Below are 50,493 nucleotides of genomic sequence, written 5' to 3'. Positions count from 1 at the left end.
AAACAACGTGGCTAAAAATAGCAAACTTTTTGGTGACGTGTTGCTACATTACTAAAAGTTTTGAAAATTAGAAAATTTTCATTCAAATAACCCTAGACCAAAAGGGGGAAAATGTCGCACTCGGGAATCCCACCTCTCTTTGCGTGTCCACCTCCGTCCTCTTCGCTTATTCGCTGCCATCTTCTTCTTCAATCTTTCGATCGAACACTATCATCGTCTTCTTCGTTCGATCACTGTCGTTTGTCATTGTTCTTTCAACCTGCCACTGTCATAATCTTATTCGATCTTCGTCGCTTCCCATCTACTAGTTGGGTTGTCTCCCCCACCCAATATTGTCCCCATAATTTATCGTTGGTTATCATTTCTTTTATGTATTTTAGGAAGAACCAAGCAAAGAAGTTGGTTTATGTTCTTGTTGAAGGGATCATATGCCATAGTAGAAGCATTTTGAACGTCTTGCATCCTGCAAATCGATTTTTACATAAATAAAAATAGTAAACTAAAATAGAATATATGTAGAACAAACGTATAAATAACATGTTGTAGGGAAAGGATAGAACCATTCTTGCCTTTGTAGATTTTCAAGCTCCTAGAACGATCTTCTCGATGTTCTAACGAACAACTCCTCTAACGATTTTGAACACGAACGTTTCCTCGAACAATCTTGAACATAACCATGACCAAGAGAGTAACCTTATTATTCTCAAAGTTTTCAATAAAAGGATAGGTGGTGTCCAACTATTGGAAGAGGCTGAGGAGAAAAACATTTTGGGAGAGTAGAGAGGATTTCTTTTGTGGCTTAGGGAAAAAATTGCACAATGAATTCTTGCAATTCTATCGTGTACCGTGTGTCCCAAAAGGGCCATAAGGAAGAATTTATATAGAGAATGGCCAACCCCTTCTCTTAGTATTTTTCTAATTTTTCCTTGTGCACAATTAATTAAATAATATTTAATTAATTAGCACGTTAATTAAATAACTATTTATACATTAAATTCAATTTAACATATATATTTAATTATCATAAACACCATATGTATATGTGCAACACCTTTGTATTAATTAATTATTTGGGAATTTAATTCACTTGAAGTAATTATTTGAATTTTATTCAAATTTTTCTTTCCAATTTATTTTGAATTTATAGATCATATCTATAATCAAATACGTATTAAACATATCAATATACTATTTCCTCAAATTGATTTGACAATTTAAATCATCCCTCTTTGATATCCTTTAGTGAGCTAACAATGGGTCCTGGTGGACATATAGATCAGAAGCTCCAATGATTTGAGATTAATTGGCTAAACTCATTAACCAAGTTAGTCAATATTCGTTAACTATGGGTACACTCCACTAAAGACCCACAACTGCACTTTTCTCACTACAAATATATTTTTGTATCCACGGATATAGACCAATAATAGCAAGTTAGTCCTTCATGAGTATTCGTAACTTCAACTGGGTCAAATTATCGTTTTACTCTTGGATTACCTCTTACTCCTTAAGTACCAGTACTTCTCTAATGAACAACCTGTTTATGGTCCAACCAATAAATAGAAATACCTCTCGACCCAATGAGAGGGTAGGGTCCTTTGTTCAAGTCTTGGAGACACCACTTAAGGGAACAATCATCTACTTGTCCTGAAAACGAGAAGGAGTGAATTACATCTTGTATTATTATGTTCCTAGCTCCCCACTCGGTCTTGTCCCAAAATGGTACATATTGAGTCAGGGAACTAGCCATCCTCACCCATACAAATCAAAGGACAATCTCTGTGAACAGGAGTTCATAATATACTCAAGATTAAGACTAAGTTGCCTACGTCAACTTATTGAAATAGAAACCTAACTAGTTAACGGTGTTACGTCTAGTGGTTACTATTTCGCGGTCCGATCTTATACAAACTCATTGTATAGGATACCCCCACTTGCATGTCACTTACACGAATGCATTGGATCATTGTGTTTGTATCACATACAAAGTGGGTCATATCCATAGTGTCACCAGAATAAAGAACCAAAATTTATCCCTATACTATAGACTCTTTAGCCTATATCTTAAACATTGATTTCTATATGACTCAACATACAATTCAAGACTCATAAAGCAGCCTTGGATGTTATTTTATTACATTTAGGGTTATTAAGACAAAATAAGAAACAACCCAATAACATTAATTGAATTAACATCTATAACTCTTTATTGATGACGATTAATTAATAACACTTAGTTCTACGAGTTTTAAGGCATAAAACCCAACATATGCTCCATATTTTTTTGCATGTTTTATTTTGCTATGCAAATTTATGTATCTTTAGTTTGGTTTCTTTTTATTGGGTTCTTATTGGAAAGAATTATTGTTTATCGATTTCATTAAAGGTGGATTTTCAAAAAAGGAAAAATAAGAGAAAATATTACACAAAAAGAAAATTTTAATTATAGTTATGATAGACACTGTTATCAATGTCTATCATTGATAAACGTTGATAGTGATAGAAACTGATACAAGTTTAGCACTGAAAGACACTGAAAGACACTAATAGACTTAGAAGCTGATAGAAGTCTATTAGTGTCTATCAGTGATAGAAATTGATAGTAGTCTATCACTGATAGAGGTTGATAGAAGTTTATCAGTGTCTATCAGTGATAGAAACTGATAGAAGTCTATGAAGTCTATCACTGATACTATCAATGATAGAAACTAATATAATTCTATCATTGTCTATCAATTTCTTTTATATTTCGTTAAATAGTTTGCATTTTTTCTATCTGTGAAAATTTTTCATAATTAAATTTGGTTTAATTTGGTTTTGATGTATGTAGTTGAATTGGTTTTAGGTAGATGCACTTGTTTTTGTATCTTTTATGATTTTTGGGAATTTAAAAGAAAATGCATTGTCATCTCATACTGTATAGGAAGAGATTTTGGATACCTTGAAGCGGAAGCAATTGATTGTTATTGTGTCTCGATTCATTTTACATAACATCAAGCATAAAGAGTAATAGAAACATGTGAAAACAAAATAACCAAACATGCTTCTCTACATAAATTTAACAAAGAGGAGAAAGGATTGAGAGAAACTCACCTTTGAAGAATACCGTTTTCTCGCTTCCTCTCTTCTCACTGCTTCTCTCAGTCTCTCGAACTAGGCACCACAAACACAACGTACAATGATAAGGAAGTATTATGTTAATTAAATTGAGAGAAGTCAGATAACTCCCAAGGTAGTTATTAATTCAAATTCAAAATTTGAATTTAATTAATATATATTAACTACTTCAATATATATACATATTAAACCATAGGTCATATCACATATAATATAACCTATAGTTTATTATTCTCTCATATATCCTATAGTATTAATATGAATCATATTCTTATTAATTTTGACCTATAGTTTTTATATGAATCACATTCATATAATTAATATTTGAATCATATTAAAATATTTATTTCTCCCATATAACTATATAGATTTAATATGAATCATATTCACATTAATTTTAGCATATAGTTTCTATATGAATCATATTCATATAATTAATATTTGAATCATATTCAAATATTTATTTCTCTCATAAAACTATACAAATTTAATATGAATCATATTCATATAAATTTTGACATATAGTTTTTATATGAGTCTCATTCATATAGTAAATATTTGAATCATATTGTATCATATACAATTAATTCTCTTTAATCAATTTGAACAATTCAAATTAAACCAAAATTAATTTGATTTTCATTAGTCATTATTGTGCTCACAAGGGACCTTATCAACCTATAGATTGAAGCTCCAATGATACTTGATTAATTAAATTAAATTAATCAACCTTCATTAACTAACGGTCACTTCATTAAAGATCGACAACTGTATTCTTCGCACTATAGATATATTTCCGTGTCCACTGGATATAACCAATCAACAATATTGACACTTCACAAATTGCTCATAAGTACAACTAGGTCAAATTTATCATTTTACCCATGTAATCACATCTAACTCCTTAAGTACCACTGATCCCTCTAATGAACAATTAGTTATAGTTCAATTATAACTGAACCCTTCTCGGCCAGCTCCCCAATCAGACGAATCCCCAAAATGGTAGGAATATTGAATCGGTGAATGTGGCTACTGTCAATGTGACCACTATCACCTCTACAGATCAAAGGACCACCTTCATAGATGGGAGTTCACAACTCACTCAGGATTAAGGTCAGGTCACCTATGATCATTCTGGTGAAATGTAAGTCTCTTCTACCAACGATGTTATAAAGAAAGACTCAATATTTCGTGGTCCGATCTTATACAATCTATGTATAGGATACCCCTCCTCACATGTCTCCACATGAATGATCAGGATCAGATCATTTGTAAAACTTTACAACAGTTTCAAAGCGGGTTGTATTAGTAGTGTTACCAGGATAAGACACCTAACTTTATCCGTATACTACAAACCTTTTAGGTTATTAATAAAATATGATCCACTTGTATGTTTGTATGTCAACCACATACCTATTTAAGTTACATAAGATAACTTGAGTCTTTCTTTAATGAATTATTTCATATAAAACTAACCAACAGTTGATTCAAATAATATATATCTACGAGACTTTAGGACATACATCCCAACAATATATACTAAGTTCTTTTTTTACCTTAGCTTGTTTTTTCCCTAAGCAAAACTTATGTTGAACATGCGTTGAAGTTGGTTTCATTTGGTCTCTGTTTTTTTTGTTTTTTTTTTTTTTTTGTTACCTTTGTAATGTGCACCGAAATTAGAAGGGAAAAAGGGCACATGGTGAACTTAGAAATTTTCACATTGATTTTCTCTAATTTCCATGCGCCTGTATTGGTTAGAGGGAAAAATTAACCTGGGGTGGGTTTTACATTTGTTCAAAGTTTGATTGATGAGTTCAATATTCGTGTTCAGGATAAGTTTAGTTCATATGATGCAAAGTTTTGATGAGCTTAGTTTAGTTTCTTTTCATGTTATATATATATATATAGTGAAAGAAAGTGAATGTTTGATGAAGATTTGAAACATAAAATGTATTTAATTGTGTAGATTAAATTCATTGTTTAGAAACCTTCAAATTGGATTGAAAATTCAAATTAAAATAATGTTTTATGTACAAATTTAACATGTATGAAAGTTAAATTTGTAGTTTCTTTAATTTGAATTAGTTGTGTTTGATTTTTGTCAAATAACAACTCGATTGAGTTAAATTTGACAAATGTTTCAATTTTTGTATTTAGTTGATTTTATTTTATATTTTGGAGAGTAACTAAGTTGCTAGCCTATAAATAGCAACTTGGTTCTTCATTTTTAGCATCCCATTCGAAAATGAGGAGTTCTTTTTTTTTTCTTTCTTTCTTTCTTTTGTTCTTGAGTTGAGTTGAGTTGAGAGCAAGTATCCAAGAGTTCTGCCAAATCCGAGTAGTTCAAGGTTGCAGTTCTACTGGAGTTAGTCGTTGTATCTTGCTAAAACGATAGATGTAGTCTGCTTGCAGCCCATGCGTTTATCAGAAGCGTGCTTCGATTATGACTTGAGTCTCCAAAGATTCTGAGGTTCTTTCAAGTTTTTGGTTATTTTCATATCTAGACATTGTCACACCATCTAGCTTGCGTTTGAGTTTGAATATTATACATTGAGTGTATTGTTTCTAGTAATTGAGATATAATAAGTTTGCTAGTTTATTCAGTTCGATATATACTATTTTTCCCTAACAATCTGAGGACAATTAGTATATCTTAACTGATGATTATAAAATCCTCCACCAATATCGCTACTTCTACCATGATGAGATTGCCCATTGCCAAATCTCATGTTGAAAAAGCAGAGAAGTTCAAAAGAAACGACTTCAAGAAATGGCAACGGAAGATGATCTTCTACCTCACCACGTTGAATCTTGCTCATATTTTGAAGGAAGATTGCCTAATTACCCCACCGGGTGCTATAACTTTTAAAACAGAAGTTGCGAAGCAAGCAAGGATATATTCAGACTTCTTGTGCTATAATTATATACTTAGTGATCTTGAAGATACTTCGTATAATGTCTATTGCAATGCTTACAATACATCAAACCAATTGCAGGAAGCGTTGGACAAGAAGTACAAACTGGAAGACGTTGGTACTAAGAAATTACTCATGGAAAAGTTCTTAGATTACAAGATGATTGATACCAAGTTAATAGTCAATCAGATGGAAGAATTTAAAATGATCATCAATGATTTGCAAAATGAAGGATTGAAAACTAGAGAGCCATTCTAGATTGCTGTTGTGATTGAAAAGCTACCTCCTTCTTAGAAGGACTTCAAATGTTATCTCAAGCACAAGCGGAAAGAGTTATCCATGGAGAACCTTGCAGTGAAACTTTATATAGAAGAAGATAATAGAAAGGAAGATAAACCTCCACTGGAAGTTGAAGCCAAAGATCACGTTATTGAAGCTTCAAAACATAAACCCAAGAATCAGAATTTCAAGAAGCATCATGGGCAAAATAATAATCGTAGCAAGTGCATTCGACGACATTGTTAGGTTTGTGGTAAGATTGGCCATACCGTTGCAATGTGCAAATACAATAAGGGGAAAATTCCAACAATCAAACAAACATTGTGGAAAATGATGATCTGGTTGCCATCATTTTTTTAGGTAAATATGGATTAAGACACCAAAGGTTGATGAATTGATACTGGTGCTACTGGGCATATTTGTAAGGACAAGTCAATGTTCATTACATATGAAAAGCTAGATGGCAGCGATAAGTTGTACATGAGAAATGCTTCAACTGCCTTTGTGGAAGGCAAAGTGAAGTGTTGAGGTTGATGCCCTAAATCTCGTGGGTCCTGTAGTTTGTAATTGTATTGTACAAACAATTTATTTATTTAATAAATCTGAGGTATTTTATTTGACATTTAGTAGCATTAACCCACAAAACCAATAAACTAACATCCAAGGTTATCTTTTGTAGCTTAAATATGTATGTAGAAATATACAGGTGGATTGTGTTTAAGTGATAACCTAAATGGTATGTAGTAGATGGATAAGGATGAGTACCTTATCTTGGTGACACTATGAATACAACCCCTTTGTAGATGTTATAATTGTTGTAAAATACTACAAATGATCTGATCCTGATCATTCATGTAGAGACATATGAGCGGGGGTGTTCTATACAAAGGGGTTTGTATAAGACTGAACCACGAAATGAATAGTCTCATTATATAACACCGTTAATACTAGAGACTTACATTTCACTAGGATGACCATAGGTGACATGGCCTGAATCCTAAGTGAGTTATGAACTCTTGCCTATAAAGGTGGCTTTTTAATTTGTATGAGTGAGAGTGGTCAAATCTCCGATTCAATAAGCATACCATTTTGGAGATTCGTCTGATGGGGGAGCTGGAAAAGCAGTTACACAAGATGGAATTCACTCATTCGCTAATGTCGAGGTAAGCAGATAAATTGATCCCTTAACGACTGATTCTGAGGCTTGAACAATGTGGTGCCACACCCTCTCTTGTCCCCGAGAAGGATTTGGTCATAATTGGACTATGTCTTATTGTTCATTAGAGGGGTCAGTGGTACTTAAAGAGTTAGATGTAACTAGAGGAGAAAAGCCGTAATTTTGGCCCAACTATACTTACGAGCAATTTGTGAAGGGTCATCGCACTGTTGATTAGTTATATCCAATGGACATAAAATATATATGTAGTGCGAAGAGTGTAGTTGTCAGTCTTTAGTGGAATGATCGATAGTTAATGGATGTTGAGTAATTTAATTTAAAGAGTTTAATTAATTATTCAAGTATCATTGAAGCTTCAATCTACAGGTCTATAAGGTCCCTTCTATAGTTCAACATGGATTATTGAGAATTAATTTTGGATTAATTTGATTTGTTCAAATTAATTGAAGGATTAATTATATATGATATAATTAATTTAAATTAATTATATGAGATATAATTAATATAATGTATTTGGTACATTATAATATAAAGATTATTGTGAGAGGAATTAAATATTTGAATATGATTTAAATACTAATTATATGGATTGGATTCATATAATTAAATTTAATATAAATTTGATTTATATTAAATGTCATAAATGATTGAGAGAATTCAAACTATAGGTTATATTTTATTTGATACAATATAACAACTCTAGGTTATATGTTATATTAAATATAACTAATAGTATAATATATATATTATATAATAAAGTGATTGTATGATGCATAATACTATTTTATAGAATGTGAGAATGGGAAGTTTTTACGAGAACTTCTTCCTCCTTTTTTCAATAGAAAAAGAGGAGGAATCTGATCTAACTCTCTTATCTTGATCTCCCAGTACGCTCTCTCACAGACACAGAAATTCCTCTCCTCTAAAATCCTCTCCCTCTCCCAAAAAATTAGAAAGTCCACACCTCTTGCTAATTCTCAATCCCAACGGATAATATAAAGGAAAATCTTGTGTTGATGACCAATTTGGTTTTTCGTTCGTGAACACTTGTGGAGAGGAGATCGTGAAGAATTATTAGCATCAAGGGTAAGTATGATCTAAACCATCACTCACGTTCTCTATTTAATCTCTAAAAGCATGCTGTAAAATTTTGTAAAATGTATATTAATATTCTTTGTATTTTTAATTTTGTGAAATTTGAAAATTGAGAATGATCTCTACTTCTGCTATGGACCTCGCAGTCCTTCAGGAAGATCCTACTAAAATGGACTTGTGGCAGTATACTTACCCTTAATGATGTGTTGTATATGCCAGAGATTCGAAAGAATCTAGTGTCAGGAACCCTTCTTAACAAAAATGGGTTCAAGTTTATATTTGAGTAAGATAAATTTATTTTGACAAAGGGGATATGTATGTTGGAAAAGACAATCTAAGTGATGAGATGTTCAAACTGAATGTACTGACACAAATGCCAAAGAATAATAATAATATCAACTCTTCTACTTATATCTCTTCTACTTATATTTTTTAGTTGTATGATGTTTGGCATTCTAGATTGAGGCATGTCAATTATCATTCTTTAAATAGAATAGTAAGCTTAGGACTATTGCCGAATTTTAACATTGATAATAGACACAAATGTGAAGTTTGTGTTCAATTAATGTTTAGTAGAAAGTCATTTTCATTTGATGAAAGAAGTAATGAGTTACTTAATTTAATCCACTGTGATGTATGTGACATGAAAGTATTCCCACAAGAGGGGACAAGAGATATTTTGTCACATTCATTGATGATTGTAGTAAATATTGTTATGTATATTTATTACATATAAAGATGAAACATTTAATGTTTTTAAAACATATAAGGCAGAAGTTGAAAATCAACTTGACAAGAAAGTAAAGGTGCTCAAATTAGATAGAGGTGGTGAATATGAATCATCATCACTTTATGAATTTTGTGTAGATAATGGTATAATCCATCAAACTACAGCATCTTATACACCACAACAAAATGGTTTAGCTGGAACAAAGAATCGGACTTTAAAGGGCATGGTTAATTGCATGTTAAATAGTTCAGGTTTAACTCACAATTTGTGGGGGAAGCTTTGTTGTCACACTTTAAAGGACATAAAATTTGCTGTCACAATTTGTTGACAGCAAATTTTATACTAAATAGAATTCCACATAAGAAGACCAATAAATTGCCTTATGAAGTGTGGAATTGAAAGTTACCCTCATATAAAATGCTGAAAATGTAGGTGTGTTTGGAAAAAGTATAAGTTTCTTTACCAAAAAGGACCAAACTTGGGCTTAAGACAATTGATTATGTCTTTATAGGTTGTGCGATGCATAGTGCTGCTTATAGATTCATGGTGATAAAACAAAAAATATCTGATATCAATAATAATATCATAATAGAATCTATTGAAGTTGAATTCTTTTACAATATTTTCCTTTAAATGAGGAATACCACAAAATTATTGGTGCCAAAAGAATTAATGAGGCTAGCTCTTCGTGTTGGGAATGTCCTAGAATTCACAGTTCGTAAATTTTGTGCTAAACATTCTATTTATCAATAAAATATTATTGAGTATCTTATTCAATAAAGTTGTTGATTTTGCATTCTATTACGAAAATCTAATAAACATATCCATGGCTATAGTATAGATAATACAAACAGGATCAAGCTAATAGTATATAGCCTAAATGGTCTATAAGTATATGGATAAAATTGGGTATCTCATCCCGATAACACTATTGAATGCGGCCCATTTTGTATAGGTAATACAAATGATGTGATCCAAAGATCATTCATGTAGAGACATGTGAGTGGGGGCATCCTATGCAATGAATTTGCATATAGACTGGACCACGAAATAGTCACTTTTCTTTATAACGGTTGTTTACTGTTAAAATTGACTATTTCATACTAAAATAACCTAGGATAACTCGATCTTGATCCTGAGCTAACTATGAACTCCTACTTATTCGAGATTATCCTTTGATTTGCATGGGTGAGAGTAGTCAAACAACACTACTCAATAAACCTTCCATTTATGGTTAGCGGATAGATTGTTCTCTTAAGTGTTTATTCCAGGTCTTGAACAATCAGAGCCCCGCCTTCTCATAATAGAGAAGGACATGATTCATAAGTAATATTATGAATCAAATTGTTCATTAGAGAGTCGGTGGGAACTTGAAAAACAAGGTGTATTTATAGGGGTAAAACTGTAATTTTGACCCAATTGTAATTACGAACGATTTGTGAAGGATTGACTTACTAGTTATGGTTTATATGGATAGAAATATATCCACAATGAGGAGAGAGCAACTATCGAACTATAATGGTGTGTGTTGATAGTCAACGAATAGTAATTAATTCAATTAAAGAGTTTAACGAATTAATTACAAATCGTTGGAGCTCATGATCTGTAGGTCCATTACGTCCCTCTCTACTAGCTCTTAAATTGGAATAACAAATTTAGTATTGGTGTATGAAATTAGGGTTATAAATTTGAAACGTTCAAATTCAATTTTAGGGTTTTCAATTGATTATATTTGATATGATTAAAAACGTTTAATTGAAGTAAAACAAAATTGGAAAATCAATTAATATTTAAATTATGATTTAAATATGAAATTAATTTATATTGGTGAAATTGGTATTTTATTGATTTAATATTAAGATATTAAATTAATAATACTTTAATTAAAAAGTTTAATTAAAAATTAATTTTAAAAAAAAATCGTTTTTGAAATCATTTTTTTTAAGTTAGTGGATTTTTCCAAATTTTGGAAAAAATCACCTAACTACTTTTTAATGGATTATCACCAAAATGCAATTGAATTATGTGATAATCACCAAGTAGGTTGTGCCATCATGTAACCTATTAGTTTTGCATGATTTCTTATATATATATATAATATATATATAGAAGCTCCATGCAGAAAGATTATCAAGAAATCTGAGTTTTACTTATTGAAGTGAAAACCTAAAAACCATACTCAACCCTCATTAGTTCATCCAAAATTCAGCTTGGTTTGAGTGTTTCCACCACACATTCCTTCTTGAGCATAATGGAGAAGATCTTGGTGGTGATCTTTTTGAAGATTCAAACTCAATCTTGGTGAAATTCTGTTGAATTCGTGGAAGAGATATTCAAAGGTAATATGTGTTTCAAACCCTCTTATGAATCATATGAACATGTTTAAAACTCAAATTAAATGTAGTTTAAGTGCTTCTTGATTCTGAAGTCTTTCGTTGCATGTTTTATTACTCTTTCACTTCGAAAGGTCAAAACGATCATAATACTAAGTTTGAACCTAGAAGAAGCCAAAAAGCTAAGAAAGTTACTTCTTTTGGACCTGATTTCATAACTTATATGATAAAAGGTGAGCCTCAGACTTTTCAAGAAGCTATATCATCTCCTAATGCATTTTGTTAGAAAGAAGCTATCAATAGTGAGCTAGATTCTATTTTACAGAACAATAAATGGGTATTGGTTGATCTACCTCCTAGAAGTAAACCAATTGGAAGTAAATGAATTTTTAAAAGAAAGTTAAAGGCCAACGACACTATTGATAAATACAAGGGTGGTAACTAAAGGCTTTCACCGAAAATAATGGCTAGATTTCTTCAATATCTATTTTCTGGTGACAAGGATTACATCTATAAGGATGTTAATGTTGGGTTTTATGTCCTAAAACTAGCAGTTTGTAAAAGTTAAATATATTATATTATCAATAAAAGATATTATTCAACATTTTTTCATCTTCAATAAAGGTATTGAATCTATTAATTGCATTCATAAAGTCTAAATCCAATAAACTAAGATCCATGGCTATTATATGAATACTTGAAATTTATATAGAGACATAAAGATGGATCAAGTTCGAGTAAATGGCCAAAACGGTCTATAGTACATGATTAAGGTTGGGTACCTTATTCTGGTAACACTATTGGATGCGGCCTACTTTGTAGCTATTACAAGTTGTTGTAAAGATACTACAAATGTAGTGATCCAGATTCATTCATGTATTGACATGAGGAGCGGGGACATCTTATGCAATGAGTTTGCATAAGATCGGACTAAGAAATAAGTCACTCTTACCTTTTAACACTATCTACTGTTTAAGACTGACTATTTCACTTAGATGACCTAGGTAACTCGATCCTAATCCTGAGCTAAATACGAACTCTTGTTTATTTGGGATTATCCCTAGATTTGTGTAGGTGGGGGATGGCTCAACAGCGTCGGCTCAATAAGCCTCCCATTTCAGGGGTAAGACCGAGTAGATAGATGGGCACATAGGGTGTAAGACGAAACTCACGCTTACTTGATTTAGGGATAGGAGAAAGGTTGTTCTTTTAAGTATTGTATCCAGGTCTTGAACAAAGGGTCCCACCCTCTCACTGACCTGAGAGGGATTCGGTTTAGTGGTTGGATCATAAACCAATTGTTCATTAGAGGATCAATTGAAACTTAAAGAACAAGACATAATATCGAGGGTAAAACAGCACATTGACCCAGTCGATATTACGAACAATTTATGAAGGGTCGACTTACTAGTTATGGTTAAATCATGTGGATATAAATATATTTACAGTGAGAAGAGTGCAACTATTGAGCTATAATGGTGTGACTTGAGAGTTAACAAATACTGATTAATTTGGTCTAAAGAGTTTTAGCCAATTAATCTTTATCATTGGAGCTCATGATTTATAGGTCCATAAGGTCCCTCTACTCGTTCGTAAAACATAAACACCTTGAATTATTAAATTGAGTGAATTTGGAATGATATCAATTTGAATTGTTCAAATTGAATTTCAATTTGAAAATGTTCAAATTGAAATTAGGATTTTGAGTTTGAATTAATTCAAATTGAAATTAGGGTTTGCATAATGATATTTGATATAGTTAACGTTTAATTTGTTGAAATTAAACGAAATTGGAGAGTTAATAATATTTAAATGTTGATTTAAATATCAATTACATGAATATGATTCATATTGAAAATTAAGTGTGTGATTAATTTAATATTTGATTAAATCAATTAATTAAATATGTTTAATTAATTATAAAATCCAAATTAATTTCAATATAGATTCAATTTAAGAAATTGAATTTTTATCTGCTTAAATTATGAATTAATTAAATCAAGTTTTTAATTAATTTGGAATTAATTGAAATTTAAAATTGGAATTGGGTTTTAAAAACTAGTGGGTTTTCCCCACATTTAGGAAGAGGGAGGTGTAACCTCCACAGAATCACATAAATCCCACTTCAAATGTGAAGCAGCTGTTGGCCATGGTTTTTCTGTTGTTGCTTGCATGTAGCTGAGTAATAAAACACTACCAATTGATGAATTGGAGGTGGATGGATGGAGATTTAAAGTTGAAAAGTTAGTTTCTGCTTCATCTTCTTATTTCTCTTCAAACCCACAAAAACACTCGCCAAATTCACTCAAATCTAAGTTCCACCACTCAAATTGAAGGTTGAGAATAGTAGAGAAGAACTCTTGGTGGTTCACAGACTTTTTTGGAGCTGAATTGGAGTGAAGAACAAAGTGGATTTCAAGATTTTATCACAAAAGATATGTAACTTGAAACCCACTTGAATATGCATGCTTTAGAACTCAAATTAAATGTAATTAAAGTGCTTATTGATTCTATTGGCTTCCGTTGCATGTTTGTGTATCCCTTTAGTTAATTTCCATAGTAGCTTTATAAAATTTGGAAATACACCAAATGACTGTAAGAATTGCATTTTTAAATGGAGATTTTAATGAAGAAATTTATATGAAACAACTTGAAGGATTTGTTGTTAAAGGACTTGAAGATAAAGTTTGTAAACTTGTCAAGTCTCTTTATGAGTTGAAACAAGCACCCAAACAATGACATGAAAAGTTTGATCACACTATGTTATCAAATGGATTTAAGAAAATGAGTGTGATAAATATGTCTATGTTAAAAACATAGATCAAGAGAATATCATTGTTTGCTTATATGTGGATGATATGTTAATAATGGGCACAAATAAAAGTATTATTGATTTTACTAAAAGGATGGTTGAAATCAAACTTTGATATGAAAAACCTTTGGTCTTGCTTATATTATCATTGGAATTCGAATAACAAGAATTCCAAGTAGATACATACTTTCTCAATCTCACTATATAGAAAAGGTGCTGAGAAAATTTGATCATTTTGAGAGTAAGCCAACTATTACTCCATTTGATCCAAATTGTAAGTTGAAGAAAAACAATGATGAAGGTGTATCTACGCTATAATATTCTAGAGTTATTGGTAGCTTAATATACATAATGAATTATAAAGACCTGATATTGCCTATTTAGTAAGAAGGTTAGGAACATATACTAGCAATCCTAGGCATGATCAATAGAATGCGTCTGTTGGAGTTCTAAGGTATTTGAAGTACACTCTAGAATATGGATTGCATTATATGAGGTATCCATATGTATTAGAAAGATTTAATGATGTTAACTTGATTTTTGATAGCATGGAGATTAAATCAACTAGTAGGTATATTTTTACCTTAGGTGAAACAACTGTATCATAGAAATCTTCAAAACAGACATGTATAACATAATCTACTATGAAATCAGAGTTTATAGCTCTTGATAAAGTAGGAGAAGAAGTTGAATGACTTCGAAGTTTTCTTGAAGATATTCCATTGTGGCCAAAGTCTGTAAGTGCAATATGTATTTATATTTAGTGGCTTCTATGAGAGCCAAGAATAATGTCTATAATGGCAAGTCACGAATGTTAGATGCGGGCATAATTCAATAAGAGAATTGCTCTCTAATAGAGTAATTTCCATTGATTATGTGAAATCAAAAGAAAATATTGCAGATCCTTTGATGAAAGGATTGTCAAGAGAGCAAGTCACATATCCATCGAGGGAAATGGGCTAAAGCCTATGAAATGAGTTTTCTGGTGGTAACCTAACCTAATTGACTAGAGATCCCAAGATTTAGGTTCAATAGACAAAGTAGTTGGATAATTCATAGTTGACACACTAAGAAGCTTATAGTTTCTTCCCATTTCTATGATGTTCTAGAGTGTGTGATCTGTTGATGTTAAGGTTATATTGATATTTTGTTTTACAAGAGGAGAAATGACATGATGCTCTTAATCAATATTACCTATATGAGAGTAGAAGTGGAGTTGCTTCTATGAGAATTTTTCAAATGGCCTATATTCTCTAAAGCTCTCATGAATTCAGGATTTTTTCCAGAACCAAAATGGACACAAACATATAGAACTCAAAGATATAAGACGAATTGTGTATAATATATGTTGTCTCAACTCACCCATGAGAAGGATAGTTCCAGAGCTTAGTCTCACAATTTCTTCAGTAAATTCGATGGATATTCACTATGAAAGGTTCAAGTCTAGAAGACACCTCCCCTGATGAATAGCTTATTTGTTTGCTCTCAATGGTTTTGTTTGATTTTTCTCACTATCTTTCATGTGAGGATTGTTGGATATATATAGTGGAAGAAAATAAAAGTTTGGTAAAGATTTGAAACATAAAATGAATTTAATTGTGCAGATTAAATTCATTATTTAGAAACCTTCAAATTGGTTTGAAATTTCAAATTAAAATGATGTTTTATATACAAATTTAAACTGTATGAAAGTTAAATTTGTAGCTTTTACAATTTGAATGAGCTATGTTTAATTTTTGTTAAGTAACAACTCAATTGAGTAAAATTTGACAAATGTTTCAATTTTTGAATTTATTTGATTTTATTTTGTATTTTGGCGAGTTACTAAGTTGCTCAATAAATAGCAACTTGGTTCATTTATGGTATCCTACTCCAAAGTAAAAAGTTCTCTAATTTCTTTCTTTCTTTCTTTTGTTCTTGAGTTGAGTTGAATTGAGAGCAAGTATTCAAGATTTCTGCCATATTTGAGTAGTTCGAGGTTGCAGTTCTACTGGAGTTAGTTGTCGTATTCTGCTAAGATGATCATTGTAGTATGCAGCCTTTGCAAAGTGAATAATTGCCCCCAAGATAGCACTTATCAAAAGCGTGGCTTGACTACGGCTTGAGTCTTAAAAGGTTTTGAGGTCTTTTAAATTTTTTTGTTATTTTCATATCTAAGCAATGTCACACCATCTGGCTTTCCTAGTATATTCAATTAGATATATACCATTTTTCCCCAACATTTATTTATGTGCAGTAAAGTTTAATTACTTTACTTGTCATTAATTTGACGAGTTTATTATGTTTCTTTTAAGTATATGTTATCCATAGTTCAAATGTTTATTATTGCTTACAATTTTTTCATTTCTTCTTGTGTGTCAGATAAGTTTCATGCATCAATGGGTTCAAATCCAAATTGCACCATATTTGGTCAAACTATATCAAATAGTGCGATGATGTTTTTTTTTTTTTGGTTGGAATTCACAATATTGTACTTGACATGCAAATACCATAATGTTGTGAAAAATATATGTGACCATATTATATTTATTTGATGAGACAGTTGGATCTTGATAATCTCAAAAGATTTTAAGAATGTATGTTTCAAACTATATCCAAATACGACTATTATGATCATAATTTTTTTTAAAAAAATAATTATAAGTTTCAGTGACTTTTGTGGGTGTGTCAATAATACTACTCTTTCAGCATTATCGTGTCACTAAAAATTTCTTTTATCAACGTGTGTGTCACTAAAGGATAAGTTTTAGCAGCACGCGCAACTTTCGCTGCTAAAACTTTCAACTATGCGAATACCGTGAAATTCAAAGCGACGAACTTCAGTGCGTTTCCAAAAGTTTTAGTAGCATTTTTTGGCTTCCAGCGACATTTTTCTCGCGTCACTAAAAGTAAATTTTCTTGTAGTGTCTTGAGTTTAACATTGAGATCCCTTATCTTTATTGCAATTCAATACCTTTGAAAAAAAATATATTTTATAGAAAGTTCTTTAGAATCTAAATGTTGTAGGGTCACACAAGTTTTTCTACAATATTAGTTTCATAGATATATTAAAAATAAGGTTTAAATCCTATTTTGGTCCCTGAATGTTGATGTTTGTTCTATTTTGGTCCCTAAAATTTAAAACACGCGTTTATTCTAGTATTTGAACTTTTAAAAAGTGCTTACTTTTGTCCGTGCTATTAAAATTCAGTTAACTTTTAAACAAAATGATGATATGACTTGTATTTTCAAAAACTAGGCTACTAAATAAGTTAGTAACGCTAAAAAAATTTACGGTTTCAATTTCGAATTAGATGGTAAAGTGATTTTTTATAGAACTCAAAAGTCATTAGATTTTGGCTATTTAGTATTTTGGTGCACTTGTTGTTGGCATTTTACTTCACCTTCATTTTGCTCAACATATGCTACATGCAACTTCATCAAAGAATTAAACAAAATATTAATTGTAGGGATTAAAATAAGCACTTTTTAATAGTTCGGGGACTAAAAGGATCATTTTTAAAGTTTAGAGATCAAAATAGAACAAGATTCAAACTTTATGGACCGAAATAGAATTTTAACCTAAAAATAATAATAAAATAAATAAATAAATTTCTTGATTTTCTACCGTTTTTCTTCCGAAATATACACCAAGGGTATTTGATCAGCAAATGAATTGAAAATCCCACATTTGAGTCAATATCAAAATAGATCATCTATATTTAAAATTTGAAATGTGGTAGATTTAGAACTTAAAAATAAAAATAATAATAATAATAAAAGATCTTGTAGTTTGATTTCATAATAATATATATATCTGTTTCAGAATATCCTGCGGGCCCCGTTTTCTTCTCACCCCCTAAGTATTTGGCGCATGTAACCTTCCTTCCTTTCGTTTCAAATTTCATCTCAATCCCTTTTCAAATAATAATAAATTCATCTGAATCCCAAATCTTTGAACAATCAATCAAATTAAAAACGATCTTCATCCTCCGACCCATCCATTTCTCAAAATTTGCCCCAACAATACAATTCTTCCCCCAAATTCTCAATCCAAAGAAGAAGGAAAAAAAAAAAAATGAGTCTTCCACAAGAAATCGACCATTACATCAAAGAATCAATAGACCACATTCTTGGCCTTCCCATCTCAAAAAATACTCTCGAACTGAAACTCTTGGCCTCTGAAGCCACAAACCAAAGCCTTGAATCCCAATGCCTCTCTTTACAGTCTAAATTAAACCAACAAATCCTCGCTACGAACAGCGCCAAGGTTCTTCCTTTTCTTTTTCTTTATGCTGGATTTTGGATTTATTTTCTTTACCTTCCATTAATTGTTATGTTCTCAGGAGGAAGCCAAATTGAATGCACAAGGCTTGAAGAAAGCAATCGAGAAAAACCAACAATTGAGTGAAGAGAATTCTCGTTTAGTGGAGCAATGCAAGAAAATGAAAGCCTTTATGAACAGAGGAAAATTGGCTCTTGATCGAGCCAAGGAAACCCAAGTTCGTGTCCATGAATTGGAAGATGAAGTTGAAGAATTAAAATTGGATTTGAAATTCTTCAAAGATCAACACCAAATGAACAAGGTCTCACTCTACTCTACATATCACCCCTTCATCAATATCAAAATAATTGGTACTTAATTTTATTTTATTTGATGCAGTTTCAATTTACTTCTATGGAGGAAATTTTGGTTGAGTCAGCTTTATCCCAATTAATTGGAGAAGCAGAATCCTCAGCTAGTGAGTTCTTGTTGGCTAATATTGAGAACGATTCGTGTAGGAGATTGCTACATTTATCGCGAAGGTAAAATTCTAAATTTACTTTCCGATAAGAGTTTATTTGAAATGACTTTTTTTAATGCGGTTAAAATGATTATGATTATAGTTTAGGGCCTCTGTCTCGTAGAACTCTGGCTTTGGCTGCTAAAATAAAATCACTTGAGAAAGATAATGAACAACTTCAGTTGCTACTCTGTACAGCTCAAGGGGAGGTAATTCTAATTCTTTTGTTTAGTAGTTCAAAATATTTTTTTTTTTGTTTTTTTTTTTGGATTCTAAATGTGGCTATAATGCTACAGTAAAAGTGTGTTTTGAGAAATTAGGGTATGTAAAACAGTAAAGTTTTTAATTCTTTCAATAAAATTTTAGGCTTTCTTCTTTTCTAGGTGGTATAATTCTTTTTCCAAGTTACTATCATACAATAAGCTACATCTAACGTCCTGAAAAGGAATAATTGAATTTTTTTTCTTTTATTTTTAAAAAATAAGGGCTATTTGATTATTTGATTATTAGTTTTCGATAATTATATTTCTATTCTCATCTTTTTTTTTTTTTTACAATGACTTCTTTTTTCTTTAAATTCTTAATCAAATCTCAAAAACAAAAACAATAAATTTAAAACTTGATTAAGCATAAAATGACAAGACAAATAAAACCATGATACAATTAGTATTTATAAGGAAAAGAGATCATTTAAAGTTGGTATAACTGTAAATTTGGTCCCTGGGAGTAGAAGTTAGTTTTGAAAATTGATAAAATCTTCATAAATAATCATTTGAAAGACTATTTATTAAGATTTCATCAAACCATACGAACCTATAAAGACTAAATTCTAATTTTTTAAATTAAATAGACTAAACTTTAACTTATTTTAAAGCAATGGGACCAAATTTCCAAAGTTAATCGAGAGGGTTTCTGGAAGAAAAAAAATTTTGAAACCCTAATTTCAATAAAATAAGCATATATCAATTATCTTGTAACCATACGTAATTGAAAACTTTAAAGAAATGCAAATAATAAATTAAACATTTATACTCTTTCTTCTCCTTTTTTATAGGCGAAACTGTTATCTGATCAAATCGGTTATCTGTTGGAGGAGCAAACGACGTCGGATGGTGGGAATGGAGGAGGGATTGGTAAACCACCAGCTGGCAGTTCCTCTCCGAAGGTTAAGAAAAATAAATGCAAAACTATTAATTTCTATAAGCATTTTCTGATTATTGTCCTTTTTTGCATTATTATTCATTATATGGCTAAGTTTTTCTTTAAATTTACTTCCAACTGAAAATTTTTAACCAAGAATTATATGTCAATGGGGTTTGAATTTTGCAGGTGCATGAAAGAAAAAGAGCATTGGAAGATTGATTAAGACTGAAATTAACTTTGTTCAATTTGGAATACATAATGATATCATGGGTTAAGCTGTAAATGTGTATTAATTTCGACCTTGATGTCTAGTCTACGCCTTATCTTTCTTTTTCTTTTTCTTTTTCTTTTCGATTTGACCCTTCCCATTGTTTGAAATTTTCAGTCTTCAACTTCTAAGTTTTTAGTAATTATACATATATTCATAGTAAATAATAAAGGTTGAGAATAACAACATGCTTATTGTTGCAAAATAACGATGTAGATATTTTTTATTCATTTTAAGAAAATAATAGTTGAGGATTGAAACTTTTGACAAATAATAATATTTTATTTATTATTATATTATTTACATGAGTTCGATTTACACCAATTCTTCACACCAAATAGATGCTCCATATATATTTTTTTTGGTTGTCCATATGAGATTTAGTGGTAAAACCATTTTTATGGAGTGGCTATTTATTATCTATCGATGCATTTGAATTCTTATCCTAATTGGTTAAAAAACTTACCCAACCAAAGTATTGAACAGATATTTAGAACATTATTCACCAACTCTTTCATTTGTATTTCTTTATGGAAAAAAGATAAGCTTTGAAGTCTTAAGCCATTAGTAATTATCAACGTAAGCATAGTTTTGTATACAAAATGTATGTACCATAGACCAAAAGATTAAATGTTCAAATTTTTCTTACCTCACAAATTGTTGAACTAAAAAAGTAGTAAATTTAATATTCTTTCGATATGCTTCGTGTCCATGTAATTGTCATTTTGATAACTTTAAATATGCCAATACTATATTGAGGTATTATTTTACATGACTTTTTTTTCTTTTGCTACAAAAGAAAATTTTAAGAACAACATGAGTATGAAATAAAACAATATATACTCCAATGACGTGATATATATATATATATATATATTCTAGGAAGATTCTTGGGACAGCATAGGCTCAAATAACTCAGTTTAGTTAAACTAATCCGGACATAATGACTCCACGTTTTAAGGTGCCTTTTAGTTAAGTTGGTGTGTTAGGAATTTGGTTGTGACCCAACTGCTTAATTTTACCAAAAACCCTTCAAGAGTGGACCTAGCTACTACTCCCTTTTTGGGACTCCCATCATGTTTTCCACCAATTTGGTGAACCGTTTTTATTTGTTTAAACCATAAAACGAATCAAAATATATAGTTTAATACCACATCAAAGGAATCTACATGATTGAACAACAACTCTAATTGGCCCAAGATTTCACCCACTCCCACTTCTTCTATCTTATAAATACCAATAAATATCCTCCATCCCCTTTCATCAACTTCAAATAAAAAACAAGAGCAATGGCCTACTCCTTCAAAGCTGCATTTTTTGTCTTAGCCGCCATTGCCATTTCTATGGCTATCCCAAGCTTTGCTGCTGTTTACACTGTCGGAGACACCGCCGGTTGGTCCACTGGTGTCGATTACAACTCCTGGACTTCCGGAAAGACCTTCGTCGTAGGCGACATACTGAGTTAGTTCCATACGTTGTCTTTTCGAGAAATATAATTATAACAGAAGAAAATACTTAAGTGCATCCTATACTACACCTGTCTTTGAAGTATTTTCACTAAATTATCAAATCATAACTTCTCACCTAATAAATTATTTCTATTCTTTTGAAATATTTTAATTTATTTTTATGTATATGATGAGAGTGTGATGCATAAATATACGAAAGTATTGCTTTTAGGATCAATTGAAGTTTAAAATTTACATATGTATTGCTAAGATGGCATGGAGTTTAACCATCTTTTTTCTATGTTTTTTATGGACAGTGTTCAATTATGGAGGTGGGCACACAGTGGATGAAGTGAGTGGAAGTGACTATAATTCTTGTACGGCCGGAAATTCCATTAGTAGTGATAGCTCTGGCGCTACAGCCATAACTCTCAAGAAGCCTGGGACTCATTACTTCATATGTGGTGCATTAGGTCACTGTAGCAACGGCATGAAGCTCGCTGTCACGGCTGCCGACGCTGGAGGTCCCTCCCCTACAACCCCAGCTCTAGCTCCTACTGGAGATGGAGCTCCGCCATCCACAGCACCTGCTTCTCTTGGAGGCGTTGCTCCAACGGCAATGCCATCGTTTGATTCTACTCCCAAAGATACCGACTCCTCGTTGCTGAACTCTCCAACGACGTCCAAGGTGCCGGTGGAAGCATCTTCTGCGACTGGTGTCTCTGCGTTTACGGCGGTGGTTAGCACTTGGGCTGCCGCTGCAGCCGCCTTGTTTGTTGCGTTTTAGAATGCTCCCTCCATGTGTGGTCAGGCGGGAGGCAGTGCCTTTTGTGAAAATTCATTTTCTTCTGTTTTTCCTCAAGCAAAATATATTTTGTTGTAACTGAAGTTTGAGATTAGCAGTCTCTTTAATCTTTGAAGTTTCAAAATCAACACTTTAGATCAATGATTATTAAGTACCATCTATCTAACCTACAGATTGAAGTGTTCAAAACATCCATACTAAAGTGTTCATTATGAGACTAAAATATGCCTAGCCCCTTTTTCTTTTTATTGTATTTGTTTTCCTAGGATTTATTTCCTATCATTTGGATATAGTTTCCTGATTTCTTTTTCGCTTGTTAACTTAAACAACTTGTGGATTATTTTTGAGAAGGTGTACCTTGATGTTCCTGTTTTTTTTCTTTTATCTTTTAAATATTCCAATCATACATTCTACCGTGAAATTATATTATAATTTTATTGTTCGAATGGAACAAGATTATTTTATCAACTTCAAATTGAATTTTACATGTATATATGTGTATATATATATATAAAGTTCTTAAGTTTGACATCTCAATTGAGTCCTAAAAATTTGAAAACAAAAATGTGTAATTGAATTGTTGAATAAAAAGTCATAAAAAAGAAAAGATATGACTTCTTTAGGTTACAAATAACTGCAATACTAAAAAAATAGGGAAAAACACATGAATGGTCTCTAGGTTTTTTTGTCTAGTTTCTATTTAGCCCCAAAGTTTCAAAATGTTACACATTTAGTCCTTAAATTTTGAGTTTGGTTTCAATTTAGTCTCTAAGTTTTAAGATGTTACAATTTTACCTTTGACATCTGTCATTTGAGTTTTGTTTCAATTTGATCCCAATATTTCAAGATTTACACTTTTAATTTCGAATATTCACTAACTACTCATTTTCTGTTATTAGTATTAATTTATATTATTAAATTAAAAATCATTAAAAGTATTATAATTAATTAAGTTTCACTTTTTTTTTTATCACTTTTAAAATTAAATTCAAAATTTTACTTCATAATTATTATTGATTAATTAATAGAAATCGGTGTAAATGATTGAAAATGAGTATTTAATAAAAAATTGAGGTTAAAAATGTAAAATCTCGAAACTTATGAACTAATTGAAACAAAAATTAAATCTCAATTGTAAAATTATAACATTTTAAAACTTAGTAACTAAATTGAAACAAAATTCAAAATTTAAGGACCAAATGTGTAGCATTCGGAAACTTAGGGATCACATAGAAACTACACCAAAAACCTAGGGACCAAAAAAATATTTTTTCCAAAAAAAAAAAAAAAAACTAACCAACATCCAAAATATAGATTTTCTAACTTAATTCAACTCACCTCTCACCAAAACACATTTTTTAACTTCACATACAATTATTATCAACTTAACTCGCACATCAAACACCGCCAAAGTGACCAAGTTCCTATTTAATAATTATGCCTAAGAAATAAGCTAAACTATAAAATAACTAAGATTTTCACTCTATACATATAGTACCTATGAAAGGTGTCCTGAGGTTTAGAAGGAAGGGGAAGCTAAGTCCAAGTTTTGTAGGGCCATTTGAGATTTTGGAGCGAATTGGCCTTGTGGCTTATTGGTTTCCTTTGCCACTATCCGTCTCTGCAGTTCACAATATTTTTCATGTCTCTATGCCGAGGAAGTATGTGACAGATTCATCTCATGTGGTAGATTTCGACCCTTTGCATCTAAATGAAAACCTAAGTTATAGAAAGAAGCCTATCCAAATTCTAGCTCGAGAAGTGAAGATTCTGCATAATCGTGAGGTAGCATTGGTAAAAGTTTTATGGCCTGAGGAAGCAACTTGGGAGCGGGAGGACGATATGAGAACACAGTACCTAGAGCTGATTAGTTCGGTTTTAATTTAGATTTTGTTTGAAAAAGATTTGAGTTTTTGGAATGTAAGTGTACGAGCTAGGAAGAAAGGATACTATGTATATATACTTTTGTTTCCAGTCGACTGGACCGATGACGACTAGACCGATTGGCGACTAGACCGATTGGCGACTGGACCGACTTTTGTTTCCAGGATGTAAGTGTATGAGCCAGGAAGAAAGGATACATTTCCAGTCGTCATCGGTCCAGTCGCGAGCTGCACACCCTCTCGGCAATCCAGCCGTGCCTCAGCTCACTATTCGACGTGTCTCCAGCCGTTCACCGTCTGATTTTTGTCGACGGCTCCAGTCACTCCTACAGCCACCCTCATCGAACGAGTCCACTAGCGGCACATCCTATTTTTTCAACATCTCCGTTCGCCGAAATCTTGAATTTTGGGGTGAGATTTAAGGTTTATTTGGCTTTTCTTGAATGAGTTTTTAAAATGCCCATTTGGGTTGGTTTAATTTGAGTTACCCAGTATGTTTGAAAGGTTGAAGGAAGTTTTGGAACTATAAGCATGCTATCCCGAGGAAGTTTTGGTAGATTTTTTGTAAGTTTTAAGGCGTTGCGACTTGTGAAGTTTGGGAATAATTGTTGTAAATTAAATTTTAATATTTGGTTCTTGTTTGTGTTTGGGTTGGAGTACTTGGTGGAATTTTGTAGTGGTTTGGAGTAAACCCCGTGTTGGATAGGTGGATTAAGTTTTTGGTACTGTATGTATTCAAATTGGGCCTTAAAGTTGAAGTTAAGGTTATTTATGCTTTATGTTTAGGTGCCTTGATTCAAGATTTTCAAAGCCGAGAGGGAGGTTTAATTACTTGATATTTTGGCTTAATATCAAGTAAGTTACCTATTGTCGGTTTGCCTTCAAACCCAAGTATGTGTTAAGTATTGGTTCCTATGTTGGCTTGGTATATTATTACATGCTCGATTGGTTGGTTGAAATTTTAGAAGCTTATGTTTATGCCATGGAATTTTGATATTATGTATTGTTGCAGTGTTTGTCGGATGAATTGTGAGACTATTCTGAAACATAAGTATGCCTATGTTAGACTGATAGTGACTGTTAGCAGTTTTATCGAGTTATGTACATCGCATGTGGTGAGCCTCCGGGTTCACACCTTCTGCCTATGTACGGTGCTCCTTTGGGACCATCAGTTATGTTTACACTTGTGTCCCTCTAGGGTCACTACCTATCAACATGCTTATGCCTATGATGCGTTTTGTGTACTTGAGTCCTAATAGGAAGGATAATATTTCACCTAGTGGACCTAGTAGTGGGTCACTTTCTGGGTATATTTATATTATCATTTTTTCTCTATGTTTTACAGATAAAGATGCTCAATTTGTTTTAAATTAGAGTCAGGGATACCCTAAACGGAGTTTTTTAGGATTTTTTTATTTGAGCTTTATTTAATGAAATAAAAATTTTAACTTTTTTTTTAAAAGTTTTTCTATGAGAAATCTAATGTCAAGTATATGCATGCATATAGTAGCGTCTTAGAAGTATGATAGAAAGTCGGGTAGACACATTTTCTCTTTAAAGTTGCCAAAATTCACAGCAGTAGATTCATCATAATCAACAATCTCTTTCTCTATTTTATAATCATTATGCTTCAAGGACAAAACTGCCCTCTCAGAACCAGACTCCTTTTGAGCACTAACATCCTCATTTACAAAAATAGATGTAACAACATTTGATAAGACATTGAGAGGATGATAAACCATTTCAGAATTGTCAACATTTGTAATTTTCTGATTTCTAGGGTTAGAACAATTTTCTTCAAAATTATGAATAGTATCAACAAACTCGGTACTTAGACCAACTGAACTAATAGGACCATCTGTTTCAGTAACCCTAGCTTCTCTCTCAACAACCTTCTCATTAAGATCATCAGAAACATCTATCAACACATTTTCAATAGTATCGATAGTAGCAGAAGACTTTTCACACACATCAGAACCATTAACAGACTCAACATGCATTGTTTCAACATTTTCATCAACATTTTCAGTTACAACTTAGTAGTATTTGGATTCAAGAACTCAATTTTACGCTATAGAGAAGTAATGACAATACCTGGTCTAACCAAATCTTCCATTGTGTGGGTAAGAGATGTTTCCCCTTGTTTATTTTTTCCTTTTTAATTTAATATCCGAGTAGATCTTTTCCTCTTGATAAATGGGGAAGGAATGTCATTCCCAAGGAAAGTCTCAGCAAATTCTTGATTAAAAATAGGGTTTGAGCCTCCGACCCCGACGAAAACATCTTCTTTAGGAATTTCCAACAACTTTTGACGATTAGCTCTCTTCTTGTATCACACCATTTTCGGATCATCAATATAAATCCCTAGTCGAGTACTTACCATGTTGGGAAGTAGTTGTTTAGCAAAGACACGATCGCAGGGGAAGTTGAAAAGATCATGTGTGATTGAAATTGTAACTTCAAAACAAGTTTTCCTACCCCCAACATAACTGACAAGTAAAAACAATAATCATGGTGTCTCTGGGACTTGAACAAATGGCCCTACACTCTCACTGGCCCGAGAGGGGTTTTTATCTAATGGTTGGACTATAAATAGGTTGTTCATTAGAGAAGTAATGATACTTAAGGATACAGAGGTAATTCAGAGGTAAAACGATAATTTGACCTAGCTAGTATTACAAACACTCGTGAAGGACTAATTTGTTGTTGTTTGTCAATATCTGTGGACACAAAAATATATCTATAGTGAGAAGAATGCAATTGGTGAGTTTATAGTGGAGTGTACCACAGTTAACAAATATTGATTAACTTGGTTAATGAGTTTAGCCAATTAATCTCATGTCATTGGAGCTTCTGATCTAGAGGACCATTAGGTCCCACTGGTAGCTCATAAAGGGTATTGAAGTAATAAAAGTAATTTAAAATGTTCAAATTTACTGAGGGAAATAATATAATGTATGGTGATATATTATAATATAAAGTTTATATTTTAGTTCGACTTTATAATATAAATTTGTTTTGAATTCAATTCAAAAGTTAATTTATGGAAGAATTAAATATTTGAAGGAATTCAAATATTAAATTTAATATGAATAGAATTCATATTAAAACTATAGGTTAAAATTAATGTGCATTAGATACGCACTAAAACTATAGGTAATATGTGAGAAAACATAATTGAATATGATTCATTTATAAGGTTAAATTAAATATATGATATTTGATTTATTAATTAATTAATTAATTATTTAAATTTAATTTAATTAACTTTGATTTAATTAAATTTAATTAAATTAATTGAATTTAAACTATAGGTTATGAGAGAATGATGTATTAGAATATGGTTCTAATGCACATTTAATTAAATATGAGATGTTTAATTATTATTAATTAATTTGATTAATTAATAATGATTTGATTTATTTTAATAAATTAAATTTTGATTTAATTTATTTTTAAAATTAAATGTATTTATTTTTATTTTATTAAATAACTTAAATTTGATTTAATTTATTGGTTAAATAAATAATAAATTAAAAAAATTTTTGTTATAACAAACTCCGCAACGTGAGGAATTATATGGGAGCGGGAGATAGATTTCTCCCAACTTCGTCCTCTCTCTAGTAAGATCTCTTCAGAGTCGTCAACGATAGTAAGGGATTCTAAATTTTATTTTCTTTGTTAATTTATTATTAAAATCTAAAAATGGTCGGGATGTTTTTTTTGCTGCGCTTGGGATTTCAACCCATCATTAGATATTTAATTTGGTAATTAATTGGATAATTAATTGATTCTTTAATTTAATTTAATTTAATTTAACTAACTAAATTAAAAATATAGGTTATGTGAGTGATGTTCATTTAAATATAATTTAAATAAAATTATTAATTAAATTAGATTTAATTAATTATTAATTATTTTTAAATTAATTCAAAAAATTTATTATTTGATTTTATTAAATCAAATAAAGAACTCCCACGTAGAGGAGTTATCAGAAACGTGGGATAGCTCCCACGTTTTCTTCTCTCTCCACTGGTTGATATAACTTGCAAAAAATACAAAAAAAAGTTTTTTGATACAACGGTTTTTTCTTTACAGAATGGTTCTAAGTGAAATTCTCCCAAAACTTCTCTCTGAAAAATTCATAAAATTATGGTGATTTTCCTTTTCCTTCTTGAGATTGGTTCCCATCAACAAAAATGCATAATTACTCAAAGGAGAATTGTCATTTTTCCATTTGAGTCATCAACGAAATTAACTACTTTCTTTTCTCTATAGGATTAAATTCCTAATTTTTTTTAAAGTATGTTTAACCTGAATTTTACAATAGCTTGAGATTTCTAGGTCTCCGTGTTATTTTGTATTTTTCCTAGTGTATTGGTATTTTTGGAGTAAAAAAAATTACGAGTTGGGTCTTGGTTTATTTCCCCGTTTTTATCCCAACAATTGGTAGTAGAGCAACTCATATAACTAATTTAGAGTTTTCAAAATTTGCACTGGTGTAGTGGGTTGAATTGTGTTTTGGAATACGGTTTGTAAATGAATATCTACGGTATTATTTGGCCTTAGATTTACATGTTTTAATTTGATCAATTTGTAAAGGCCCCTACGATTTTGAGCATGTTTATCGAATCTTCTGTAAGTACGTGTCTAAAATTAGCATTATTGACGATGAAGTTCGAGACTAATTTTGGCCAAATCGGAAGAACAGTCACAAATCTGTCCAAATCCGTTTCTAAACATCGCAACGTTGCAATGTTGCTCCTCAGCATCACAACACTGACGCAATTTCATGAGGGTTAATGAAATGTGTCTGGTTCGGCTGCAATCCAGGATCGTCTGGTCTGATTCGAGTGGTTCAAGCTGGTTGGGTCCGATTTTGTGTTGGGTTCGCTTGGTTAGCAGTTTTGGGGCCTGGTTCGAAGTGGTTGGGGTTGGTCTAGTCTAGTTCTGGAGCGGCAGAAGCTGTTTTAGGATATTTTTTTCTAAATTAACGTAATTTATTGCTTTGTTTTATCCTAGGGGCCAAATTACTGGTTCATTTGTTGTTTAAATACTTTATGGATATCATTTAGATAAATCCTACCATAGGCTAAGCATATTCATGTATTTTAATATATTATAAGAGTTATAATGTATGATATTAATGCATGATATATGATTTCATGAATGATTTAATATATTTTATTATGTTAAATATATGAAATTGGAAAAGCATGATGCATGACATTACTTAGGTAAATATAAAGAGTTATATATATTAATGTCTTGTGTATGCTTGTTTGTTAATTAGTTATTAATGGTTTTATAATTAATTAGAATTTAATTGTTAATTAGTTAAACCATAGAAAGCATGATTAAGGGCTGATAATTAATTTTGTTATTGTTATAAAATTAATATTTAGTAACCCTCGACCTATAATAAAGAGTTGCATGCAAACTTAGGATTTTAGGGAATTAGAATTAATTTTAAAATGTTTAAAGTTAATTTAGACCTTAGATCAAATTATTTCTAACAAGATTAGAATTAAGTCCTATTTTTTAATAGATCTAAAATATGACTAAGTAGGACAAACAGGACTTTAGGTTATAAGAGAACTCTACCGATGAAGTTCTATCTAGGTTTGGTTGGGGGTATATAAAATGACGGTTTACGGAACACCTCTTACCTAGGAACTGACCCGGAACTTTAGTTGAATTAACCTTAGTTCTATTAGCATATAATATCACTAAGTTTATTAAATAGTTTAATTCACCTAGATCATTAGAGTAAAGACCTTATTATAAGAGTTATAATAGGCATAAACTTAGATAGATTCATTAGCTAGAATTTAACTAAGTATAATAAAATCCCAAAACCAGTAGAACATTTTTGTGGGAGACAAAAATGGTATGTATGATATATCAATTTGTAGTTCTCACGTCTCTAAGAGTTCACACCATGAGATCCATGCTTGTCTTCGTGTCGCCCTTGACGCAACCTCTCTTTGAAAAGTGTTTGCATGGGTCAATACCAAGATGAATAAGAAAAGTGTTCGTAGTAAGTAGAAGAAGGACGCGTGTCAACATATCCTATGGTCTCCTCCATTAGGTTGCACCATGAGATTCTTATGATCCGCCTGCGTGTCATCCTAAAACGACCACCCCTTCGGAGGGCCTTATCATAGGATTCGAAACAACAAACTTTAATAATGGATAGGATTTCTTATGTTAATCTTCAATAGTTGTCTTTCCTTACGGTAGCCTATGGGATCAAAAAATGGTGAGGTCATACTTATAGGACAAATTAAGCTAGTTAATTAATCCTTGACCGAAAAAAATGGTAGCTAAGAACTAGGGTAATTGCAATTGGTAGCATTTTTTGGAATAATAACCAAGTGTATATCATCATTTAAAAAAAATTACAAATATAGACAAATCTATTTGCGATAGACTTCTATCGTTGATAGACCCCGAAGTCTATATGTCGTTGATAGACTCTTTCTAGTGATATAGTCTATCATTGATAAACTATTTAAATTTGATCATATTTGCAATTCTTTTTTACATTATGTTATATCTGCTAATACTTTGGGTCTAATGTCTATATTTGCAACTGTCCCTAAGAAGTATAGGAACAAGAGTTATTCTGGTATTAACAATTAGCTAAGATTGTCTCAATTCAAGGGAAAGGTGGTTGATCCACTCGATGGTTGTTGCTCTAAACCTCTAACGTATCGTTGAAAAACTAAATCAATAGTTAAATTAGGGTTCTTTGATTGTTTGTTTTTGTTGAATTGATTAGATGTTTGTATTTTGTGTAATGGGTTAAGGAAAATATAACTGATACGGTCAATTGTTTATTATTTTTTTTAGCATGTCTTTCATAATTACTTCCTTACTAAAGAATAAAAACTTAACTGATGAAAACTATGCGACGTGGAAATCTAACTTGAATATGACTCTAGTTATAGATGATATGTGGTTCGTCTTAATGTAGGAGTGTCCTCCAATCCCTACTCGAAATGCATCCCAATCATAAGGGACACACATAACTATTGAACAAATGTCGTGGCAAGTCTGTCTAATGTTCTTACCAAGAAGCACGAGGCAATGATCACTGTAAATTAGATCATGGAGTCCCTCTAGGAGATGTTTGGACAACCGACCTTTTAGATTTGGCACGAGACCTATAAGTATGTTTATAACTTATAGATGGAGGAAGGCCAATTAGTGAGAGCACATATTCTTGACTAGATGATCCACTTCAATGTCGCTGAGATGAACGACCCAATTATCGAAGAGCAAAATCAGGTGTCCTTTATTTTAGAATCTCTTCCATAGAGTTTCCTCCAATTCGCAGCAATGCGGTTATGAATAAAATAGAGTACACCATAACTACCATCGCACGAGATCCTTGTAGCTTTGCCTGCCGCCCTTTGGTGTTATAGTAGTCTTGATAGCAAAGCCGCCTTCGGCCCTTCGCTTAGTAAACCTCTCTTCGAGCCTCTACAGAATTGCGCTCGCCCCAGTCCTTAGTAGTGTTGACAAAGGAGAACAGCCCCGCCGTGATAGATAGAGAGTTTACCGCCCTGCCTTTTATAGTCGCGACTGTTGTCATGGAAAAAGAGTTTGTTTTCTGTCAAAGAAGCATGCTTAACACAGCCTATAGCGTAAAGGCATTCGATCCGCGTCTAAACTAAATTAAGGGTAAGGGCCCGTACTCAATCTTCTATAGATACGCTATCCCTTCCGGCTATGGTATGGGGGAAGGGAAGTGAGATTTACATAATTTTTTGATATTTGATGAGCGGCCGGCCGTACTATACTATGATCGCTCGGGCGACATGGCCCCACGCGCTACACACAAGAATGAATTGTTATGCGGTCGGTAAACTCTTTTTGCAGGCAGCCTATCAAACAAATCAGATCACGTATTTTGGAATATGTCGTTCCGTCATGTACATGTCTTCGGTCTTTCATTTTGATGTTCCTGCTCGTGCCCGGAGAGAGAATGGGCACGACTCCCCCTCTCCCCGTTCTACCGTCCAAAACATGCCGGCCAGTGTGATCTGACTCATTATTAGAGATCAATTCCTGAACCTCCTTTTTCTGATATAATGAAATATGATCGATTTTTTTTGCTAGTGTGATTTTTTTGCTATGTGAAGAAAAAGAAAGAAAAGCACTTCCGGCTCAGGGATGTCCCCACCCAGAGTTTGCCCCACCCCCCCCCCCCTCCTCCCCAGGTATGTTTGCCATATATCGGGGTGGAAGATGGAATCAGGGCGGTGGGCTGCGGAGCCTGATGCAAGCCTTCCCCAGGTGAAATTCATATTTCAATAGAACCCAGGAGAGCTTTTGACTCAAGCGATTGTGCCTACCAGTCAAGACAGGAAGGTGGGACGCTATCCCGCCTCTTGACCGAAGCGCCAACCCACCTCACACTCCCCCCCTTCTCTAATGCGCATATTGAGACTGAGCTTGCTTGCATCTGATCTAAGCCTATCGCGCTTGCCCCCAACTTTCAATGTATGAGTTACAAATTTATCGGTCTTTTCTGAAAAGTAAGGGACCGGTAGAAGGAGAGCCAAATGTTGCCCATTACAAAAAGTTTCATAAGGGTTCATCCTCTGGACTAAGTATGTTCCCTCATCATCTCATTCTAAAAAGATCGAGAAAAAGAAATGAGGGAAGGGGAAGGCGTCTGCTGCTGGGAAAGGCAAGGGAAGGTGTTTCCTCTGCAATGTAGATGGTCACCAAAATTACAATTTCTCCAAGTACCTCGCTAAGAAGAAGGAATAAAAAAGGGTAAATATGATTTACTGGTTCAAGAAACTTGTTTAGTGGAAAATGATCATAATATCTGGATACTTGATTCAGGAGCCACTGATCATATTGTTCTTCTTTATAGGGAATTAATTCCTTCCATCATCTCAAGGAGGGTGAAATGACGCTCAAGGTTGGAATTGGAGACCCTATTTCAGCTCATGCAGTGGGAGCTACGAAGTTGTTTTTTGGAAATAGATATTTGATTTTAGAAAACTTATATAGAGTTCCTAAAATTAAAATGAACCTTGTAGTATTCAATTTCCTTTTCAATTAGTGAATCATTCATTGTGAAAAATGGTATACTTATTTGTTCGGTTAATTAGAAAACAATTTGTATGTGTTAAAACCAACTGAACCAAAAACATTGTTAAATCATGAGATGTTTAAAACTACTAACACTCAAAATAAAAAGCAAAGAATTTCTCCAAGTAACAATAATATCTATCTTTGGCATTTGAGATTAGGTCACATATATCTCGATAGGATTGAGAGATTGGTGAAGAATGGACTTCTAAGCAAGTTAGAAGATGATTTATTATCTCCATGTGAATCCTATCTTGAGGGAAAGACGACTAAAAGACCTTTGAGTAGAAAAGGTTATAAAGCCAAAGAGCCCTTAGAGCTCGTACATTCAGACCTTTATAGATGATTATTCGAAGTATGATTAGTTATACCTAATGGAACATAAGTGTGAAGCCCTTGAAAAGTTCAAAGGAATATAAGACTGAATTTGAAAACCTGTTAGGAAAAAAGATTAAAACACTTCGATCTGATAGAGGTGGAGAATACATGGATTTAAAGTTTTAGGACTATATGATAGAACATGGAATCCAATCTCAGCTCTCAGCACCTAATACACCTCAGCAGCACGATGTATTAGAAAGGAGAAATAGAATCTTGTTAGACATGGTTCATTCTATGATGAGCTATGCTCAATTGCCTAGCTCGTTTTGGGGGTATGCAATAGAGACTTCAATTCACATTTTGAACAATATTCCCTCGAAAAGTGTTTCAGAACCTTTCGAGTTATGAAGGGGGCGTAAACCTAGTTTGCGCTACTTTAGAATATGGAGTTGTCCTATATATGTGCTAGTAAGAAATCCTAAGAAATTTGAACGTCATTCAAGGTTATAACAATTTTTTGGTTACCCTAAAGAAACGAGAGGTGGTCTTTTCTACGACCCACAAGAAAACAAGGTGTTTATATTGATAAACACTACACTCTTAGAGGAAGACCACATGAAAGATCATAAACCACTGAGAAAATTAATATTAAATGAAGCTATTGATGAGTCAACGAGAGTTGTTGATAAAGCTAGTCTTCATCAAGAGTTAATGAAAAAGCTAGCATTTCAGGTCAGTCTCGTCCTTCTCAATCATTGAGAATACCTCGATGCAGTGGGAAGATTGTATCACAACCTAATCGTTACTTGGGTTTAACTAAAACTCAAGTTGTCATACTAGATGATGGCGTTGAAGATTTATTGTCATATAAGCAGGTAATGAATGATGTAGATAAGGACTAATGCCATGGACCATAAAATGGAATCTATGTACATCAATTCAGTATGGGAACTAGTAAATCTGCCTAAAAGGGTTAAAACCCATAGAGTATAAATGGATCTATAAGAGAAAAAGAGATGTAGCTAGAAAGATACAAATCTTCAAAGCTTGACTTGTAGCAAAAGGTTATACCAAGAGAGAAAGGGGTTGACTATGAGGAAACTTTTTCTTCTTTTGCGATGCTTAAGTCTATAAGAATTCTCTTATTCATAGCATATATTACAACTATGAGATATGGAAAATAGATGTCAAGATTACTTTTCTGAATGGCAATCTTGAAGAGAGAATCTTTATGTCTCAGCCCGAAAGGTTCATAGCCCAAGAACAAGAGCAAAAAGTTTGTAAGCTAAATTGATCCATTTATGGGTTGAAACAGTCATCCATATCTTGGAACATTAGATTTGATACTGCAATCCAATCTTTTGGTTTTGACCAAAATGTTGATGAATCTTGTGTCTATGATGATATCCTACTAATTAGGGATGATATAAGGTACCTTACTGATGTTAAAAAATGGCTAGTAACCCAATTCCAAATGAAGGATTTGGGAAAGACGTAGTATGTACTTGGGATCGAAATCATTAAGGGTTGTAAGAATAGAACATTGGCTTTGTCTAAAACAACTTATATCGACAAAAGATTGGCTCAGAATTCGATACAAGACTCTAGGAAGGGTTTATTGCCTTTCAAGCATAGAGTTCACTTGTCTAAAGAATAATGTCCTAAGACACCTCAAGAAGTTTAGGATATGAGACATATTTTGTATGCCTCGGTTGTGGGCAGCTTAATGTATGCTATGCTCTGCACTAGGCCAAACATTTGTTGTGCAGTGGGAATAGTCAGTAAGTACCAGTCCAATCCAGGGTTAGACAACTAGACTACAGTTAATAACATCCTTAAGTATCTTAGGAGAACAAGGGACTACATGATGGTATATGGAGCTAAGGATTTGATCATTACGGGATACATCGATTTTGATCTCCAAACTAACAGGGATTCTAGGAAATCCATGTCAGGATCAGTGTTCAGCTTAAACGGGGAGCTGTAGTATGGTGCAGCATTAAGCAAGGATGCACTACATACTCCAATATGGAGTCTAAGTATGTAGTTGCTTGTGTAGCAGCAAAGGAAACAGTTTGGCTCAGAAAGTTCCATAGTGATTTAGAAGTCATTCCAATCATGGACTTGCCTGTCACTTTCCATTGGACAACAATGGGGTCATAGCCAACTCTAAAGAGCCTCATAGCCACAAACGAGGAAAACATATTGAGAGGATGTATCATCTGATATGGGACATTGTACAACGATGAGATGTGATTGTCATATAGATCGCTTCAAAAAACAACATCGCTGATTCATTTACAAAGTCTGTGTTGGCTAAAGTATAAAGAGTCATCAAGAGAGCCTAGGTCTGCAAGACACATATATTGTATAATCTAGGGCAAGTGAGAGATGTGCAATGGGTATATGGATGCCTAGTTTATTGTATTAATTTATCATTCCCCTTGTTTTCAGTTATTGATATTATGTGCATCCCACTAACTAGAGTTTTAGTTCAAGTAGGAGTTTGTTGGGTTTTATGCCCTAAAACTCATAGATAGAAAATGCAAATAATTGACCATCATAAATAAAGAGTTGTCGATGTTATTTTATTTTGCCTTAAGAACCCCAAATCCAATAAACCAACATTTGAGGCTATCTTATGAGTCTCGATATGTATGTGGAGTCATACGAGGATCAATGTTCAAGATACAGCCTAAAGGGTCAATAGTATAGGGATACGGCTAAGTACCTGATCCTGGTGACACTATGGATACGACCCACTTTGTATTTGATACAAATGCAATGATCTAATGCATTCGTATAGGTGACATGCGCATAGGGGTATCCTATGCAATGAGTTTGCATAAGACCGAACTGCAAAATAGTAACCACTAGATGTAACTCCATTGACTAGTTAGGTTTCTATTTGAATAGGATGACCTATGTAACTGAAGGAACTCTTATCAAAGAGAATCCATGAGCGGAAACACAATCGATCCAAATTCATTGTGATAGAATTATAAGCATTCACAAATATACAAACTAGTTATGCATTTTCTAACAAATTACAACATGCTTTAGTAATTAATAACAAAAGGGACGAGAGACATACCTTTGAAGAAATTTTCTTCTACAGGTCTCCCGCTCTCGTGAAGCATTGGTACAGCAACCTCTCACTGCCGCTACAAACGTCCAGCCAATCTTTCGTTGTCGCTTAGATCATGAAAAAACTTCACCACGAACAAATAACCTCTCGAACACCACCACTCAGCAACCTCGGTATTCTCAGAGTGAGAATATAGGAGGTGTGGGCTCTGTTGGATTTGGTAGAGGGTTGGAAGAAAGCAACAATCAAACTATACGACCAAGCAAGTGGTAGAATGTACTGTCTATCGTATAGACTTTGTGTGTTTGATCATTTAGTAAAGCTCAATAGGTACACGATCGTGTAGAAAAACAGGCGTGATCGTTTACACGATCGTTTAGAGAATCTCGCTAGGCACGCAATCGTTTAGTAAAAATTTACACAATCGTTTAGATAAAAGCACTTACATGATCGTTTAGGCTGTTGCTTAGAAGGCTATTGTATAGTCCTTCTTCAGGTAAACGATTAGTGATGCTCTTAATGAAGCGATTTTTTATAAAATGAAAACATTTTTCATTTTATCTTTCAGTTATGAAAACTGAACATAACCTCCCACTTCACGCACGGTTAAAGGAGAAATGGCCTACAATTATCGTATAATTGTTTTAATTATAAATAAATATAATAACTAACTTATCATATTATATTTATAACCTATAGTTTTCACATCATATGTAACATTTAAATCATAATCCTTTTTCTCCTTTACTTAATGTATTTCATACATCATATCAATTATATCACATATAATTGAACCAATTTAATCATATCATATATAATCAAACTCTCTCTTGTCAATTTGAACACTTCAAACTGACCAAAAACTGATTCTCAACTTGAATCCATTGAGCTACCAAGGGGACCGATGCGTGCAATTTTGTGATGCGTTATGATGTGAGTTTGCGGTGATCATGTAAGTTTTCCTAACAAGACCCAAGTATAAGCCTTCCTAGGTTTCCTGGTAAGTCCAAGGTCGAACACAGGGACTACGAAATAAATATGCGATAGTCACTTTGATTCTCTTGCGGTAGTAAAAACAAATGAAGTGGATGGTATTTTGATTAAGAATTTTTCCTATGCGACGGAGTTGAACACAGAGTTTATAAAAGCGTAGAGTTACAATGAGTATGCGACGAAGGGGTTTAGCTAACACTTCCTAAGATTGTGCACAAGTTATGCGATCATGCTACACACAAATAATAGCACGTCATCTCTCAATGTAGAATGCCATAACTCTTATTTCTAGGACGCATGCGATGAGTATACGATAAAGTCGATAGGACTTATGTCTAAGCCTCTATTCTTGTCTATGCGATGATGAGTAATACACACATAAAACAAGGTGATCACATACAATCATACTTATTTCTAGGGTGCATGCGATGTGTAGATAGCAATAGAACTTATGTTTAAGTTTCTATTTCTTGCTTATGCGATTCTAATCTGATTTTCTCAAGCTTAGATTCTAATCTGACTCTCTCAAGTGTAGATTCTATCTTTAGACTACTCTCTTAAGTATCTCAAAAGGGTGAATGATGCATATATAAGACAAGATGATCGCATAAAATGTAAATCTTAAGTCATGCTAGCTAAATACTTCTCAACCCATTCGAAATTAGCTACTCATGCGAAGTATGGAGAGATTGAACATAGATTGAAATGAGATTTCCATTTTCTGTAAATAAAGTACTGAATACAAAATAACAATGGAATTGAGAGAAAAGAAGCCCGGTAAGCAATGTCTTGCTTCCCTTGGCCTTTTACACTATTCTTTTTCACTCCAACTTTGTTCTCAATGTGTATTCTTTCTCTCGCAAGTGTTGGCCCTCTCTCCTTTGTAACGCTTTCCAACAGTCTCTCTATCTGTCTGGGAATGATCTCTCGACTTCCTCATCTCCTTATTTGCCTCTGTCTTCTAAGTATATCGACGAGTATGTTCATGAACAAACTAACTAATTCTCTAACTTGTTAACTTGTTCCACTGGTGGCCTTCGATATTTATAGAGCTCAAGGTGAAGCAATCTTTCTTTCTAATGATTGCAATGATGGGCAGTATTAATTCTCCTGCTCTGATGCGTCGATTAATGGTCAACAAAAGTTGAGTGTATTTGCTACAGTGTGGCTTCAATGGCTTGTCAACTAAATTCGGATTCGACCGTTATCAGCTTTCCGTCCCATCATGATTTATTATGCTGTCACCTTGATGCGCAGTCTTTATGCGGCCACCTTTTTAAGAAGCTTCTCACAATCGCATACGATCGCGTGACTTGCAATCGCAATCTTCAAACGCGTTGATGCCTTGTTCCTTTGGATCGCAATTTCCCTTGTGCCATCGCATTTTTCCTGCACAAAATAAGTAAATTAATTGTTTTTATGCGATGGGCTCTTGCGATCGCAATTCCTTTCAGTTTAGCGCTTTTGGACATGATGTTTCTTATTTTACCATCGCATTCTCTCATTGTCTTACTTATTTGAGTTGTAATAACTTGTATTTCTACCAGTTATCAGGGAACTTATAGACTTGTAGCTTGAAACTCTAACGGTGGTACGTGAATTGCTGACTAAACTCTTTAATCATGAGATCCACTATCCGTTAACTGTCGTAACGAATGACAGTTGCACTCTTCTCACTACAGATATATTTCATTGTCCATCGGATATAACCAATCAACAGTACCCGTCACAGATCGCTTGTAAGTACAACTGGGCCAATTTACCCTTTTGCTCCTGTAGTTACATCTAACTTCATAAGTACCATGGATCCCTCTAATGAACAATACATCATAGTCCTACTATGAGTGGATACCACTCGGGCCATAAGAAGGTGTATGGCGCCACATCGTTCAAGCCACGAATCAGCCCTTAAGGGAGTAATATATCTACTTATCGCTGCATCGATAGGAATTTTGGCCACTCGCACCCATGAAAATCAAAGGACCGCCCTCATAGGCAGGAGTTCCCAATTCACTCAAGATTAAGGCCATGTTACCTATGGTCATCCTAGTGAAATGAAAGCCTTGGTCATGAACAGCGTTATATAACGAGACTAAACATTTCGTGGTTCGGTCTTATACAAACTCCTTTGTATAGGATGCCCTCGCTCGCATGGCCTTCCGACATGAATGACCAGGATCAGACCATCTATTGCACGTCACGACACTTGTAACTATCTGCAAAACGGGTCGTATCCGTAGTGTCACCAAGATAAAGTTTTCCTTCTAATATCCATATACTACAGACCATTTAAGTTATCACTTAAGACATGATTACTTGTATGTCTCCACATACATGTTTAAGTTACAACGAAAACTAAGGATCTTAGTTTATTGGTTTGTGGTAAATGCAACAAAAATATCTCATATTTCATAGATAATAGTAAGAAAATATCTCATATTATTACATCAAAAATGTTTATTCATACAGGTGTTTACAAACTACAAGACCCTAAGGAGAGTTTAGGGCATCGACCCCAACAATCTCCCACTTGTCCTAAAGCGAGTGGGTGTACAAGATAACAACAAGCACAAAAACAATAAACTAGGACACTAAAGCCCAGTACAAAAAGTTCCCACTTGCCCTAGTCCAGCCGCAGGCGGTCCTGTAGACCCATGCTTTGAAGATGACCCTAAAAAACTATAGTCGTGAGAGCTTTCGTAAATGGGTCAGCAAAGTTGTGGTCTGTAGCAATATTTCGTGACTTTCACGTCCCTTGATGCACTATCTTACAGATGAGATGATACTTCTGCTCTATATGTTTGCCACGCTTGTGACTCCTAGGCTCCCTGGAGTTCGCCATAGCACCACTATTATCACAATAAAGGGTGATGGGCTCAGACATATCTGGAACAACTTCCACATCAGTCAGGAACTTTCTGAGCCAAACAACCTTCTTAGCAGCTTCACAAGCCGCTACATACTCGGCCTCCATCGTGGAGTCAGCGCTGCACCCCTGCCTAGTGATTCACCATACTATAGCTCCTCTATTAAGAATGAACACTGAGCCTGAAGTGGATTTTCGAGAATCCTTGTCAGTCTGAAAGTCAGAGTCCGTGTATCTAATAAGGATCAAATTCTTATATCCACACACAAGCATGTAGTCCCTCGTTCTCTAAAGATACTTGAGGATAATCTTGACTGCGGTCCAGTGACCCTGTCTTGGATTAGACTAATATCTACTAACTATCCCCACAGCGTAGCAGATGTTTGGTCTAGTACATAACATCGCATACATGAAACTGCCAACGACAGATGCATAGGGGATCTCATCCTCTCAACCTCTTTAGGTGTCTAACGACACATTTCCTTAGACAATGTAACTTCATGTCGAAAAGGCAGTAGGCCCCTTTTGGAGTTTTGCTTCGAGTACTTGAGCATCATCTTGTCAATGTACAATGAATGAGAGAGCGCTAGCATTTTGTTCTTTCGATCCCGAAAGATCTAAATACCAAGAACAAACTGAGCCTCTCCAAATTCTTTCATTTGAAATTGGGTCATTAGCCAGTTCTTAACTAATGTCAGTAAACATACATCATTCCCAATAAGTAGGATATCGTCTAGATACAACACAAGAAAAACTACTGGTTGATAATTTTCTTGTAGACACAAGGCTCATCAATGTTTAGGTCAAAGTCATACGATTTGATTGAAGTATCAAACCAAATGTTCCAAGATCAAGACACCTATTTTAGCCCATAAACGGACTAATTCAGTTTGCAAACCTTTTGCTCTTGACCTTGGGCTATGAATCCCTCGGGCTACACCATATAAATGGTCTCCTCAAGATTACCATTCAGAAAGGTAGTCTTGACATCCATTTGCCATATCTCATAGTCATAATATGAGGCGATGGATAGGAGGATGCAGATAGACTTCAACATGGCAACAGGCGAGAAAGTCTCCTAACGGGCAGAAATGCACGTTATTACAATGATAAGTTATTAAACAATGAAGGTTTGCATTGATAAAATATGATAGATTGCGTCCAAAAAGTATTAAGTTCATAACATTGCAGTCGCATGCATCCATCGCATGAAAATAGTTAACTTGTGTATTTTTGTGCAGAATATGCGATGACGCAAGGCAGAAAATGCAATCACAAGAAATCAACGGTCGAGCGCAACGTTACCGCAAGGCTTTACGGTGATTTGTGCTTGCAAACATCTGCTCAAGAAGGATTTTCACATAGAGCCGGCACAACTTAGTGGGCACATCTGGGTGAAAAGCATAATTAATCACGATGGGACAAAAAGCTGATGACGGTCGAGTCCGAATTAAGTTGACAAGCTGCTAACGATAACAAGTACACTCAGTATTTCAGTGATAAATATTCGGCGCATCAGTCAGAGAAGCCATCTCATCTATGCAATCATAAGAGAGAAGCCGCCTTTCACCCAGAAGCTCTATAAATACCAACGGAAACCTTCAACAAAGGAGTTCAGACAGTTAAAGAATATTCCTTAGAATAGCCTTGTTCATAGTTTTCCTTTTATTTAGAAGGCGGAGCGAGAGAAGAGAAGAGACGTTGGAAGATCGCTCAGGGCAACTCGAGAGAGAACCCGAAGGCATGGAAAAGCAGAGAGTGGGCCGACTCTCGCGAGAGCAAGACTATCTTTTGAACAGAGTAGAAAAGACAGTGTAAAAGCCTTGGGAAGCAAAAGATTGCTACCAGGCTCTTTATTGTCATCTTGCATTGTTATTTTGTATTTCAACTCTGTATCTATACAATGGAATTTTTTTATCTACATCTGTTCACTCTCTTGAAAGCATGCATGAGTAGCTAAATTTATCGAATGGGTTGAGAAGAACTAAGCTAACATGACCTAGGATCTTCATTGCATGCAATTATCTTGTTTTATGTTGTGCCCAACACCCCTTTAGAACTACTCGAGAGAGAGTCTAAAGAAAGAACCTAAAGACTTAAGAGAGCTAGGTTAGAATCTAGACTCGAGAGAGCAAGATTAGATCTGCATAAGCAAGAGATAGGGACTTAGAGATAAGCTCTGTTTGCCAACCTGCATCGCGTGCACCCTAGAGATATGTTATGATATTATGTGGTCGACTTATTTGTGTGTGTGTCATTTTGTCATCGCATAGATAAGAATAGAGGCTTATGTGTAGTCCTATAGACTTATCGCATATATCGCATGCGTTCTAATACTAGAAGCCATAACATCTGCGTCGAGAGATGGTTTGCTATTGTATGTGGGTTGCATGATCGCATAACATGAATGCATCCTAGGAAGTGTTAGCCAAACCCCTTCTCAACCCATTCACCGCATACTCATCACATCTCTCGTATTATCAACTCTTTTCGTAACTCTGCCGCATTCGTTTATTTTATTACCGCAAACAACCACTCAAAACAACTATTTGATTTCTTGTGAAAACTACCACCACATACCGTTTTCCCTAGTCCCTGAGTTCGACCCTGAACTTACCAGGAAACTCGGTGAAATTTATACTTGGATTCCGCTGAGAAAGCTTGTTGCTCAATGCATTTCCATCATCGCATTTCATTCCATAATTTCACCTCATAAAATAACGCATCAATAGTCCACTCCCTCTACCTAGGTATAACCCTTTGCCACAAGTCTAGCCTTGAAGGTTTGCACCTTCCCATCGGCAACCCATTTCCTCTTGTAGATCTATTTACAACCTATAGGTTTTAGCCCATCAGGTTGATCTACAAGATCCCATACTGAGTTGAAGTACATAGACTCCATCTCAAGATCCATGGCTTTGACCCATTCATCCCTGTCAACATCCTCCATTACCTTCTAATAAGACAATGAATTCTCAACCTCGCCATCGGCTATCATAGCCAGGATTTTAGTGAAACCCATATAGCAAACAGGTGGGTTTGCAATCCCCCCACTACGTCGAGGTTCCCCCAACTCTTGAGGTGGTTCTGACGTACCAGATGAACTTCCATCAACAACTGTTGTTGATGGAGCAGGCCCTTCAACAACTTTTGTTGAAGCTTCAGTAGTTTCGTTGGAAAGTTCACGCAACAAAATTTTACTACATGGACTGTGCTCCCTCATATGATCCTCCTCCAGGAAGGTACCATTCATTAACACAAACACTTTGTTTTCATGAGGATCATAAAAGTAACCCCCTCGTGTACCTCTGGGGTAGCCTACAAATAGTCATAGCCTCGAATGTGGTTCCAATTTCTTTAGATTGGCCTCAAGCACATGTGCTGGGCAATCTCATATGCGGAAGTGATGCAAACTAGCTTTTCGCCCGTTCTACAACTCCAAAGGTTTTTTGGAAACACTCTTAGAAGGAATACAGTTGAAGATATAAGCTACAGTCTTCACTACAAACCCCAAAACGAGTTCGATAAGGAAGCGTAACTCATCATCGACTGAACCATGTCCAACAAGGTTCTGTTTCTCCTCTTCGATACACCATTCTACTGAGGTGTATCAGGCACTGAGAATTGGGAAATGATTCCATGTTCTATCATATAGTTCTGGAACACATAATCCAAAAGCTCTCCACCCCGATACGATCGAAGTGTTTTAATCCATCTATCCAATGCATTTTCAACTTCAGCCTTGAGAACTTTTCAAAGAATTCTGACTTCCGTTGCATCAAATAAATATACCCATACTGAGAGTAATCATCAGTAAAAGTGATGAAATACTCATAGCCTCCCCTGGCTCGCACATTCATCAGACCACAAAGGTCTGAATGTACTAACTCTAGAGTCTCTTTGGCTCGATAAGCTTTTCCAGTAAAAGGTCTTTTAGTCATCTTTGAATGAGCTCTTATACAAGAGTACCTCTGAGTGGAAGCGGATCTTTCCAAAGATATTATGACAGACTTACCACATTTACATTCAAACAGACAGATATGCATCATACTACTAAATTACCGGCATGCTTTAAGATTAATAAACAAGAGAACAAGGAAACATACTAGTTGAAGACTCTTTCTTCACAGCAAAGCTTGTTCTCTTCAAGCAAACAGGCTCCTCTCGCTCTTGTTGCAACATTGGGCCAATCGTTCACCAATACTCGATCGTATACTCACGAATGGTCTCCACACGAACAGAAATGGGGATGACACCACCACTTGGAACCCACGGTATTTTCAGTATGAGAATCCAAAGAGTGGGCTCTGTTGGGATTTGGAAGAGGGGAGGAGGATATGCAAATTGTATACAACGATCCAGCAAGTGGGAGAAGGTTGTGTCTATCGTATAGACAAAATGCTTGATTGTTTAGAAGAGTGTACACGACCGTGTAGGAAAGGCAGTGATTGTCTATACCATCGTTTAGTAAATGCTCGACGCTAGATGATCATTTAGAAAGATGCGTGTGCATGTATGCGATCGTGAAGTAAATTCGAGCTATTGTATAGTCTCTGACTTTACTAAGCGTTAGGCAGCACACACTTTTCTTAAGCAAATTTCGTGATCTTTTGCAAAATGAAAACGATTTTCATTTTATTCTTCAGTTGCGAAAACTGATTGAAACTTTCCACTAACACACGGTTACGAAGAAAATGGCATCCAATTATCCTATAATTGTCCAATTAAAAAATAAATATAATAATATTATATTCATTAACCTATAGTTTTATATCATATATAAACCACAGTGTTTTCTCCTCCACTAGATATAAATCATATTTATATCTACTTTCCTCCAATTAATGTATCTCATATATAAAGTCAATCATATCACATATAATTAACCAGTTCAATCATATCATATATAATCGAACTCTCTCTTGTCAATTTGAATATTTCAAACTGACCTAGAAACTGATTCTCAACATGAATCCATTGAGCTACCAAGGGGACCTTATGAACCTATGGCTCGAAGCTCTAACGGTACGTGAATAGTTGACCAAACTCTTTAGCCACGAGATCCACCATCCGTTAACTGCCAGGCATTTCACTAAAGACTGACAACTGAACTCTCTTTATCACATATATATTTCTGTGTCCATCAAATATAACCAATCAATAGTACGATAACCCTTCACAGATGCTCGTAATTACAGCTGGGCCAATTTATCGTTTTGCCCATGTAGTTACATCTAACTCTTTAAGTACCACCGATCCCTCTAATGAATAATACAACATAGTTCTACTATGTGTGGACACCTCTCGGGCCATGAGAAGGTGTGTGGCGCTACATCGTTCAAGCCCCAGGATCAGCCCTTAAGGGAGAAATTTATCTACTTACCCTTGCTTCATGGAAGAAGTGAATTCCTTCTTGTGTAGCTGAGTTCCTGATAACGGGCAGAAATGCACGTTATCATAGCATTAAGTTCTTAAACAATGTTGGATTGCGTTGATGAAGTATGTTAAATTGCGTCCATTAAGCATAAATTCTATAATATTACGGTCGCATATGTCCAACGCATTAGAATAGTTGATCTTTATATTTTTGTGCAGAATATGCGTTAACGCAATGCAAAGATTGCGATCATAGGAATTCATTGGTCGAGCAACTTCACCGCAAGGCTTTGTGTTGATCGTGCTCGCACACATTCGCTCGAGAAGGATCGCCGCAACTTAGTCAGCGCAATATGGTGGGCGCATTTGGGTGAAAGGATAATTAAGAGCGATGGGATAGAAAGCTGATGATAGTCAGATCTAAATTAAGTTGACAGTCGATAACAGTCACGAATTACATTCAGCTTTATCGGTGACAATTATCCGGCGCATCAGTCAAGAATTAAAGTTATCACATCTGTACAACCAGGAGAGAGAAGCTGCCTTTCACCATGGGAGCTCTATAAATACCAAGTGCATTCTTCAGAAGAGGGGTTCACGACTTTTACAATCTTTTGTTCCAAAAGTTCACGCCTCAGTCCATAGTTTTCTTTCATTTTAAGGCGGACGTGAGGAAGAAAGTTGTGCTGGTAGATCGTTCTGGTAAGCTTGGGAAAGCGCCGGAAGCTCCAAGACAGAGAGAGGGCCGACGCTTGTAGAAGCAGGAACATCTTTAGATCAGAATAGAGATTCAGTGTAAAAAGCCTCGGTCAGCAAGGAATTACTATCAGGCTATCTACCTTTACTTTCCATTGACATTTTGTACTCAACTCATTTATAAGAATGGAATTTTTTTCTCTACATCGGTTTACTCTCTGTTGTTCACGCATGAGTAGCTAAATTAGTTGAATGGGTTGAGAAGCATTTAGCTAGCACAACTAGGGAATCTTCATTCTTTGCGATTATCTTGTTTATGTATGCTTCATTTGTCCATTAGAGATACTCGGGAGGATAGTCTAAGAACAGGATCTAGACTTGAGAAGGTCAGGTTAGAATTTAGATTTGGAAGAACCAGATTAGAATGCATAAACAAGAGATGGGCGCTTAGGAATGAGCACTATTTGTTATTAACGCACCACATGCATCTTAATGATAAGATATGATTTTATGCGGTCATCTTGCTTTCATGCATTTTGCATCAACGCATAGGACAAGAGTAGAGACTTAGGGATAAGCTCTATGGACACTTTGCATTCAACATATGCGTCCTAGACTTAGGAGCATCACATTTAAATTGGAAAATGACTTGCTGTGCATAGTTGTAACATGATCGCATGGTCTGACGCATTCCTGAGTAACGCTAGCTAAAGATCTTCTCAACTCGTTCATCGCATACTCATTGCATCTATCAATGCAACTGTCTTTCTCAAATCTGCCGCCTTTATTTATTTCTTTTTCATCAAAGCAACAACATATCCAACACTTTACTTATTTACTTGGTTACCACAAAGTTTTCATTAAAATTACCAACGCAATCTATTTTCACAAGTCCCTGTGTTCAACCCTGGACTTACTAGGAAACTCAGATGAATTTACACTTGAAATCCGCTGGGGAAACTTGAGTGCACAACGAAATTCCATCAACGCATAGCATACATATTCCCACCACATAATTTCGAGCATTAGTTCCCAGCTCCCAAATAAGACGAATCCCCAAAGTGGTAGGTTTGAGTCGGTGATCAGGCCATTCGCACCCATGCAAATCAAAGAACAAACAGTAAGTAACATTTAAACCATAGTCTTTTTCACCTTTACTTAATATGAATCATATTTATATCAAAATCTTCTAGATAATGTATCTCATACATCATATCAAGTATATCACATATAATTGAACCAGTTTAATCATAAGATATATAATCGTCAATTTAAAGACTTCAAACTGACCCAAAAACTGATTCTCAACTCGAATCCATTGAGCTACCAAGGGGACCTTATGGATCTTAGCTTGAAGCTCAAACGGTACGTGAATAGCTGATTAAACTCTTTAATCACGAGATCCACCATCCGTTAACTGTCAGGCACTCCACTAAAGATTGACAGTTGGACTCTTCTCACTATAGATATATTTCTGTGTCCATCAGATATAACCAGTCAATAGTACAATCACCCTTCACAGATCGCTCGTAAGTATAACTAGGCCAATTTACCATTTTGCCCATGTAGTTACATCTAACACATTAAGTACCATTGATCCTTCTAATGAACAATACATCATAGTCCTACTATGAGTGGACACCTCTCGAGCCATGAAAAGGTGTATGGCATCACATCATTCAAGTCCCGGAATCAGCCCTTAAGGGAGAAATCTATCTACTTACCCCTACTACGAGGAAGCAGTGAATTTCAACTTGTGTAGCTGAGTTCCCAACTCCCCAATCAGACGAATCCCCAAAGTGGTAGTTTTGAGTTAGCAATCTGACCACTCGTACCCATGCAAATCAAAGGACCACCCTCATAGGCAGGAGTTCCCAACTCACTCAAGATTAAGATCATGTTACCTATAGTCATCCTAGTGAAATGAAAGTCTCTGTCATGAACGGCATTATATAACGAAACTAAATAATTCGTGGTCCAATCTTATACAAACTCCTTTGTATAGGACACCCCCACTCGCATGTCTCCATATGAATGAGCAAGATCAGACCATCTATAGCACGTCACAACACTTGTAACTATCTATAAAGCAGGTCATATCCGTAGTGTCAGCAGGATAAGATTTCCCTCCTATATCCATATACTACAGACCATTTAGGTTATCACTTAAGGCATGGTCCACTGGTATGTCTCCACATACATGTTTAAGTTACAATGACAACTAGGGATCTTAGTTTATTAGTCTGTGGTAAATGCAACAAAAGTATCTCATATTTCAGAGACAATAATAAAGAAAATATCTCATATGATTACATCACAAGTGTTTGTTCATACATGTGTTTACAAATTATAGGACCCTACGATAGTGTATTATGAACTTCTATTCATGAGGGATTTTCCTTTTATTTGTATGGATGAGAGTGGCCAGTACACCAACTCAATATGTTTACCATTTTGGAGACAAGACCGAGCGGGGAGCTGGAAACATAATAATACAAGATGGATTTCATTTCTTCCTGACTATAGGGTAAGTAGATGAGTGTTCCCTACCCTCTCGCTGGCGTGGCACTTAAGGCAAAAGAAGTAACTAAGGGGTAGAATGGTAATTTTGACCCAACTGATGTTATGAACATCCGTGAAGGACTAAATTGTTGTTATTGGTCTATATCTGTGGACACAAAAATATATCTACAGTGACAAGAGTGTACCTGTAGGTCTTTAGTAGAATCTACCCACAGTTAATAAATATTGGTTAATGTGGTTAAGGAGTTTAGCCAATTAATCCCATATTGTTGGAGCTTCTAATTTGTAGGTCCATGAGGTCTCTTTCCTACTCGTAAAGGGAATTGAGGTAATTATATCTTGAACAGGATTTGAAATGTTTAAATTCGCTTAGGGAAACATATAATGTATAGCGATACATTATAATATAGGTTTATATTTTTTTAAATATGCATTTAACTTTAATTTTGGATATGATTCAAAATTAACTTATGAGAGAATTAAATATTTGAAGTAGTTCAAATATTAATTTAATATGAATTGGATATTCACATTGAAACTATAGGTTAAAATTAATGCGTCTTAGATGCACATCAAAACTACAGGTTATAAGAGAAATATAATTGAATATGATTCAAATGTAGGTTAAATTGAATATTAGATATACGGGTGTTCAAATAACTTGACAACCGGAACAACCCAGATTACCCAACCCAAAATGTAAAGGTTGGGTAAGGTTAGTTTTATTCTTTGGTTGGGTTAGGTTAAA

At 34.2% G+C, this 50,493-nt stretch overlaps 3 protein-coding genes across 3 annotated transcripts; all 3 read left to right on the top strand.

Moving 5' to 3' along the window:
- Positions 1-6,371: 6,371 nt before the first annotated feature.
- LOC120076121 lies at positions 6,372-20,583 on the top strand. The gene is made up of 6 exons (XM_039029897.1): positions 6,372-6,458; positions 18,784-19,023; positions 19,101-19,243; positions 19,325-19,430; positions 20,276-20,386; positions 20,551-20,583. Exons 1-6 carry the CDS (start codon positions 6,372-6,374, stop codon positions 20,581-20,583), a joined length of 720 nt encoding a protein of 239 aa, XP_038885825.1.
- Positions 20,584-21,921: 1,338 nt separating this feature from the next.
- LOC120076781 (blue copper protein-like) lies at positions 21,922-23,045 on the top strand. The gene is made up of 2 exons (XM_039030690.1): positions 21,922-22,093; positions 22,398-23,045. The coding sequence occupies exons 1-2, from the start codon at positions 21,922-21,924 to the stop codon at positions 22,865-22,867; spliced, it is 642 nt and encodes a 213-aa protein (XP_038886618.1). The 3' UTR covers positions 22,868-23,045.
- A 1,340-nt stretch (positions 23,046-24,385) lies between these two features.
- Positions 24,386-24,772, top strand: LOC120076119. Its single transcript, XM_039029896.1, has one exon. It carries the CDS (start codon positions 24,386-24,388, stop codon positions 24,770-24,772), a length of 387 nt encoding a protein of 128 aa, XP_038885824.1.
- The last annotated feature ends 25,721 nt before the right edge of the window (positions 24,773-50,493 follow it).

Source organism: Benincasa hispida, chromosome 4 (assembly GCF_009727055.1).
Source record: "Benincasa hispida cultivar B227 chromosome 4, ASM972705v1, whole genome shotgun sequence".
NCBI classification, from domain to species: domain Eukaryota; kingdom Viridiplantae; phylum Streptophyta; class Magnoliopsida; order Cucurbitales; family Cucurbitaceae; genus Benincasa; species Benincasa hispida.
This window is presented reverse-complemented; position numbering and strand designations above follow the sequence as displayed.

What these genes read in the sequence shown, in the direction of transcription:
- LOC120076121 (XM_039029897.1), top strand. Translation starts at nt 6,372, where the DNA reads ATGGAGAACCTTGCAGTGAAACTTTATATAGAAGAAGATAATAGAAAG. An exon ending in AAGTTGAAGCCAAAGATCAC is followed by an intron (nt 6,459 to 18,783) that starts GTTATTGAAGCT and finishes TTATGTTCTCAG; the next exon opens with GAGGAAGCCAAATTGAATGC. An exon ending in TTGCTACATTTATCGCGAAG is followed by an intron (nt 19,244 to 19,324) that starts GTAAAATTCTAA and finishes TTATGATTATAG; the next exon opens with TTTAGGGCCTCTGTCTCGTA.
- LOC120076781 (XM_039030690.1), top strand. Translation starts at nt 21,922, where the DNA reads ATGGCCTACTCCTTCAAAGCTGCATTTTTTGTCTTAGCCGCCATTGCC. An exon ending in CGTCGTAGGCGACATACTGA is followed by an intron (nt 22,094 to 22,397) that starts GTTAGTTCCATA and finishes TTTTATGGACAG; the next exon opens with TGTTCAATTATGGAGGTGGG.
- LOC120076119 (XM_039029896.1), top strand. Translation starts at nt 24,386, where the DNA reads ATGAAAGGTGTCCTGAGGTTTAGAAGGAAGGGGAAGCTAAGTCCAAGT.